The 60,948-nt window shown below is 44.0% G+C and overlaps 1 protein-coding gene across 2 annotated transcripts; it reads left to right on the forward strand.

Moving 5' to 3' along the window:
- The first annotated feature begins 33,777 nt into the window (after positions 1 to 33,777).
- CPOX (coproporphyrinogen oxidase) lies at positions 33,778 to 57,904 on the forward strand. 2 transcript variants are annotated; one of them, XM_056559311.1, is made up of 8 exons: positions 33,778 to 33,794; positions 35,876 to 35,960; positions 42,414 to 42,557; positions 46,513 to 46,623; positions 47,789 to 47,930; positions 50,479 to 50,697; positions 54,385 to 54,489; positions 56,499 to 57,904. In XM_056559311.1, the coding sequence occupies exons 2-8, from the start codon at positions 35,933 to 35,935 to the stop codon at positions 56,584 to 56,586; spliced, it is 837 nt and encodes a 278-aa protein (XP_056415286.1). In that variant the 5' UTR covers positions 33,778 to 33,794; positions 35,876 to 35,932; the 3' UTR covers positions 56,587 to 57,904. The 2 variants fall into 2 exon arrangements, with proteins under 2 accessions (XP_056415286.1, XP_056415287.1); XM_056559312.1 differs by lacking the exons at positions 33,778 to 33,794; positions 35,876 to 35,960 and adding an exon at positions 40,504 to 40,603.
- Positions 57,905 to 60,948: the final 3,044 nt, after the last annotated feature.

A 60,948-nucleotide genomic window follows, 5' to 3' on the forward strand; every position in this document is an offset into this window, starting at 1 on the left:
GCAACTGAAATTTTATGTGGATAAGTGCAAGATAATGCACCTGGGGCGTAAAAACCCAAGGGCAGAATATAGAATATTTGACACAGTCCTGACCTCAGTATCTGAGGAGAGGGATTTAGGAGTAATTATTTCAGAAGACTTAAAGGTAGGAAGACAATGTAATAGAGCAGCAGGAAATGCTAGCAGAATGCTTGGATGTATAGGGAGAGGTATAAGCAGTAGAAAGAGAGAAGTGCTCATGCCACTGTACAGAACACTGGTGAGACCTCACTTGGAGTATTGTGGGCAGTACTGGAGGCCGTATCTCCAAAAGGATATAGATACTCTAGAGAGAGTTCAGAGAAGATACTAAACTAGTACATGGATTGCAGGATAAAACTTACCAGGAAAGGTTAAAGGACCTTAACATATATAGCTTGGAAGAAAGAAGAGACAGAGGGGATATAATAGAGACTTTTCAATACATAAAGGGAATCAACACAGTAAAGGAGGAGAGCATATTTAAAAGAAGAAAAACTACCACAAGAGGACATAGTTTTAAATTAGAGGGGAAAGGTTTATACAGTAATAACAGGAAGTATTACTTTACTGAGAGAGTAGTGGATGCATGGAATAGCCTTCCTGCAGAAGTGGTCGCTGCAAATACAGTGAAGGAGTTTAAACATGCATGGGATAAGCATAAGGCTATCCTTCATATAAGATAGGGCCAGGGACTATTGATAGGATTCAGATCATTGGGCAGACTAGATGGGCCAAATGGTGCCGACACATTCTATGTTTCTATGTAAATTCTCCCCTGCATGGCTTCAGATGATGTCACGCCTGCTGGGGAACTCCCATTCCCAGACTGAGCAAAAAATACAGAGCAATATCAAGGTAGAAAACTAAAAAATGATAAAAAAAATAAATGCAGTGGGTGGTTTATCATGATGGGGGCAGTGAACTGGGAGGATTACAAAATTTACCAAGATCATGACAGGTACTCTTTAACAATCTCCTTTAAGAAAGAGCATCTATTGGATGCTTTTATCAGAGAGCTTTACTGATTGTTTCAAAGCAAGCACTGTATGCAAATGTGGTGCCCCGGTACAGGACGTGTCCTGTCCCTTTTGTCTAGAGTCCCCTCAGCCAGAGTCCCTCCATGCTAATGGAATCTCCTGAAGGGCTAACCCCTAGTCACCTCTTAATCTTGTAATATTTAATCTATATATTTATATATGTAATTAATCTAGGATACCTATGTATAGGACCTTAGAGGTCACGTGCCTTTTATTGATGTAATGCTATGGTTTAACCCCTTAACGACGCAGGACGTATATTTACGTCCTGCGCCGGCTCCCGCGATATGAAGTGGGATCGCGCCGTGATCCCGCATCATATCGCGTCGGTCCCGGTGCTCATCAATGGCCAGGACCCGCGGCTAATACCACACATCGCTGATCGCGGCGATGTGCGGTATTAACCCTTTAGAAGCGGCGGTCAAAGCTGACCGCCGCTTCTAAAGTGAAAGTGAAAGTGATCCGGCTGCTCAGTCGGGCTGTTCGGGACCGCCGCGGTGAAATCGCGGCGTCCCGAACAGCTGACCAGACACCGGCGGGAGGGCCCTTACCTGCCTCCTCGGTGTCCGATCGGCGAATGACTGCTCCGTGCCTGAGATCCAGGCAGAAGCAGTCAAGCGCCGATAACACTGATCACAGGCATGTTAATATATGCCAGTGATCAACATAGGAGATCAGTGTGTGCAGTGTTATAGGTCCCTATGGGACCTATAACACTGCAAAAAAAATGTAAAAAAAAGGGTTAATAAAGGTCATTTAACCCCTTCCCTAATAAAAGTTTGAATCACCCCCCTTTTCCCATAAAAAAAATAAAACTGTGTAAAAAAATAAAAATAAACATATGTGGTATCGCCACATGCGTAAATGTCCGAACTATAAAAATATATCATTAATTAAACCGCACGGTCAATGGCGTACGCGCAAAAAATTTCCAAAGTCCAAAAAAGCGTATTTTGGTCACTTTTTATACCATTAAAAAATGAATAAAAAGTGATCAAAAAGTCTGATCAAAACAAAAATCATACGGATAAAAACTTCAGATCACGGTGCAAAAAATGAGTCCTCATACCGCCCTGTACGTGGAAAAATAAAAAAGTTATAGGGGTCAGAAGATGAAATTTTTAAACGTATAAATTTTCCTGCATGTAGTTATGATTTTTTCCAGAAGTGCGACAAAATCAAACCTATATAAGTAGGGTATCATTTTAACCGTATGGATCTACAGAATAATGATAAGGTATAATTTTTACCGAAATATGCACTGCGTAGAAACGGAAGCCCCCAAAAATTACAAAATGGCGTTTTTTCTTCGATTTTGTCGCACAATGATTTTTTTTTTCCGTTTCGCCGTGCATTTTTGGGTAAAATGACTAATGTCACTGCAAAGTAGAATTGGCGATGGAAAAAATAAGCCATAATATGGATTTTTAGGTGGAAAATTGAAAGGGTTATGATTTTTTAAAGGTAAGGAGGAAAAAACGAAAGTGCAAAAACGGAAAAACCCTGAGTCCTTAAGGGGTTAAGGACCTTTGGGTCATGTGATATACCCAAAGTTCCAAGAGTTCATAACTGACAGATTCTGCTGACCAATGAGCTTTGTCCCACCCCCTTAACCCCTTAAGGACCGGAGGTTTTTCCGTTTTTGCATTTTCGTTTTTTGCTCCTTGCCTTTAAAAAATCATAACTCTTTCAAATTTACACCTAAAAATCCATATGATGGCTTATTTTTTGCGCCACCAATTCTACTTTGTAATGACGTCAGTCATTTTGCCCAAAAATCTATGGTGAAGCGGGAAAAAAAATCATTGTGCGACAAAATTTAAAAAAAAACGCTGTTTTGTAACTTTTGGGGGCTTCCGTTTCTACGTAGTACATTTTTCGGTAAAAATGACACCTGATATGTATTCTGTAGGTCCATACGATTAAAATGATACCCTACTTATATAGGTTTGATTTTGTCGGACTTCTGGAAAAAATCATAACTACATGCAGGAAAATTAATACGTTTAAAATTGTCATCTTCTGACCCCTATAACTTTTTTATTTTTCCGTGTATGGGGCGGTATGAGGGCTCATTTTTTGCGCCGTGATCTGAAGTTTTTAACGGTACCATTTTTGCATTGATAGGACTTATTGATCGCTTTTTATTCATTTTTTCATGATATAAAAAGTGACCAAAAATGCACTTTTTTGGACTTTGGAATTTTTTTGCGCGTACGCCATTGACCGTGCGGTTTAATTAACGATATATTTTTATAATTCGGACATTTCCGCACGCGGCGATACAATTTATGTTTATTTTTATTTTTATTTACACTGTGTTTTTTCTTTTATGGGAAAAGGGGGGTGATTCAAACTTTTAATAGGGAAGGGGTTAAATGATGTTTATTCACTTTTTTTTTGCACTTTTTTTTTGCAGTGTTATAGGTCCCATAGGGACCTATAACACTGCACACACTGATCTTTTACATTGATCACTGGTTTCTCATAAGAAACCAGTGATCGATGATTCTGCCGCATGACTGCTCATGCCTGGATCTCAGGCACTGAGCAGTCATTCGGCGATCGGACAGCGAGGAGGCAGGTAGGGGCCCTCCCGCTGTCCTGTAAGCTGTTCGGGATGCCGCGATTTCACCGCGGCTATCCCGAACAGCCCACTGAGCTAGCCGGCATGCTTTCGGTTTCACTTTAGACGCGGCGTTCAACTTTGAACGCCGCGTCTAAAGGGTTAATAGCGCGCGGCACAGCGATCAATGCCGCGCGCTATTAGCCACGGGTCCCGGCCGTTGTTAGAGGCCGGGCCCGAACCGCTATGACGCGGGGCCACGCCGTGGCCCCGCGTTATAGATCGGGAGTGGACACATGACGTTCCAGTACGTCATGTGTCCTTAAGGGGTTAATATATAAGGGGCTGCTGCCACTAAATTCTCTCTCTTAGTTCCGGATTATCAAGCAGCACTAATCTCAGCACAATTCATCAATTCAAGCTAGGCCTGAAGCCTTGTCGTCCGCAGCCACTAAACCGTGCATTACCCGGCTCAAAACTACTAAAATCCTGTGTGACTACTGCAACTCAATTATCTTCAAACCAGTAGCACAGTGGATAGCAAACTAAAGCTCATTATATTCAGAAGTCCCAGCAAAACTGTGAGGAAGCTGTACTACGGTCCTCTATACAAAGACTGTTTTGTTACCTGCACTTGCATAAAATATGCAGTAAAGTTTATTCCGGTTTTCATCAAATATCTGCTGTGGACATTCAATTATTTTCTCCCTACCTTTCTGGGACGGTTGGCGGTAGGACTATCACTCTAAGGAAACCACATCCTGGCATCACGACAACATAGGGTTAATACCAGCATACCCTAAGCTATTACCTGCACCACCTAGTCACCACACAAATAATGGGGCCTTCTAGGTTTAGAGGCTGACAAATATGTCATCTGCTCTACCATGAGCGTTTAGGTCCATGTACCTGGACTGAAGGGTGCAGGATTCTGACCACTGATCTCTGTGATCAGCACTTGTCTATGGAGCATTTACAAGGCTCGATCAATCTTGTGCCTCGACCACTGGATTGTTCATGCCGCCTATTAAGTTTATCACTGTCATCTGCACATCCCCTGTAAACTCAATTACTTATACACAGCCCAATTATTGCCCGATAATCGGCTTGTGTAAAAGAGCCTTTAGATGGACTTTGCTATTATCATGTCAGAATGAAAGACGCCTCTGGTAGGCCAGTCCAGTCTTGCCTGCCATAGATAGCATGTGCCATATTAAACTGTCCCTGTCATGTTAAAAAAAACTAAACAAAAAAAAAAAACTTCTGACATGCCACAGAGACATGTCAAAAGTTTTGAAAGGTTGGGGTCTCAGTGCTGGGACACCCACCGATCAGGAGAACGAGCAGGGAACAGTCAGTCACTTATCGTCTATCCTGTGGATAAGGGATATGTTTTTAGGAGCTTTAATACCCCTTTAAGTTAGCCAAGTCCAACAGATAAATAGTGACCATGGATTCAAAGAACTTGGAGATGTTCTAAAGGACTTAAGTTCATTACCTATAAAATAATATAACAGTGGACTCAAACTGTGGCCCTCCAGATGTTGCAAAACTTCAACTCCCAGCATGCCCGGACAGCCAACGGCTGTCCGGGCATGCTGGGAGTTGCAGTTTTGCAACATCTGGAGGGCCACAGTTTGAGACCACTGTAATATAATGTGTTAGAATTTAAGAGTTCTCATGCTATGGTAAAACAGTGATCACAATTTAAATGGGCACTGTCAGATTCAAAAACTTTTTATATGTTGTACATCTTGGCAAAACATTAATCTTTCTATACTTAATAAGAAAATGTTATTTCCTTTTTATAGAAATCATGGCTTATATAATCATAGCTTTGTCTAAGCTGAAGGACAGGCATGGACAAAATCCAGTAAGTGAGGGTGGACTAGCGCTCCTCTGTGCTCTCTCCTGTCTGATAGTACTCCTCTGTGCTCTCTCCTGTATGATAGTACTCCTCTGTACTCTCTCCTGTCTGATAGTACCCCTCTGTGCTCTTGCCTGTATGATAGTACTCCTCTGTGCTCTCTCCTGTCTGATAGTACTCCTCTGTGCTCTCTCCTGTCTGATAGCACTCCTCTGTGCTCTCTCCTGCCTGATAGGACTCCTCTGTGCTCTCTCCTGTCTGATAGTACTCCTCTGTTCTCTCTCTCCTGTCTGATAGTACTCCTCTGTGCTCTCTCCTGTCTGATAGCACTCCTCTGTGCTCTCTCCTGTCTGATAGTACTCCTCTGTGCTCTCTCCTGTCTGATAGTACTTCTCTGTGCTTTCTCCTGTCTGATAGGACTCCTCTGTGCTCTCTCCCATCTGAGAGCACTCCTCTGTGCTCTCTACAGTCTAATAGTACTTCTCTGTGCTTTATCCTGTCTGATAGTACTCCTCTGTGCTCTCTCCTGTCTGATAGCACTCCTCTGTGCTCTCTCCTGTCTGATAGTACTCCTCTGTGCTCTCTCCTGTCTGATAGTACTCCTCTGTGCTCTCTCCTGCCTGATAGTACTCCTCTGTGCTCTCTCCAGTCTGATAGTACTCCTCTGTGCTCTCTCCTGTCTGAAAGTGCTCCTCTGTGCTCTCTCCTGTCTGATAGTACTCCTCTGTGCTTTCTCCTGTCTGATAGGACTCCTCTGTGCTCTCTACCATCTGAGAGCACTCCTCTGTGCTCTCTACAGTCTAATAGTACTTCTCTGTGCTTTATCCTGTCTGATAGTACTCCTCTGTGCTCTCTCCTGTCTGATAGCACTCCTCTGTGCTCTCTCCTGTCTGATAGTACTCCTCTGTGCTCTCTCCTGTCTGATAGTACTTCTCTGTGCTTTCTCCTGTCTGATAGGACTCCTCTGTGCTCTCTCCCATCTGAGAGCACTCCTCTGTGCTCTCTACAGTCTAATAGTACTTCTCTGTGCTTTATCCTGTCTGACAGTACTCCTCTGTGCTCTCTCCTGTCTGATAGCACTCCTCTGTGCTCTCTCCTGTCTGATAGTACTCCTCTGTGCTCTCTCCTGTCTGATAGTACTCCTCTGTGCTCTCTCCTGTCTGATAGTACTCCTCTGTGCTCTCTCCAGTCTGATAGTACTCCTCTGTGCTCTCTCCTGTCTGAAAGTGCTCCTCTGTGCTCTCTCCTGTCTGATAGTACTCCTCTGTGCTTTCTCCTGTCTGATAGGACTCCTCTGTGCTCTCTACCATCTGAGAGCACTCCTCTGTGCTCTCTACAGTCTAATAGTACTTCTCTGTGCTTTATCCTGTCTGATAGTACTCCTCTGTGCTCTCTCCTGTCTGATAGCACTCCTCTGTGCTCTCTCCTGTCTGATAGTACTCCTCTGTGCTCTCTCCTGTCTGATAGTACTCCTCTGTGCTCTCTCCTGTCTGATAGTACTCCTCTGTGCTCTCTCCAGTCTGATAGTACTCTTCTGTGCTCTCTCCTGTCTGAAAGTGCTCCTCTGTGCTCTCTCCTGTCTGATAGTACTCCTCTGTGCTTTCTCCTGTCTGATAGGACTCCTATGTGCTCTCTCCCATCTGAGAGCACTCCTCTGTGCTCTCTACAGTCTGATAGTACTTCTCTGTGCTCTCTCCTGTCTGATAGTACTCCTCTGTGCTCTCTCCTGTCTGATAGTACTCCTCTGTGCTCTCTCCTGTCTGATAGTACTCCTCTGTGCTCTCTCCAGTCTGATAGTACTCCTCTGTGCTCTCTCCTGTCTGATAGCACTCCTCTGTGCTCTCTCCTGTCTGATAGTACTCCTCTGTGCTCTCTCCTGTCTGATAGTACTCCTCTGTGCTCTCTCCTGTCTGATAGTACTCCTCTGTGTTCTCTCCTGTCTGATAGCACTGCTCTGTGCTCTCTCTTGTCTGATAGCACTCCTCTGTGCTCTCTCCTGTCTGATAGGACTCATCTGTGCTCTCTCCTGTATGATAGTACTCCTCTGTGCTCTCACCTGTCTGATAATACTCCTCTGTGCTCTCTCCTGTCTTATAGTACTCCTCTGTGCTCTCTCCTGTCTGATAGTACTCCTCTGTGTTCTCTCTTGTCTGATAGAACTCCTCTGTGCTCTCTCTTGTCTGATAGAACTCCTCTGTGCTCTCTCCTGTCTGATAGCACTCCTCTGTGCTCTCTCCTGTCTGATAGGACTCATCTGTGCTCTCTCCTGTATGATAGTACTCCTCTGTGCTCTCACCTGTCTGATGGTACACCTCTGTGCTCTATCCTGTCTTATAGCACTCCTCAGTGCTCTCTCCTGCCTGATAGTACTCCTCTGTGTTCTCTCTTGTCTTATAGAACTCCTCTGTGCTCTCTCCTGTCTGATAGCACTCCTATGTGCTCTCTGCTGTCTGATAGCACTCCTCTGTGCTCTCTCCTGTCTGATAGTTCTCCTCTGTGCTCTCTCCTGTCTGATAGCACTCCTCTGTGCTCTCTCCTGTCTGATAAGACTCCTCTGTGTTCTCTCCTGTCTGATAGTACTCCTCTGTGCTCTATCCTGTATAATAGTACTCATCTGAGCTCTCTCCAGTCTGGCAGCACTCCTCTGTGCTCTATCCTGTCTGATAGGACCCCTCTGTGCTCTCTCCTGTCTAATAGTACTCCTCTGTGCTCTCTTCTGTATGAGAGGACTCCTCTGTGTTCTCTCCTGTCTGATAGCACTGCTCTGTGCCCTCTCCTGTCAGATAGCACTCATCTGTGCTCTCTCCTGTCTGATAGGACTCCTCTGTTCTCTCTCCTGTCTAATAGTACTCCTCTGTTCTCTTTCCTATCTCATAGGACTCCTCTGTGCTCTCTCCTGTCTGATAGTACTCCTCTGCGCTCTCTCCTGTCTGATGGGATTCCTCTGTGCTCTCTCCTGTCTGATAGTACTCCTCTGTGCTCTTTCCTGTCTGATAGTACTCCTCTGTGCTCTCTCTGGTCTGATAATACTCATCTGTGCTCTCTCCTGTATGATAGTACTCCTCTGTGCTCTCACCTGTCTGATAGTACTCCTCTGTGCTCTCTGCTGTCTGATAGCACTCCTCTGTGCTCTCTGCTGTCTGATAGTACTCCTCTGTGCTCTCTCCAGTCTGATAGTACTCCTTTGTGCTCTCTCTCCTGTCTGATAGTTCTCCTCTGTGCTCTCTCCTATCTGATAGCACTCCTCTGTGCTCTCTCCTGTCTGATAGTACTCCTCTGTGCTCTCTCCTTTCTGATAGGATTCCTCTGTGCTCTCTCCTGTCTGATAGTACTCCTCTGTGCTCTATCCTGTCTGATAGGACCCCTCTGTGCTCTCTCCAGTCTGATAGTACTCCTTTGTGCTCTCTCCCATCTGATAGTTCTCCTCTGTGCTCTCTCCTGTCTGATAGCACTCCTCTGTGCTATCTGCTGTCTGATAGCACTCCGCTGTGCTCTCTCCTGTCTGATTGCACTCCTCTGGGCACTCTCCTGTCTGATAGCACTCCTCTGTGCTCTCTCCTGTCTGATAGTACTCCTATGTGCTCTCTCCTTTCTTATAGTACTCCTCTGTGCTCTCTCCTGTCTGATAGGACCCCTCTGTGCTCTCTCCTGTCTGATAATACTCCTATGTGCTCTCTCCTTTCTTATAGTACTCCTCTGTGCTCTCTCCTGTCTGATAGGACCCCTCTGTGCTTTCTCCTGTCTGATAGTACTCATCTTTGTTCTCTCTTGTCTGATAGAACTCCCCTGTGCTCTCTCCTGTCTGATAGCACTCCTCTGTGCTCTCTGCTTTCTGATAGCACTCCTCTGTGCTCTCTCCAGTCTGATAGTTCTCATCTGTGCTCTCTCCTGTCTGATAGCTCTCCACTGTGCTCTCTGCTGTCTGATAGCACTCATCTGTGCTCTCTCTTGTCTGATAGCACTCATCTGTGCTCTACCTGTCTGATAGCACTCCTCTGGGCACTCTTCTGTCTGATAGCACTCCTCTGTACTCTCTCCTGTCTGATAGCACTCCTCTGTGCTCTCTCCTGTCTGATTGTACCCCTCTGTGCTCTCTCCTGTCTGATAATACTCCTATGTGCTCTCTCCTGTCTTATAGTACTCATCTGAGCTCTCTCCTGTCTGATTGTACTCATCTGTGCTCTCTCCTGTCTCATAGTACTCCTCTGTGCTCTCTCCTGTTTGACAGTACTCCTATGTGTTCTTTCCTGTCTGATAGGACTCCTCTGTGCTCTCTCCTGTCTGATAGAACTCCTCTGTGCTCTCTCCTGTCAGATAGCACTCCTCTGTGCTCTCTCCTGTCTGATAGTACTCATCTGTGCTTTCTCCTGTCTGATAGTACTCCTCTGTGCTCTCTCCTGTCTGATAGTACTCCGCTGTGCTCTCTCCTGTCTGATAGGACTCTGTGTTCTCTCCTGTCTGATAGGACTCTGTGTTCTCTCCTGTTTAATAGTACTCCTCTGTGCTCTTTCCTGTGTGATAGTACTACGCTGTGCTCTCTCCTGTCTGATAGCACTCCTCTGTGCTCTCTCCTCTTTTATAGGACTCATCTTTGCTCTCTCCTGTCCTATCAGACAGAGGAGTGCTAACCGACCATCACTTACTGTACTTTGTCTATGCCTTTGCTTTAGCTTGGACAAAACCATGATTTTATAAGCCATGATTTCTATAAAAAGAATATAACATTTTCTCATAAAGTATATCAGAAATATAATAGAATGTTTTGCCTAGATGTACAACATATAAAATGTTTTTGTATCTGATAGTGCCCATTTTAGCCATAGGACTATCCCTATACACGAAATGGATTCTTTTTATTTCTCAGCTGAGTCAGCAAATATCTGCCCATGTGATAGAGCAACAACCTGTCCCTTAGGGCAGAGACTTGTTTTATCACAATTGTGTTTGTGCTCTTCTTGTGTAAGCACTTGTTTTTTTTTTTTTTTTTTTATGTTAATGCATAAAAGTGAGAGCTTGATCTTTGTACAAAATTTCCTTTTTTATGTGACACAGAAGATAAATAACAATGGCACAGATAAGAAATCCATAGATGTTACTCAATATGTTGAACTATTGTCCCTGCAAACTACACTCTTTATGGACTCTGCTTGAGCGAAATTTTCAAAAGTTTGGCCCAGCAGGCTTGCCAAATTTTTCTTAAAAGTTTGGTCCGCGGCAAACATGTTCTCTGCACACCGACAATGCAATAACTCATGTAACTAACAGCTTATTTAAAAACACACTGCACTATTGGATTTTGAATGCTTATTAACACTAAAATAAAGGTGAACAAAGTATGCCTTTTAGTTGGCAGATGCCTGCTGGTGTTAAAATGCACACAGAGGTATTGGAAGATGCAATGGTTTTATCCAAGTGCTCCATTATCTCTTCTTTGGGAGTAGCAACAGGATTAGCGTTCCAAAATACTGAAAAAGAAATAGCTTTTGAATAAAAAAATAATCATTATCCCTTTTTTTGGGGGTCATGGTTTGTGTATGTTTAAGCTTGGCTGGTAGTAGCAGCAAGGGTGATGGACTGGTGTTAATTGTAGCCAGAGTACAGCAAGGGTGGTGGACTGTTCATAGTGTAGTAGTTAGCGGACAGCAGGCAGTGGTGAATTATTGATACATGTAGCCAGCGGACGGCAGGCAATGATGGACTAGTGTTACTAACCAGACATGATGCGGCTCTATGAGCTAATGTAGAGCCGCAATTTCTAAACTCTGACCCTGGCTATGCCTTACTTGCTTTTTGCAGAGATGGCACTGTGGCTGGTTTTCTGCATCTGGCAGAATTTCCACACTGCAGAATACTGAAAGAGATAGGCACACCACCACCCGACAGAGAGCAGGGGGTTACAGAGCAGCCTGCAGTGATTGGATGTACAGACCCAGCACAGCAGTGAAAAGGAATGTAAGGTGAGAGAGGGCGGGCTCAGTGCTTGCCTCAGACATGCCTCTTCCTGAGCAGTGGTTGTTAGGCTCTTTTCACACTAGTGAATTTACCGTTATTGAAGTTCCGTCGCATGTTCCGTCACGATTTTCAGCGAAACCCGGCCGTTACAAAACCCCTGACGGCCGAGACTAAATTGCATTGCAGCCTATGGGGTTTTGTAACTGCCCGTTTGCACCCGTATATGCCCGTAATTCATTACGGACGTTATACAGTGACGGGACATCATGGCGGAAAAATTACTGCATGCAGTAATTTTTCCGCCACGATGTCCCGTCACTGTATAACGTCCGTAATGAATTACGGGCATATACAGGTGCAAACGGGCAGTTAAAAAATCCCATAGGCTGCAATGCAATTTAGTCTTGGCCGTCAGGGATTTTGTAACAGCCGGGTTTCGCTGAAAATCGTGACGGAACATGCGACGGAACTTCAATAACGGTAAAATCACTAGTGTGAAAAGAGCCTTAGAATGAATGAGCAGCAGAAGAGAGGGATTTGTGAGCCAAATACTAAATGCATCTAAATGACCTAGTGAGTAACATATATAAACATGTTTTTTTTTGACTTTCTGTGACAGGTGCGTTTTAAGTTTTATTAAAAACCAGGCTAGCATGGTAAAGTAAAATAAAATAGTTCTGATAGTACCCCTTGCCATTATGGCTGTGCCCAGTCCCTTCTGTTCACCATTTTCTAGTGATGTTTCATTTCCTAGTGACGTATTTAATTTTTATTAAAAAGTGCCAGACAACCCCTTTAGGGTAGGGTAATACACAGCGTATAAGCAGCATATTTGACACTGTAAAAAATCTGCAGGGCATTGGAAAAATACGCTGCGTATGCACTATGAGCAGACACACAAGGCTTTCCCTGCCACAGCCCTGCGTGTATAATAAGGTAACCATACTGTACACAAAGAGCTGCGGCAGGAAAGCCCAGTGTGTCTGCTCATAGCGCATACGCAGAGCATTTCCCACTGCCTGGCAGATTGCTCATAGCATTGAATGTGCTGCGTATGCACTGCGTGTAACCCTGCTTTTAAGCAGCAGTTACAATATTAAAACAAATTATGTATTAAACTAAATTCCTGTGTCACTTGGGTTAAGCGCAGATTAGCTGTTGTCGACTCTGCTTCATTCAAGGACTAAAACCATTTGTCCTAGGAACACTGCCATCCAGGAGGTCATAGACCTCTATGGAGAGCAGCTGTTTGGAGCTCAGCAGGCCCCAGCAATCCAGAGTTCAGTCTCTTACAGAAGTAGGACAGTCTGTAGCATTATTAAACCATTCCAAGTCAGTGTCTTTCTTCTATAGAGGTCAATGACACACTGCACAGCAGCGTTACCCTGTAGAATGTCTCTGCCCTGGTGATACACACAAAATACATATGTGCAAGTAGCTTAACCCCTTAAGGACTCAAAGACTCAGCAAAATGTATTTTAGCATTTTAGTTTTTTCCTCCTCGCCTTCTAAAAAGCATAACTTTTTGATATTTTTATCCACGGACAATTATGGGGGCTTGATTTTTGCGCAACCAGTTGTCCTTTGTAATGACATCATTCATTTTACCATAAAATGTATGGTGCAAATAAAAAAAATACTATTTGTGTGGGATACACAGAAAACCGCAATTTTGCAAATATTTGAATGTATCGTTTTCTCGCTGTACAATTTACGGTTAAAATTACATGTTTTCTTTATTCTGTGGGTCAATGAGATTAAAACTATACCCATGATAACATACTTTTCTATTATTGTACCGCTTTAAAAAATATTCAACTTTTTAACCAAATAAGTACATAAGATCCCTCTATTTTGACAACCAATAACTTTTTCATTTTTCCGTATAAGCAGCGGTATGAGAGTAATGTTTTGCGTCATGATCTGTACTTTTTATTGGTACCACATTTGCTTATATAAAACTTTTTGTAAATGTTTTATACATTTTTTGGGGAATATGATGTGAAAAAGAGCAGCAATTTTGGACTTTATTTTTTTTAACAGTTTTTTGGGGTAAAATGGGAAAAAGGGACAATTTACATTTTTATTGGAGATGGGGAATTTTATTTTTTTTTTAACACTTCTTATGTCCTCATAGGGGACTATTTATTGCAATCACTTGATTGCAGATACTGAACAGTGCTATGCATAGGGCATAGCACTGATCAATAATATCGTCTATCTATCTAGACCTGAGGAAGGCGGCGGAGGCAGGTGAGGGGACCTCCGTCCGCCATTCTGGATGATCGGATCCCCGCGGCAGCGCAGCGGGCGATCCAATCATCCATTTTTGTAACCGCACTGCCGCAGATGCCGTGATCTGTATTGATCACGGCATCTGAGGGGTTAATGGCACACATCTGCTTGATTGCTTCTTTTTCTTCATATCAACTTGTGCCATAAAGTTAAACAGATTTGTAAATTACTTCTATTTAAAAATCTTAATCCAGTACTTCCAGTACTTATCAGATGCTGTATGCTCCACAGGAAGTTGTTTTCTTTTTTAATTATTTTCTGTCTTACCAAAGTGCTCTCTGCTGACACCTCTATCCATGTCAGGAACTGTCCAGAACAGAAGCAAATTCCCAATAGCAAACCTCTTCTCCTCTGGACAGTTCCTGAAATGGACAGAGGTGTCAGCAGAGAGCACTGGGGTAAGACAGAAAGGAAATTCAAAAACAAAAGAGCTTCCTGTGGATCATACAGCATCTAATAAGTACTGGAAGGATAAAGAGAAATGTACAAATCTGTTTAACTTTCTGGAGCCAATTGATATGAAAAAAATAGTTTTCCACCAGAGTACCCCTTTAATATATATTTGTATTTACAGCTTTCTGCTTTCATCTGCTGAGTTCAAAAGCAGCCTTCCATTGTTTTTGATAGGATTTTGCTTCACCGTGCACACTGCTGAATTTCTGCGGCAGAATTGTAAATTTCTCACTCCACCAAAAGAATGAACACGTTAATTATTTTGGCGATTCTGCTCGGATATGCGTTGCAGTCAACAGTGATGTCGCATGTCCTTGCTGAATCAGTCGAAGCTGCTATGCCTGGAATTTATTTTTAGGTGGACATTTCATAGTGTGAATGCGCTCTAACTGTAAGCCAGTTGGCAGGGTGCCTATGGCTGTCCGGGCATACTGGGAGTGGTAGTTTTGCAACAGCTGGAGGCACCCTGGTTAAGAAACACTGCTGTAGACCCTAGGTCTCCAATCTGTGGACCTCCAGCTAGGAGTTAAAGTTTTGCAACAGCTGGAGGCACTCTGGTTGGGAAATACTGCATTAAGCAGTCGTACATCTGCATGTCCATCACATGTTAGTTGGACATCAACAATGAAGGTTTCTACTGAATGACAGTAAACATAGATCTTAAAAACTGTAAGGGCCCAGGCACACTATGGAATTTCTAATCGGAATTCTGCTTAAAAATTCTGGTGCAGTACAGACCTGTTGATGTCAATGAGATTCCGCTGCACAGTGCACACAACTGGAATTTCACCACCGAAAAATATAATATATTTTATCATATATCGGAATATTGTGCAGAATGCATTTTCGGCTATGGGGATCGGCAATGCGCCCATGGTCCTAGCGCCGACGCCGCTGGCCGCACCGGGGATCGCCACTCGGAATTCTTCTGGGCGGAGACTCTGTAGTGTGCATATACACCTTAGGTATGAATTACCTTTTCTGTATACAGAGTATAATGTGTTTGTTGATACCATTTTAAAGGGGTACTCCAGTGAAAAACTTTTTTTTTTTTATCAACTGGTGCCAGAAAGTTAAACAGATTTGTAAATTACTTCTATTAAAAAATCTTAATCCTTCCAGTACTTATTAGCTGCTGAATACTACAGTGGAAATTATTTTCCGTCTTGAACACAGAGCTGTCTGCTGACATCATGAGCACAGTGCTCTCTGCTGACATCTATGTCCATTTTAAGAACTGTCCAGAGTAGGATAAAAAATACCCATAGCAAACATATGCTTCTCTGGACAGTTCTTAAAATGGACAGAGATGTCAGCAGAGAGCACTGTGCTCATGATGTCAGCATACAGCTCTGTGTTTCAAAAAGAAAAGAATTTCCGCTATAGTATTCAGCAGCTAATAAGTACTGGAAGGATTAAGATTTTTTAATAGAAGTCATTTACAAATCTGTTTAACTTTCCGGCACCAGTTAATAAAAAAAAAAAAAAAAAAGTTTTCCACCGGAGTACCCCTTTAAGGCGTCGCTCAGATGGCCATAATGAATTTTCCCATCTGTATATCAGTGACGTGAATGACTAATGACGTGAATTAATAGTATCACAGGGATCTATAATGCTGTTTGTTCACATCATTAGACAACATCGTTAGCTTTCATCCCCAGACACATGTCCCATGAGAACAAAGGATAAAATTTATTGAAATGTAATATCCCGGATCTTTTTTTCCCCCCAAACATCATCTGTCAAGGGAGGGCTGGAGCATCCTTCACACATAAGAAAGGCATCAGGTTCAACCCACTTTGCTCTTCTGTGTATGGGCACTTTTAATGCCATACAAAAATCTTGCATAATCAGCCCATCATTACATATCTTGCTAATGGCGCTATGGTATGTGTTGTATTGGCCACCAGCTCCTTTTGCAATCGGAAGAAATGTACTATAAATTAGGAATGATAAGAGTGACATCTAGTGGTCAGTTATGGCATAACGTAAGTTGATTTTGGGTACTTGCCTTTGATATGAAATAAAACTGAAGTCAGAAGTGACAAATGCCCTTAAATGGGCACTGTCAGAGTCAAACACTTCTTACATGTTGTACATCTTGGCAAAATATTAACCTTTCTAATATACTTTATTAGAAAGTTTTATTTCCTCATAGAAATCATGGCTTATAAAAAAAAAAAAAGACCACCTTTGGAAGAGATAAAATGTCTAGGGGCAGAGTACCCCTTTAAGGGAAAAATTTCCTGAAAGTGGCAAAAATGGGTGGAGCAAACAAGCAAACCTTTATTATTGTAGAAAAGGAAGATTTGATAAAATAATCACAGCAAATATTTATTAGGTCCCCTGGATAACCCCTTTAACCCCTTAAGTACTAAGTCCATTTTCACCTTAAAGGAGTACTCCCGTGGAAAACTTTTATTTTTTTTTTAAATCAACTGGTGCCAGAAAGTTAAACAGATTTGTAAATTACTACTATTAAAAAATCTTAATCCTTCCAGTACATATTAGCTGCTTAATACTACAGAGGAAATGGTTTTCTTTTTGGAAGACAGAGCTCTCTGCTGACATCATGACCACAGTGCTCTCTGCTGACATCGCTGTCCATTTTAGGAACTGTCCAAAGCAGCATATGTTTGCTATGGGGATTTTCTCCTACTCTGGACAGTTCTTAAAATGGACATAGGAATCAGCAGAGAGCACTGTGGTCATGATGTCAATGCTCAGAAGAGAAGGAGTCATATTTTGCTTTTGGAAAGCAAATTTAGCTGAAATGGTTTGGGGGGGGGGGGGGGGCATATCGCATTTAGGAAGCCCCTATTGTACCAGAACAGCAAAAAAAAAAACACACATGGCCTACTATTTTGGAAACTACCCCCCTCAAGGAACGTAACAAGAGGTGCAGTGAGCCTTAACACCCCACAGGTGTTTGACAACTTTTTGTTAAAATCGGATGTGTAAATGAAAAAAATATATATTTTCACTAAAATGCTGTATTTTTCCCCCAATTTTACATTTTTACAAGGGGTAATAGGAGAAAATGTTCCACAAAAATTGTAACCCCATTTCTTCTGAGTATGGAAATACCCCATATGTGGACGTCAAGTGCTCTGCTGTCGCACTACAATGCTCAGAAGAGGAGGAGCCACATTGAGCTTTTGTAGAGAATTTGTTTGGAATGGAAGTCAGGGGCCATGTGCGTTTACAAAGCCCCCCATGGTGCCAGAACAGTGGACCCCCCACATGTGACCCCATTTTGGAAACTACACCCCTCACAGAATTTAATAAGGGGTGCAGTGAGTATTTACACCCCACTGGCGTTTGACAAATCTTTGGAACAGTGGGCTGTGCAAATGAAAAATGAAATTTTTCATTTTCACGGACCACTGTTCCAAAAATCTGTCATACACCTGTGGAGCGTAAATGCTCACTGTACCCCTTTTTACATTCTGTGAGGGGTGTACTTTCCAAAATGCCCAATGGCGCTCCTTCTCTTCTGAGCATTATAGTGCGCCCGCAGAGCACTTTATATCCACATATGGGTGTTACGCCGAGTGCTCCGGGTCCCTCCTCTTCCCCGGAGCGCTCGCGGCGTTCTCCTCTCTGCAGCTCCCCGGTCAGACCCGCTGACCGGGAGCGCTGCACTGTCACTGCCGGCGGGGTTGCGATCCACGTAGCGGGACGCGCCCGCCCACAAGTCGCATCCCAATCTACTCACCTGTCCCGTTCCCCGGCTGTCTCGTCCCGGCACGTGCGGCCCCGCCCTCTAGGGCGCGCACGCCGGCTCTCTGAGATTTAAAGGGCCAGTGCACCGCTAATTGGTGCCTGGCCCAATCAGTGTCAATTAGCTTCCTCTGCCTACATGTGAATAAAAACCCACTTCCCCTTCCTGTCCTGGACGGATCTTGTTGCCTTTGTGCCTAGTGAAAGTGTTTTTGTGAGTGCCATTACCAGTGTTTCCAGACCTTCTGCCGTTGCCCTTGACTACGAACCATTGCCGCCTGCCCTGACCTTCTGCTACGTCTGACCTCGCCTCTGTCTAGTCCTCCTGTCCCTCGCCAGTCTCAGCAGTCAGTGAGGTTGAGCCGCTACCGGTGGACATGACCTGGTTGCTATCGCCGCAGCAAGACCGTCCCGCTTTGCGGCGGGCTCTGGTGAAAACCAGTAGCAACTTAGAACCGGTCCTCCGGTATGGTCCACGCCAATCCCTCACTGACACAGAGGATCCACCACCAGCCTGCCGAATCCTGACAATGGGCTATTTTCTTACTGAGAAGAAATGGGGTTACAAATTTTGGGGGGCTTTTTTCCTATTTTCCCTTGTGAAAATGAAAAATTTAGGGTAACACCAGCATTTGAATTAAAAAAAAAAATTTCTTCATTTTCCCATCCAACTTAACGAAAATTCGTCAAACACCTGTGGGGTGTTAAGGCTCACTATACTCCTTGTGAGCCTGCGAGGTCCCCCTGTGTCACTGGTCACCTCCTTGGGATATTGGCTGTACTGCAAAGACTGTATCACCTGTCTACCCTCAGTACAGCTACCGCTGTCCGTAACTTGTCGTCGGTGTCTTCATTGCCCCCATGCCTAGCCCAGGACCAGCGGTATTACCTTCGGGTGGTTAAAGGGGTATTGCAGGCCAAATCTTTTTTTATATATCAACTGGCTCCGGAAATTTAAACAGATTTGTAAATTACTTTGATTAAAAAATCTTAATCCTTGCAATAGTTATTAGATTCTGAAGTTGAGTTGTTTTTTTCTGTCTAACTGCTTTCTGATGACTCACGTCCCGGGAGCTGTGCAGTTCCTATGGGGATATTCTCCCATCATGCACAGCTCCCGGGACGTGACATCATCATTGAGCAGTTAGACAGAAAACCTTAGAAGCTAATAACTATTGAAAGGATTAAGATTTTTTAATAGAAGTAATTTACAAATCTGTTTAACTTTCCGGAGCCAGTTGATATATAAAAAAAAAGTTTTTGCCTGGAATACCCCTTTAAGGCTTAACCCCTTAAGGACCAAGGACGTACCGGTACGTCCTTGGTCCTGCTCTTCTGATATAACGCGGGGTTATCACGGCGGGCCCGGCGTCATAGTGAAGCCGGGACCCGCCTCTAATAGTGCGCAGCGCCGCGCGCTATTAACCCTTTAGCCACGCGCTCAGAGCTGAGCCGCGCGGCTAAAAGTGAAAGTGAAAGTTCCCGACTAGCTCAGTCGGGCTGTTCGGGATAGCCGCGGCTAATCGCGGCATCCCGATCAGCTGACAGGACAGCGGGAGGGCCCCTTCCTGCCTCCTCGCTGTCCGATCGCCGAATGACTGCTCAGTGCCTGAGATCCAGGCATGAGCAGTCATGCGGCAGAATCGTTGATCACTGGTTTCTTATGAGAAACCAGTGATCAACATAGAAGATCAGTGTGTGCAGTGTTATAGGTCCCTATGGGACCTATAACACTGCAAAAAAAAAGTGAAAAAAAAAAGTGAATAAAGATCATTTAACTGCTCCCCTATTAAAAGTTTGAATCACCCCCCTTTTCCAATAAAAAAAAAAAACACAGTGTAAATAAAAATTAAAATAAACATATATGGTATCACCGCGTGCGGAAATGTCCGAATTATAAAAATATATCATTAATTAAACCGCTCGGTCAATGGCGTGCGCGCAAAAAAATTCCAAAGTCCAAAATAGTGCATTTTTGGTCACTTTTTATATCATTTAAAAATGAATAAAAAGTGATCAATAAGTCCTATCAATGCAAAAATGGTCCCATTAAAAACTTCAGATCACGGCGCAAAAAATGAGTCCTCATACCGCCCCATACACGGAAAAATAAAAAAGTTATAGGGGTCAGAAGATGACAATTTTAAACGTATTAATTTTCCTGCATGTAGTTATGATTTTTTCCAGAAGTCAAAATCAAACCTATATAAGTAGGGTATCATTTTAATCGTATGGACCTACAGAATACATATCAGGTGTCATTTTTATCAAAAAATGTACTACGTAGAAACGGAAGCCCCCAATAATTACAAAACAGCGTTTTTTTTTTCAATTTTGTCGCACAATGATTTTTTTTCCCGCTTCATTATAGATTTTTGGGCAAAATGACTGATGTTATTACAAAGTAGAATTGGTGGCGCAAAAAATAAGCCATCATATGGATTTTTAGGTGTAAATTTGAAAGAGTTATGATTTTTTAAAGGCAAGGAGCAAAAAACGAAAATGCAAAAACGGAAAAAACCCCGGTCCTTAAGGGGTTAATAACGCCCTGGCACCACGTCAAGAAGGGGTTAATAATCTGCACCAAGGGTTAAAACATCTGCCCTACATTGCACCACTGCATGCCACAATGGTGTTGACAGGGGGAAGGTGCCAGGGGGAGGGCGCCGCTATACCAAAGTGGGTCTCCATTGGTTGCTATGGCAGCAGGAGGTCAGATGATTACCTATTGTCTGCCCGCTATGGAAGCCTGTGAGATCCGGCCAAAGGCTGGATTGCACAAGCTGTAGTGTGTGCAGCTTATCAGGTCATACTGTGCAGCTGTACAAATGTATTGGCGCATAGTATAACCTGTAAAAAGTGAAAAAAAATAATAATAAAAAGGTTCTTCAATAAAAGTATAAAGTTTAAAAAAAAATAAATAAATGCCACTTTCCCAATTAAAGTATTATCATAAAAAAAATAAAAAACACAAATCATATACATCATAGGTATTGCCATGTCCGTAATGACGCGTACTGTAAAGCTATAATGTAAATTATTCCGCACAGTGAACGCCGTAAAAATTAAAAAAATAACAAAAAAGCGCAAAATTCACCATTTTTGGTGCAAATAGCGAAATAAAAAAGATCAAAAGGTAGCATGTATCAAAAATGATACCAATAAAAAGTACAGCTTGTCCCACAAAAAATAAGCCCTCACTCAATGGCGTCGGACGAAAAATAAAAAAGTTACGGCTGTCAGAAAATGATAACACAAAAAAGGGGAAAAAATTATTTTATTCATTAAAAAATAACATAAAATGCTATATAAATGGGTATTGCCATAATCGTACCAACCCACAGAATAAATGTAAGATCACTTCTAGTGCACCGTGAACACCATTAAAAAACATAATTTGAAAAAACTGCCAGAAATTCTCCAGTTTTTCACAATATTTAGAAGTTTTTCACAAAAAATGTGTGTCTACTAAAATGCACCATTTATATAAAGTACAATTGTCACAAAAAAAACTCTCTCAGAAAAAGCGTTCTAAAGTTATTACCATTTAAAGAGACACATGTCATTATCCAGGAAAAAAAGTTAAACAGATTTGTAAATTACTTCTATTAAAAAATCTTAATCCTTTCAGTACTTATGAGCTGCTGAAGAGCGGAACTGCAGTTGTTCTTTTCTGCCTAAGTGCTCTCTGATGACAGGTGTCTCGGGAACTGTCCAGGGTAGAAGCAAATCCCCATAGCAAACCTCTTCTTCTCTATGCAGTTCCCGAGATAAGCAGAGGTGTCAGCAGAGAGCACTGTTGTCAGACAGAAAAGAACAACTCAACTTCAGCAGCTGATAATTATTAGAAGGATTAAGATTTTTTAATAGAAGTAATTTAAAAATATTTTTAACTTTCTGGAGCCAGTTGATATATAAAAATACTTTTTTTCCTGGAATACCCCTTTAAGGTAAAAAATGGGTCCCTTCTTAAGGGGTAGTGGATGCATGGAATAGTCTTCCTGCAGAAGTGGTTGCTGCAAATACAGTGAAGGAGTTTAAACATGCATGGGATAGACATAAGGCTATCCTTCATATAAGATAGGACCAGCGACTATTCATAGTATTCAGGATATTGGGCGGACAAGATGGGCCGGATGATTCTTATCTGCACACACATTATAGGTTTCAGTGTAGGAATTACTGCAATTGTTTTTACATGTGTGCAGTGATTACAGCTAGAGATGAGTGAAACGAAGCTGACGAATCTAAATTCATTCAGAATTTCATGAAAAAGTCGATCCGCAACAAATGCGGATATCAACACAATTCTCTTGCGCAAATCGCTTCATCAAACTCCATTTAGTGCGGTCCAAAGTCCAGGGCATCTAAAATGGCAGATCCTCATTTGAGGACATGGGGTAAGGAACTCTAGGAAGGCGGGAACAATGGTAGGCGGGATGACCCTGAATCACATGCAGCCTATCAGCAGCCAGTCCCCCCTGTGATGTCACAGCCCTATATAATCGGCAGCCATATTCCGGCTAGTCACTTTATTCATTACACTGCGGAGAGATAGGACAGACAGCCTGTGAGTGTGTTACAGCAGAAAAGCTTTTTCCAGCAGCGTTTCACATCCTAGTCACATCAGCGTTCTGGTGGACAGAGAGCAGTGCTTTTTTCACTGAAAAGGATTTTTACTGCAGCCATTAACTTTCTTCAGCATTGTATTACAGAGAGGGACAGATAGCTGTGTGTTGCCTCATACATTTCAACAAGCTGCCTCAACTTCATAAAACTTAGCAGAGGAGGCAGGAATAATTTTTCTGCGCAATTCTGTGTCTTTGTTCCACAACAAATCATCTGCGGGTTATACTAGTCTGTAGATGGTATAATACCCAGCAGTCCATTCCTAATAGTCTTTGACAGAGTGCAATTTTGGGTTCAGTACAAAGCTTTTGTGTGCTGCAGCACTGTTGTGTACTGCTGGTGTTGTGCAAAAATATGTTTTTTAAGAATACTGTAGCACATTTTTCTGCCCTCATAAGTGCATACCACATGCCTATATCTAAGTAGTATACTATTTTGTAGCTGTTAATCTGTCAAGGGCCTAGATACTGTGAAAGTCCAGGCAAAAGTAATCACCGGCTGGTGTTTTACTCCAATACGTTTTTTTAAGCGTACTGTAGCGCATTTTCTGCCCTCTTTGTTCCACAACAAATGGTCTGCTGGTTATACTAGTCTGTAGATGGTATAATACATACCCAGCAGTCCATTCCTAATAGTCTGTGAGAGAGTGCAATTTTGGGTTTAGTACACAGCTTCTGTGTGATGCAGCTCTGTTGTGTACTGCTGGTGTTGTGCAAAAATACATATTTTTAATCGTACTGTAGCGCATTTTTCTGCCCTCATAAGTGCATACCACATACCTACGTAAGTAGTGTACTATTTTGTACCTGTTAATCTGTCAAGGGCCTAGATACTGTGAAAGTCCAGGCAAAAGTACTCACCGGCTGGTGTTGTACTCAGATACTTTTTTTAAGCATACTATAGCGCATTTTTCTGCCCTCATAAGTGCATACCACATACATACATCTAAGTAGTGTACTGTTTTGTACCTGTTAATCTGTCAAGGGCCTAGATGCTGTGAAAGGACTGCCAAAAGTACACACCTTCTGCTGTTCTAGACATATACTGTTTTAAGCTAGTGAAGTGTATTGTACTCACCTCATATACGCAATAAGTATGTCAGGCAGAGTAGTCTCAGGACGTGCACAGAGGAGTGCCAGAGGCTTAAATTCATCAGGCTCAGACAGAGGTCGCAGCAGAGTAGGGGTGTGTGGCAGCTGGAGTCACAGCGAGAGGTCTGAGCTCCCAGTGTCAGCTAGCAGTCGTGTCTCGACCAGCAACCCAGCAGTCGTGATTGATCGGTTCACTCGGTCATCCACTTCTTGGCAAGTGTTACTCATCCTAAAAAGGGCAGCCCCACACAGGAACCTCTCCCTATTTCCAACTAAAAACCATGGGAAATGGCAGTGTTTTTAGGTGGAAATAGGGAGAGGTTCCTTTGTGGGGCTACCCTTTTTAGGACGAGTAACACAGGCTGTCTCATTCAGCCACTATATGGTCTCCATGCTTCAGCCACCTCGAGGCTGTGCCATTCAGCCACTATATGGTCTCCTCAGTGGCGTAGCTATAGAGGTCGCAACGGTCGCCAGGCGACCGGGCCCGTTAGCCTAGGGGGCCCACAGGGCCCCCCTTGCCCCAATCACATGATGGCCGGCACCGCCATCATGTAAATTAATCAGTAATGCGCACGGGTCCGCGGCCGCCACTAAGCAGCCCGCAGGGGCCGCCGTCACATTCTGGACATCCCTGTGTCCCGAAAGATCTTTTTGGGACACAAGGATGTCTCGTTACCTCTCTGCGGCGGCCCTCTGCGCGCGCATGGTAAGGTAAGTTAAGTTGCCAATAGCAACCCCCCCCCCGCGAGAGTCACCCCCGCCGATACCAATACCCCCCCTCCCCGGTCATGCCCGCTCCACTGTCTGACATTACCTTGTTCCTCTGCTGCAATGTCCCGGTCGCAAATCTTCATTTCTTCTGCGACCTGCGCGGGACACCGACGGTGACGTCACTCACAGCCGCCGCCAGGGAGAAGGAGCAAGGCACGGGCCGGGAGGGTAAGTCTATGTGTATGTGTATATGTATGTGTGTGTATGTGGGGGGGGGGTCCTATACTTATGTGGGAGCCTCCAGTTGTTGCAATACTACAACTGCCAACATGCCCGGAGAGCCTTTGGCTGCCTGGGCATGCTGGGAGTTGTAGTTTTGCAACAGCTGGAGGCACCTGGGTTGGCAAACACTGCCCTAGGGCCTAACCCAGTGTTTCCCAACCAGGGAGCCTCCAGCTGTCCTATACTTATGTGGGAGCCTCCAGCTGTTGCAATACTACAACTGCCAGCATGCCCTGTGCGTCTGTCTGTCTGTGTGTGTGTGTCAATCTGTGTGGGGGGACCTATGCTAATGTTGGGGGGGGGGGCCTATGCTATTGTTGGGGGGGCCTGTGCTAATGTGGGGGGAGCTATGCTAATGTTGGGGGGCCTTTGGCTGTCTGCCTATCTAATGTGGGGGAACTATACTGCCTATCTAATGTGGGGGAACTATACTGCCTATCTAATGTGGGGGAACTATACTGCCTATCTAATGTGGGGAACTATACTGCACCTAATTTGGGGGAACTATACTGCACCTGATGTGGGGGAACTATACTGCACCTAATGTGGGGGAACTATACTGCACCTAATGTGGGGGAATTATACTGCACCTAATGTGGAGAGCTATACTGCACCTAATGTGGGAGAACTATACTGCACCTAATGTGGGAGAACTATACTGCACCTAATGTGGGGAACTATACTGCACCTAATGTGGGGGAACTATACTGCACCTAATGTGGGGGAACTGTACTGCACCTAATGTGGGAGAACTATACTGAACCTAATGTGGGGGAACTGTACTGCACCTAATGTGGGAGAACTATACTGAACCTAATGTGGGGGAACTATACTGCCTATCTAATGTGGGGGAACTATACTGCCTATCTAATGTGGGGAACTATACTGCCTATCTAATGTGGGGGAACTATACTGCCTATCTAATGTGGGGAACTATACTGCACCTAATGTGGGAAAACTATACTGCACCTAATGTGGGAGAACTATACTGCACCTAATGTGGGAGAACTATACTGAACCTAATGTGGGGGAACTATACTGCCTATCTAATGTGGGGGAACTATACTGCCTATCTAATGTGGGGAACTATACTGCCTATCTAATGTGGGGGAACTATACTGCACCTAATGTGGGGGAACTATACTGCACCTAATGTGGGGGAACTATACTGCCTATCTAATGTGGGGTAACTATACTGCCTATCTAATGTGGGGAACTATACTGCCTATCTAATGTGGGGAACTATACTGCCTATCTAATGTGGGGGAACTATACTGCACCTAATGTGGGGGAACTATACTGCACCTAATGTGGGAAAACTATACTGCACCTAATGTGGGGGAACTATACTGCACCTAATGTGGAGAGCTATACTGCACCTAATGTGGAGAGCTATACTGCACCTAATGTGGGGAACTATACTGCACCTAATGTGGAGAGCTATACTGCACCTAATGTGGAGAGCTATACTGCACCTAATGTGGGGAACTATACTGCACCTAATGTGGGGAACTATACTGCACCTAATGTGGGGAACTATACTGCACCTAATGTGGAGAGCTATACTGCACCTAGTGTGGGGAACTATACTGCACCTAATGTGGAGAACTATACTGCACCTAATGTGGGAGAACTATACTGCACCTAATGTGGGGGAACTATACTGCCTATCTAATGTGGGGGAACTATACTGCCTATCTAATGTGGGGAACTATACTGCCTATCTAATGTGGGGAACTATACTGCCTATCTAATGTTGGGGAACTATACTGCACCTAATGTGGGGGAACTATACTGCACCTAATATGGGAGAACTATACTACACCTAATGTGGAGAGCTATACTGCACCTAATGTGGAGCGCTATACTGCACCTAATGTGGGGAACTATACTGCACCTAATGTGGAGAGCTATACTGCACCTAATGTGGAGAGCTATACTGCACTTAATGTGGGGAACTGTTAGGTTTCGGCTAGCTGGATGTGGATCCTCTGTGTCAGCGAGAGATTGGCGTGGACCGTGTCGGTGGACCGGTTCTAGGGTTGCTACTGGTTTTCACCAGAGCCCGCCGCAAAGCGGGATGGTCTTGCTGCGGCGGTAGCAACCAGGTCGTATCCACCGGCAACGGCTCAACCTCGCTGACTGCTGAGAAGGCGTGGGACAGAGGGACTAGGCAGAGGCAAGGTCAGACGTAGCAGAAGGTCGGGGCAGGCGGCAAGGTTCGTAGTCAATGAGGATAGCAGGAGATCTGGAACACAGGCTTTGGACAACACTAAACGCTTTCACTGGCACAAGGCAACAAGATCCGGCAAGGAAGTGCAGGGGAAGTGAGGTAATATGGACAGGGAGCAGGTGGAAGATAATTAGGCTGATTGGGCCAGGCACCAATCATTGGTGCACTGGCCCTTTAAATCTTAGAGAGCTGACGCGCGCTCGCGCCCTAAGGAGCAGAGCCGCGCGTGCCAGGACGTGACAGCCGGGGACCGGGACAGGTGAGTGACTTGGGATGCGATTCGCGAGTGGGCACGTCCCGCTATGCGAATCGCATCCCCGCCGGCAATGTCAGTGCAGCGCTCCCGGTCAGCGGGTCTGACCGGGGCGCTGCAGAGAGAGGAACGCTGCGAGCGCTCCGGGGAGGAGCAGGGACCCGGAGCACTCGCGGCGTAACAGGAACTATACTGCACCTAATGTGGGGAACTATACTGCACCTAATGTGGGGAACTATACTGCACCTAATGTGGAGAGCTATACTGCACCTAGTGTGGGGAACTATACTGCACCTAATGTGGAGAACTATACTGCACCTAATGTGGGGAACTATACTGCACCTAATGTGAGGAGCAATACTGCACCTAATGTGGAGAGCTATACTGCACCTAATGTGGGGGAACTGTACTGCACCTAATGTGGGGGAACTGTACTGCACCTAATGTGGGGAACTATACTGCACCTAATGTGGAGAGCTATACTGCACCTAATGTGGGGGAACTATACTGCATGTGATTAAGGGGGGCAGGGGACTGATTAAATATTAAAAAAAAATATTTGTTACAAAGATTTTTTTCCCTCTTTGTGTATGTTTATGGTGACATATATGTGTACATGGTGAGTTTGTGGTTTTATTGTACTGAGGGTGAATCCCACAGTTGGCCGGGTGCGGCTCGCCGGCTGTTGGTGGTGGGAAAAGATATGGGGGAGGGCCAGGTTCACACCTTGCATCGGGGCCCACAAGACTTTAGCTACGCCCCTGCCACTATTCAGCCACTATATGGTCTCCTCATGTTTCAAACAACTCCAGGCTGTGCCATTCGGCCACTATATGGTCTCCTCATGATTCAGCCAACTCCAGGCTGTGCCATTCAGCCACTATATGGTCTCCTCATGCTGCCACAAACTCCAGGCTGTGCCATTCAGCCACTATGTGTTCTACTCATGCTGCTGCCAATGCCAGACTGTGCCATTCAGCCACTATATGGTCTCCTCATGCTTCAAACACCTCCAGGCTGTGCCATTCAGACACAATATGGTCTCCTCATGCTTTAGCCACCTCCAGGCTGTGCCTTTCAGCCAATATATGTTCTAATCCTGCTGCCGCCAACTCCAGGCTGTGCTATTCAGCCACTATATGGTCTCCTCATGCTTCAGCCAACTCAAGGTTGTGCCATTCAGCCACTATATGGTCTCCTCATGCTTCAGCGACCTCCAGGCTGTGCCATTCAGCCACTATATGGTCTCCTCATGCTTCACCACCTCCAGGCTGTGCCACTCAGCCACTTTATAGTCTCCTCATGCTTCAGCCAACTGCAGGATGTGCCACTGAGTCACTATATGGTCTCCTCATGCTTCACCACCTCCAGGCTGTGCCATGCAGCCACTATATGATCTCCTCATGCTTCCACAAACTCCAGGTGGTCATTCAACCACTATATGGTCTCCTCATACTGATGCCACCTCCAGGCTCTGTCATTGTGCTGCCATGTGACATGTGATTCCTTGTTAGATTTGGTTCTTTTGTAACCACACGCCGGGGCTCGGGACATTAAACTTGGGAGTGTAATCTTAAATTTCTATTTCAAAATCTTAAATATCAATTTCAAAAAAATCAATGTAATCTTTTTCAAGACTGAGGCCCTATGGTCGTCGACATCATATAGTAGCTGTGGAATTACCACAAGAATCCAATGAAACAGGTTGGAGCGATCACAATGAACCATTACTGATTAAATGATACATTTGCAGTTCCACAAAAGATTAAGACAGTGGGAGGGGGGGGGGGGGCAGCGGCGGTGAGAGGCAGGGTCTGGAACAGGTGGTAGCTCACCTCGATGCTCACCAGAATGGGTACTCAAAAAATGTTAATAAATTCTAATTAAATAAAATAAAAATTACATTTAAAAATCTATTTTCTCTCTTCAATTTTGACGCCATATGGTCTCCCTGCTGCCACATTCAGACGTTCTGCTGCAGTGATTGTAATAGTGATACCTGTAATCTGCATACTGAATAACAGTATTATTTCACAGTGCACTCCCTATGCGTGTTAGAACAAAGCAAACTGTTCTACGCCCCTATTGAGGCTCTCTGTAGGCCAGAAATAACCGTTTTTAATACAGATTTGCCGCAAATAAATTTGGAGTGAACCAAATTTTTTTGGGAAAATTCGGTGAATCGTCTGAATGAAAATTTTCAAAAGTTCGCTCATCTCTAATTACAGCCATGTACAGTGAACATGGCCTTAAAGGGGCACTCCACTGCCCCAACATTCAGAACATTTTGTTCTGAATGCTGGTTGCAGGCTGCGGGGGTCATGACGTCACGGCCACACCCCTCATGATGTCAAACCACGCCTCCTCAATGCAAGTCTATGGTATGGGGTGTGGCAGCCGCCATGCCTCCTCCCATAGACTCACATTGAGGAGGTGTGGTATGAGATCACAAGGGGCGTGTCTGTGATATCAAGACCCCCGCAGCCCGCACCCAGCATTCGGAACATAATGTTCTGAACGCTGAGGCAGTGGAGTACCTGTCAGGCCCAAGGCCTGATTATTAAAATCCTATATGTGTATTATAAATTATAACTGTGTGTGACAGATTATCCAAGACATGGGTGAGAGGTCATTCAGATGGTGAATCCTTTTGTGTATTGCATTTTATTGGGGGTCTGGCTGTTTGTTTGTATCTCCTTTGAAGTCAGAGGCCCTTTGAAGCAACAGAGATGCCGCCCTGGTGGGATCAGAGGTGAGGGGGGAATGGAGTCTCCCTCCAAAAAGGCAGATATATAATATTTAACAATGCTAGACTCAGGTTGTTCAATGCTGTGCAACAAGCTGACAAGACCATCCTAAGAACAGCTGGTACTCACTCTCATGGACTGCTATATCATCATGCTGTAAGAACTTCATCTTTTGTTTCTGAACTTGCCTTGCTAAACTCTTTTATATATTTTTGTACCTGTATGTCATTTGTTCCTGTATTTTTATATATTTAGCACTGTGATACCTTTTATCAGATTAAATGTTTAATTAATCAGCTTTGGTCTTTAATCTCTAAATATAAGAGCTCACCTTTCTGTAGGCAGCTCTGGTGGAAACACGTTTATCTAGGGGTTAATTTGGTGACTTGCTGGGACTAGTAGTGGATACCCAGAGGTCTGGCGGCTTTAACCCTTGCACCATCACACTCTCTCTAGCGTCTTGGCTGGACCGATAGGGTGTGATCGTGACAGTACCCCTTTAAGGTGGTTTCCCACACAGCAGCCAAGATTTATCAAGAGAATAGTGGCCCCTAAGTGCCCAGTGTAAATGGGGCAGTAGTGTGCCCGCATGCCCACCATTCCAGTCACTGTTTATTGGACTGGCGGAGATAGCAGAGTGCTGTTCTTCACTTATGGAGCTGCAGCTACAGCACTCAAGGACCGCCATTCTCTTGGTTGGTGAGGATTCCTGCAATGATCATACATTCTATACCTTGCAGACTTTTCTATTCTTTCTTAACCAAAAAATGAAACCGTCCAAAACATAGTACCAGTGTGAACAGAGCCTGCGCCAATCTAAAGTTTTCTAAGATATTGTTCTCACAGCTAATTGACTTCTTTGTAATAATTGGTATGAGGGAACTAAGACAGGAAACATGGTATTAGTATAAGAGGATTTACATTTAGCTTTGACATTTGGATTTCTGAGCGGTGGAGACGTTTGTGATGATGATAAGGTTGGGTGTGGGGGGCGTCTTGTCTTGCTGTTTCCGTCTCCGCTCATGATAATTGAACCAGGAGAAGCAGAATCGTACATGTACAGAATCCTGTACGTGCCTCATGTAACGCTTATGTCAGGCTTTCTGGTGGAGGTAGTTTGTAGCCCTATCCCCTCCCCCCCCCCCCCCCCCCTTTTCTTCAAAGAAAAGTTTCTCCATGATAAGAAGCCACATTTCTCTTTGTCCGTTATCTCTGCTCATCCAGCAGGAGACACGCTGACCGAGAAGAAAACCATTGCAAATTGCAGTTTTTGGAAACTAGAGACTTTTAACACCCAAAAGTATGTTGGTGCAGTTTCCAAAATAAACACAGTATGACTCAGATTTCACAATTCATCCGGTTTATCCCATAGCAATCAATCACATTTCAGCGTTCATATTTTAACCCTTTAGGGTACGTTCACACGTACACAGATTTGATGCACAGGATTTTCTACTGCAGATTTCAATGTAAACTAAATGACTGAGCTTCTAATTGGCAGTTACAAATCCTGCATCAAATCTGCGCAGGATCCTGTATGTGTGAAGTACCCTAAAAGGGGTTCTCTGCCCCTAGACCTCTTATCCCCTATCCAAAGGATAGGGGATAAGATGTCTGATAACGGGGGTCCTGCTACCTGGTGATGCGGGGTGGAGGCTTGTGACATCACGGTCACGTCCTGCTCGTGACATCACGGCCCCACCCCCTCAATGCAAGTCTATGGGAGGGGGCATGACGGCCGTCACGCCTCCTCCCATAGACTTGCATTGAGGCGGCGTGGTCGTGACGTCACGAGCTGGGCGCGGCTGCGACATCACAAGCCTCCAGCGCTGCACCCGATGCTCTAAACGAACGCCGGGTGCAGCAGGGATATCGCGGGGGTCCCGCCTCTGGGAACACCCGTGATCAGACATCTTATCCCTCATCCTTTGGATAGGGGATAAGATGTCTAGGGGCAGAGAACCCCTTTAAGGACGCAGTGCGTTTTGGCCTTGAAAACTTTTCATTTTTGCATTTTTTTTTCTCCTCGCCTTCTTAGAACCATAATTCTTTTATTTTTCAATGTACATAGCTATATTGTTTACCATAAGGTATACAGTCAAACAAAACAAAAAATATTTGTGGGGGTAAATAAAAAAAAAATATTTTATACAAAATAAATATGCTTAAAATTGCACTATTCTGACCCTTATAACTTTTTTTAAATTTTTTTAGTCTACAGAGCTGTTTTTTTGTGCTGTGATCTGTATATTTTATTGGTAGATGGAACTTTTCTCTTATTTTTCTTCTAATATATGTTGTGACAAAAAGAAAATCAGCAATTCTGCCATCTTTTTTCCCCCATTTGTACCATTCAGCGAGCAGGATCAGTAACATTAGATTTTAATAGTTCATGCAATTCATCTATAATACAAATATTTTTTTTTTTTTTACATTATTTTTTCTTTTAAAATTGAAAAAGTAGGGTGATTAGATTTTATTTATTGAGTGAAGAGCTTTTTTTTTATATTTTAAGAAACGTATTCATATTCTTTCTTTATTTTTTACACTTTTTAACCCCAGGGCATAAATGTACATCTGTGCTGTCTGGTACCACCTTTTAGATGTCCTGATCAATATTGACAACAGCATCTAAAGCATTAGTGTGGCTTGGTAACATTTATTGGACCATCCGCAGCGTGACTGCAGAAGTCTGATGAGTCATGATGGTGGCCGGTGGTCCTTTCATCTGCTTCAAGCTGCTCATCCTGGATCCACTTGTATTGTCTGCCTACTGGCAGGCTGTACAAGTGGATTGCCGTTATCACTGATCATTGCTATGCCTATACATAGCACTGAACAGTAATAGCAATCGAGTGATTGAGTCACCTATAGGGACATAAAAAAACTGTATAGTGTGTAATGAAAAAAAAATAGTTTTTTTTTTCAATGTGTAAAATGTAAATAAGCCCCTCCCCAAATAGAAATGTCTGAGCTATTAAAATATAATTTTAACCCCTTAAGGACTGAGCAATTTCACGTTTTTGCATTTTCGTTATTCCTCCTTGCCTTTAAAAAATCATAACCCTTTCAATTTTGCACCTAAAAATCTGTATTATGGCTTATTTTTTGCGCCACCAATTCTACTTTTACATTAGTCATTTTACCGAAAAATCCACGGCGAAACGGAAAAAAAATTCATTGTGCGACAAACTTTAAGAAAAAATGCCATTTTGTAAATTTTGGGGGCTTCCGTTTCTACGCAGTACATTTTTCGGTAAAAATGACACCTTATCTTTATTCTGTAGGTCCATACGGTTAAAATGACACCCTACTTATATAGGTTTGATTTTGTATTACTTCAGAAAAAAATCATAAATACATGCAGGAAAATTAATACGTTTAAAATTGTCATTTTTTGAGCCCTATAACTTTTTAATTTTTCTGTGTTCAGGGCGCTTTGATGGCTCATTTTTTGCACCGTGATCTAACGGTTTTAGTGGTATCATTTTTGTTCTGATCAGACTTTTTGATCACTTTATATTCAAAGTGATCAAAATGCGCTATTTTGGACTTTGGAATTTTTTTGCGCGTACGCCATTGAACGTGCGGTTTTAAAAGCGGTGTATTTTTATAATTCTGACATTTCCGCACGCGGTGATACCACATTTGTTTATTTTTTATTTACACTGTTTTATTTTGTTACTAGGAAATGCCGGGTGATTAAAACTTTTAATTCAGAAGGGAATACCTGAAAGGGTTAACTTTTTTTTTTTACACTTTTTTTTTTGCGAGCTCATAGCTCCTATATGAGCTTGCAATGGCTGATTGCATACACAGATTGTTGCCTTGCCGTTGCATGGCAACAAGCTGTGTAATCGGCAGTTGATTGATCCAGCCTGTAACTTAGGCATAGAGCGATCAATCAGAGCCGGGACGCCGACGGAAGAAGGTAGGGACCTTCTTCTCTCCGGGTAGATGATCGGGGCATCGCGATTTTATCGCGATGACCCCGATCAGCCCGACTGAGCAGCCGGGAAGCATTTACTTTCACTTTCGATGCGGCGCTCAAAGCATCGGAAGGGTTAATAGCGCGTGGCCGAACGATCGCGGCCGCGCGCTATTAGCCGCGGGTCCTGGCTGTGAATAGGCGCCGGGACCCCGCGTTATAGACAGGGACCGGACTTAGGACGTACTCCCGTACAGTGAACAGTGTTAAAAAAAAAAAAGGCTAGAATTGCTGATTTTTGGTTACATTGCATCCCAGAGGAATAAAAAGTCAGCTCTCTATGCAGAGAAAGCAGAGCAATGATGGATGGCTCCCCACCCTGGGGGCTGTCTATGGGTCGGCAGAGGAGACACATTCCAAATTGCATATACTCACGATCCCTACAGATAGGAACGTTTCCCGGGGATGGTGAGGAAGAAGATTTTACCATATATAATGTGTTGTTATATAGAAACATAGAATGTATCAGCAGATAAGAACCATGTGGCCCATCTAGTCTGCCCAACAATCGGAATCCTATTTGCACTTTCAAAATAACAGAAAACAAAAAAATGGCATCTGCAAAAGTTTGGGCACCCTGCAGAATTTATAGCATGCACTGCCCCCTTTGCAAAGCTGAGACCAGCTGTCAGTGTCATGGATTGTTCTCAATCATCATCTGGGAAGACCAGGTGATGTCAATCTCAAAGGTTTTAAATGCCCAGACTGATCTGACCTTGCCCCAACAATCAGCACCATAGGTTCTTCTAAGCAGTTATCTAGAAATCTGAAACTGAAAATAGTTGACGCTCACAAAGCTGGAGAAGGCTATAAGAAGATAGCAAAACATTTTCAGATGTCAATATCCTCTGTTCGGAATGTAATTAAGAAATGGCAGTCATCAGGAACAGTGGAAGTTAAAGCAAGAGCTGGAAGAAAAATATCAGACCAAACAGGATTGTGAGAAAAACAATTCAAACCCCACGTTTGACTGCACAATCCCTCCAGAAAGGTCTGGCAGACACTGGATTTGTGGTACACTATTCCACTATAAAGAGATACTTGTACAAATATGGTCTTCATGGAAGAGTCATCAGAAGAAAACCTCTTCTACGTCCTCACCACAAAATTCAGCATTTGAACTTTGCAAATGAACATATAGACAAGCCTGATGCATTTTGGAAACAAGTTCTTTGGACCGACGAAGTTAAAATTTAACTTTTTTGCTGGAATGAGCAAAGGTACTTTTGGAGAAGAAGGGGAACAGAATTTAATGAAAAGAACCTCTGTCCAACTGTTAAGCATGGGGGTGGATCACTCATGCTTTGGGGTTGTATTGCAGCCAGTGGCACAGGGAACATCTCACGAGTAGAAGAAAAAATTGATTCAATAAAATTTCAGCAAATTTTGGATGCTAACTTGATGCCATCTGTGAAAAAGCTGAAGTTAAAGAGAGGATGGCTTCTACAAATGGATAATGATCCTAAACACACCTCGAAATTAACAGGGGATTACATCAAGAGGCGTAAACTGAAGTTTTTGCCATGGCCTTCACAATCTCCTGACCTCAACATAATTGAAAATCTATGGATAGACCTTAAAAGAACAGTGCGTGACAGACAGCCCAGAAATCTCAAAGAACTGGAAGACTTTTGTAAGCAAGAATGGGCAAAGATACCCAAACAAGAATTGAAAGACTCTTGGCTGGCTACAAAAAGCGTTTAGAAGCTCTGATACTTGCCAAAGGTGGCAGTACAAGATATTAACTCTGCAGGGTGCCCAAACTTTTGCAGACACCATTTTTTTGTTTTCTGTTATTTTGAAAGTGTAAATGATGGAACTAAAATCTAACTTTTGTTGACATATTATAATAATGTCTAATCTGTAATTTGATGCCTTTTGGAGATTTTTCCATCTTTCCTTGGCTTCTTTATGCCTATTAATACAATTTTTTACCTGGGGTGCCCAAACTTTTGATCCCCACTGTATGAAGGATAGCCTTATGCCTATCCCATGCATGCTAAACTCCTTTACTGTATTTGTAGTGACTACTTCTGCAGGAAGGATGAGAAGACGGGCTTCGGTGGAATGCCGGCTTTCAAATGGCGCAGGACATAGCCGAACCAACAGGTAAATAAAGTGCTAGTCGTTTATTCGCCCAACATGCAATGCGTTTCACTGCTACAGCAGCTTCATCAGCTTTTTTCATTACACCATGGAGCGCTATATTTCTTATCTTTTATAGCTACTTCTGCAGGAAGGCTATTCCATGCATCCACTACACTCTCAGTAAAGTAATACTTCCTGATATTACTTTTAAACCTTTGCCCCTCTAATATACAACTATGTCCTTCTGGTAGTTTTTCTTCTTTTAAATGTGCTCTCCTCCTTTACCGTGTTGATTCCCTTTATGTATTTAAAAGTCTCTATCATATCCCCTCTGTCTCTTCTTTCTTCCAAGCTATACATGTTAAGGTCCTTTAACCTTTCCTGGTAAGTTTTATCCTGCAATCCATGTACTAGTTTAGTATCTTCTCTGAACTCTCTCTAGAGTATCTATATCCTTTTGGAGATACGGCCTCCCAGTACTGCGCACAATACTCCAAGTGAGGTCTCACCACTGTTCTGTACAGCGGCATAAGCACTTCTCTCTTTCTACTGCTTATACCTCTCCCTACACATCCAAGCATTCTGCTAGCGTTTCCTGCTGCTCTATTACATTGTCTTTTCAAAACTGTGGGATATAAGCCACCACCTGTTGAGGTCTCCCAGTTAACAATACATGTAATAGCATCAGGGAACCTTTTGACAATAATTGTTAAAACTTCACTTTTAATGGAGGCTCTTTAAAACAACAATAATTCCACAAAAACGGCACATTGATTTTCCACGAACCGCCACCATTACCAATGCTTCACACGAGAAACAACAATACAGGTGTACCTATTATTCCCATAGGTCACTGGTCACACGATCCCATGTATAGGTCCTGTGTTAATACAAGTGACAGTTCATGCTGGTACAATTACCGATAGGATGCACAATGCTGGAAGCAATTATCAGTGCTAGCAGTATTGCACCCATCAGAGACCTGATCCTTGGCTATTATAGTGTCCCTGTCCAAGACCAAACAAGATATATTGGATAGTTGCAAACTGTACAAGGACTCTCCGTAATTGTACCAGCATGAAATGTCACTTGTATTAACACAGGACCTATACATGGGATCGTGTGACCAGTGACCTATGTGAATAATAGGTACACCTGTATTGTTGTTTCTCATGTGAAGCATTGCTAATAATGACGGTCCGTGGAAAATCAGTGTGCCTATTACATTGTCTGCCTACCTTTAAGTCTTCTCAAATAATTACTCCTAAATCCCTTTCCTCATATATTCTATATTCTTTCCAAGGTTTTTTTTCGCCCCAGGTGCATTATCTTGCATTTATCCACATTAAATTTCAGTTGCCAGAGTTCTGACCATTCTTCTAGTTTGCCCAAATCCTTTTCCATTTGGCGTATCCCTCCAGGAACATCAACCCTGTTACATATCTTTGTGTCATCAGCAAAAAGACAAACCTTACCTTTTGCAATATCACTAATGAAAATATTGAACAAAATTGGTCCCAGTACAGATTGTAAGTGGCACTAGAAGTGGATCCACTGAACCTGTGTGGATGACGGCATGGACCGTACCAGGGAGTGCAGTCTAAGGTGCAGCTGGTATTCACCAGAGCCCGCCGTCGCAAAGTGGGACGGACTTGCTGCCACAGGTGGCACTTAGGTCACTACCCCTGGCACGACTTGTCCACACAGGCTGCCGAGGTGACATGTGGCACTGACGTAGTCAGGGAAAGCAGAAGGTCAGGGCAGGCGGCACAGGAGCATAGTCAGGAACAAAGCAAGGAGATCAGAACACAGCAAGGCACTACAGAACTGGAACGCTTTCTCTTTGCTAATGAGCACAAAGATCCGGCAAGGGGAAACAGGAAGTTCTGACACTTATAGTATCAGCGATCAGCAGTAACCAATTAATGGCCTACTGGCCCTTTAAATCACAGAAAGCCTGCGCCTGCCCTAGATGGTGGGTACACACACGCCGGTGACCTAGGACAGCGGAGGAAGCAGGAGGTGAGTAACGGCCCAGCATTCGCATGCAGGCACATCCCGCCATGCGAACCGTGGCACCTCTGGCAGAGGAGGACGGCGCAGGAGAGCGCTCGCAGCCATCATGTCTGACCGGAGCACAAGATGTAACAGTACCCCCACCTTTGGTCTTCCCCTTTTTTTAGGTTGCAGAAAATTAAGGACCAGGTCACAGTCCAAGATATTCTCCTCCGGCTCCCAGGACCTTTCTTCAGGACTGAACCCCTTCCAGTCGTCCACAAGAAAATACAGTCTCCCTCTAACGGTTTTAGTAGCTAAAATTTCCTTAACCTCAAAGACATCAGAGGAACCGGACACGGGAGTAGGCGTGATGTCTTTTTGGGAAAACTGATTGATATGAAAGGCTTTAGGAGGGAGACGTGGAAAGAGTTCAGAATTCGCAAAGAAGAAGGCAGATGAAGTTTGTATGACACAGGATTGAATCGATGCATAACCTCGCCAGGAGAGTAAGTCGGAGGGAGTCTTCTCTCTTATCTGCCTGAGACTTCATACAGGAGGAGGCGAGAAATAAAGAGCGCCGGGTCTCTTGCCAGATGGTCATAAAATCCTGTAATTGGTCATCAACAGCGGGCACTCCAGAAGAGGAGGACGAGGGTGATGACCATAGACTATGAAGAATGGTGAAGTTTGTGTAGACTCAGAATCTCCTCCCAAGGTAAAAGGTCGACCTAATCCTCCTGTCGAGCTGAAACAAAATGACGAAGATAGTCTCCAAGGATTTGATTTACTCTCTGAACCTGGCTGTTGGTCTGAGGATGGTAGGCAGAAGAAAAGTCCAGTTTGATTTTAAGACGTGAACAGAGGGCCTGCCAGAACTTGGCAAAGTAAAAAGTAAAAGTAAAAACATGTAAATTTTATGATGCAAACATAAAGTAGACATATTGTATATGTGAATTAATATATAATTTATTTGGAATGTCCATTTTCCTTACAAGCAGAGAGTTTCAAAGTTAGAAAAATGCTAAATTTTCAAGGTTTTCATGAAATTTTTTGATTTTTTTTTACCAAGAAAGGATGCAAGTATCAGTGAAATTTTACCAATAACATAAAGTAGAATATTTCATGAAAAAACAGTCTCGGAATCAGAATGATAAGTAAAAGCATTCCAAAGTTATTAATGTTTAAAGTGACAGTGGTCAGATGTGCAAAAAATGGCCAGGTCCTGAAGGTGAAAATGGTCTGGGTCATGAAGGTGAAAATGGTCTGGGTCATGAAGGGGTTAAACAGTAAAAAAAAAAAAAAATTCTTTAGCACTTTCCCCTCACTTTGCAGTTGGTATACAGTGGTCCCTCAAGTTACAATATTAATCGGTTCCAGGACGACCATTGTATGTTGAAACCATTGTATGTTGAGACCAGAACTCTATGGAAACCTGGGAATTGGTTCTAAAGCCCCAAAATGTCATCCAAAAATAGGAAAAAGTGAGAATTAAAGAAAAATAAGTAGATAATTAATATAGATAAAGCAAATCCTTACATATAAAAGTAAGAAAGATCTGCTGGGAGCTGTAAATCACTGTCTATGTCAGTGTTTTCCAAGCAGGGAGCCTCCAGCTGTTGCAAAACTACAACTCCCAGCATGCCCGGACAGCCTTTGGCTGTCCGGGCATGCTGGGAGTTGTAGTTTTGCAACAGCTGGGGGCACCCTGCTTGGGAAACACTGGTCTATGTAGAGGACAGGATCTTCTTCGGGGTCCTGTACAGTACACACAATGTCCTGAAAAAGTAACATGGAGCCCCCCTCACCTGGTGTCCAAAGGAGCAGGTAACCCCGGTGCAGGTAAAGAGTACAGAATATGCAATACCTCCCTGTACTGTAGAAGGCACTACCAGACATCAGTCAGTGCATACGCTTCAGTAATACAGGGGTTTTACCAGTAAAATTCCCCTTTCTGATTGGTTGGTTCTTCCAGTCATTGACAGGTTTCACAGATCTGGACTGTCTGTACATTGTATGTTGAGTCTGGTTTCAACTTACAATGGTCCAGAAAAGACCATTGTATGTTGAAACTATTGTATGTTGAGGCCATTGTAAGTTGAGGGATCACTGTATTTGATTACTGTACTGGAAATAATTTTCTACAAGCTACACCACTCAGGTCCATCACTACAGCTAATGAATTACTTGGGGGGTATATGGGGTGACACCATTTTCTACCACACCGGGTGACACCAGCACTAGTAACACCACTGAAGCGCCACAGATCATGTTTGAGTCCTGTTAAATGGTGTGAACTCAGCCTTAGTAGGAAAAGTGCCAATTTTTCATTAAAAAAAATACATTGAGGAGATAATCAAAAACTGTAATTAATCACAGCACAGCTTTCAATTTTTATGAGCAAATTGCAAAATAAAAGCTGAGCTGTGATTGGTTGCTTATGGGCAAATAAGACAGATTTTTTTTTATTTTTTTCCAGACTGACTACTACTGTACAAAGGTTTGAGCAGCGGCTCAGGACATAAAACTACAACTCCCGGCAACCATCTCTTCCCACATGACTTACTATCCCTGCTGGTGATTGGAGAGTTCCCGGCAGCCCTGTGGCTCCGCCCCCTACAGTAGACGTGCGGCTGTCACCGTACATATAGGTGTACCCGCTGTGCCCGGTACGTACATTAGACTGATGGCGCTGCGGGCTGTATTCCGGGTCGGCCGGGGGAGGCTCCCGCTGCCCTCCATGTGCGGTGGTGCCCGGGCAGTGCACGCCGCTGCTCCCCGTTCCTCCGGGCGCCCGTCTCTGCTGGTGGCTGCGGGGGCCGCGGTGACAGCCGGGCTTGTGGCGGGGTACAGTCACTTGCGGCGGGCGGAGATGGCCTCGGTCGATCCCGGGGAGGATCTGGAGAAGCGCGTTGCGGGGTTTATGGCTCCGCCGATCACCGAGCTGGAGACTCTACGGCGGGAGGGGAACGACATGAAGAGCCGCATGGAGCTGATGATCATGGAGACCCAGGCGGAGGTGTGCCGGGCCCTGGAGCAGGCGGACGGGGGAGCACGCTTCACTGTGGACCGCTGGAAGAGAGCGGAGGGTGAGTGCCGCGGAGCACTACAAGTACCAGCGTGCCCTGTCCTGTAATATACTTACCGCTACTCAGGACAGGCACTGCTAATCAATACACCGAGACATACACGACACGGATCTGTTATCGATTAGTCTGGCCTCATCCACCTCTTCCTCTATAGCAGTGGTCTCCAACCTGCGGACCTCCAGATGTTGCAAAACTACAACTCCCAGCATGCCCGGACAGCCAACGGCTGTCCGGGCATGCTGGGAGTTGTAGTTTTGCAACAGCTGGAGGTCCGCAGGTTGGAGACCACTGCTCTAACCTGTCCAGCTGCTGTAACACTACAACTCCCAGCATGATCTGACATTTAGTGTTGAAATACAACTTGTTCCTTAGTGTCCCCTGACCCTTGGCTCTCTAGCTGTTGCAGAACTACAACTCCCAGCAAGTCTGAGACTCATGGTTACAATGCAGCTTCAATTGTTCATTGGTGTTCTCCAACCTGTGGCTCTTTTGAGGTATCGGGGTATGTTCACACTGTGGAATTCTGAGAGCGGAGTTCCGCGCAGTGAACTGTACCATCAGTGTGAATGGGTCTTCCGCGAGACACGTTCACGCTGCGTAATTTTAGCGGTGGACAACTCCGCCCGCTGAAATTGTTCGGCGCCAAGAAAGAACATTCTTTGCATGGAATTCTGCAAGTACTGCCTAGCCGTCAATGGTGACGGCACAGTGGCCCGCGAGTCACAGGCGGGCCGCCTGACGGAATTTCCGCAAGCGGAGATTCCGCAGTGTGAAAGTACCCTCAAAACTACAACTCCCAGCATGCTCTAACAATGCAACTTCAGTTGCTCTTCTGTGGTAGTTATCTCCAGACTGGAACTCCAGCTGTTGCAAAACTACAACTCCCAGCAGCTAGTGCAGTGTTCCCCAACTAGGGTGCCTCCAGCTGTTGCAAAACTACAGCTGCTGGCTGGGCATGCTGGGGGTTGTAGTTTTGCAACAGGTGCAGGCACCCTAGTTGGGGAAACACCAAGGAACATTTGAAGCTGTATTGTAACACTAAATATCGGGTCATGCTGGGAGTTGTAGTCTTGCACTACGGACCTAAAACCGTAGTATACTACGGCTTTAGGTCCGGAAAGGAAACCGCATACGGGTCAAAACTGAGCCGACCGGAGTCACCGTTTGACTCCGGTCGGGTCATTAAAGTAAATGTAGTCACGGGCTGATCCGGCTGGGGTCCTGGAGCACCTGGTTTGCCCCTCCCCCCGCCGGATCCGGCACCCGTATGTACAAAACATGGTGTGAATGCAGCCTTATCTGTCACTGCAGCTGAGGGTTTTGTGTCTGTATCTTCATTTCTGTCCGTGTGTGAATACACTCTCAGGGTTTCCTCTTGTTTTCTCTATAGGTGGTGGAGGAGTCAGCTGTGTCCTGCAGGATGGCAAAGTCTTTGAGAAAGCTGGCGTCAACGTGTCAGTGGTCTACGGCTACCTGTCCGCGGAGGCCATTCAGCAGATGAAAAGCCGTGGGAAAGACATGAAAACTAAAGATGGTAAATAGATGTCAGCCTGGGCTGTACCCTCAGACAACATTCACCTCCTCCACTGCTGTACAAGTCCCTAACTGTACACACAGGTCCCTAACTAAAATTAATGTTACACATCCTGCAGATTTCCTGCCAGAGATCACACTCTTCCAGGGGATCAGACCTCCTCCATACTAGGGCTGGGCGGTATGGCCGAATATGTGTATCACAGTATTTTTTAAACTTATGGCGGCTCCACGGTATATAACGGTATTCCCCCCCCCCCCCAAATTAATTATAAGCCCAGCGCTGCACTGTCCCCATCGAGGTACTACTCGCATCACCCGCAAGCGCTGCTCTCCTCGTCCTCCTCTGTTTGTTGCGGCCGCCGGCCGCTTACTCTATAGCTGTATCCCTATGCCTGGGCTGCAAGAGGTAAACAAAAATAAACTTTAACGCGTGTTCCTACGTTGGCCTTACGCTCTTCCTGGGGACGTGAACGTCGGACAGCCGTCGGCCTATCACCTGCCGCAGTGATGTTCTGCTTCGGCCGGTGATAGGCTGAGCCTACTGTCATGTAAGAAGCCGGCTTCTTACATGACAGTGGGCTCAACCTATCACCGGCAGAACATCGCTGCGGACGGTGATAGGCTGACGGCTTTCCGACATTCCATTCCCTAGGAAGCCGGTCCGGACCGACGGGGAAGGTGAGTTAAAGTTTTTATTGTTTACCTTTTGCAGCCCGGGCATAGGGATACAGTATAGAGCAGTGGTCTTCAACCTGCGGACCTCCAGATGTTGCAAAACTACAACTCCCAGCATGTCCGGACAGCCAACGGCTGTCCGGGCGTGCTGGGAGTTGTAGTTTTGCAACATCTGGAGGTTGAAGACCACTGGTATAGAGTGTCAGCGCCAGTGGCCGCAACAAACAGTAGGATGAGAAGGGCAGCTCTTGCGGGTGAGTATTAACCCTGATGGGAACCGTGCAGCGCTGGGCTAAATATTAATTTGGGGGGGGGGGGGAGACAGAACAGCGCTCGCGGGTCAAACCGGTTTTGCGGTATGGGGAAAAATTCATATCGTGCAGGTCAAAAATTTCGGCATGAACCGGTATACCGCCCAGCCCTACTCCATACATGGATATTAATAGTGGCCCGATGTACAGCATAAGCTATTGGAGGGAAACCACCATTATGGAGGTCTGGTATGAAGCCTGCACCTGCTTTCCATAGAGGAATGGAACAAGTCATGTGATTCCATCAGCCACATTCAGTGAATACCGTCCTGTACCTCCCTCCAGTCAGAAGTCCAAAGGGTCATTCAGTGGGTGGTGCGGGAGCTTGTTATGAGGAGATCTCATTAGGAGAACTTTAAAACAAGTGTATTTAGGGTGTAGATTTCTAGCACTGGATTCAGGGTGAAAAGAACATAAGTGGAGGATCCTTGCTGTAGAGCGTTTGGCATTATGGGGTCTGTTACTGGATATAAACATCAGTATTGTTATTTCCAGGGCACTGTATAGTATAGTACAGTGGTCTCCAACTTGTGGACCTCCAGATGTTGCAAAACTACAACTCCCAGCATGCCCGGACAGCCAACGGCTGTCCGGGCATGCTGGGAGTTGTAGTTTTGCAACATCTGGAGGTCCGCAGGTTGAAGACCACTGGTATAGTACAATAAATGACACATATGTATATAGCTGGAGATTCATCAAGATTTGTGCTGAGGAAAAGATGCCCAGTTGCCCATAGCAACCAATCAGATTGCTGCTTTCACTTTTAAAAAAGGCCTCTGAAAAATGAAAGAAGCGATCTGATTGGTTGCTATGGGCAACTGGTCAACTCTTCCTCTGCACACGATTCGATAAATCTCCCCCTCTGTGACAAAATCCAGACCTAAAACTTGGAAGACTTTGCAGCAGAGAAATCTGTGTTGAATTGCACAATGGGCAAGATTAATGCCCATAGCAACCTATCGGCGCGCCGCTTTTATTTTTCACAGGCCTCTTTTTAAAAATGAAAGTGAACTGATTGGTTGCTATGGGCAACTGCACCACTTTCCTCCTACACAGGTTTTGATAAATCTTTCCCAATGAGTATATTCAGTAAGGGATTTCCTCAGTGGATCTGCCCTTCCCTGGAATTGGTGCTTATTTTACCACTGTTAGAAGTGTCTGAAAGAAGTCCCATTGACTAAGAAGGGTGTGCGAATTCTGCCAAAAGAATAAACCGGTTTCTGTCAGCTGAATCTGGGTTCCACGTCAGAGGTTCGCTACAGAACATCTGTAGTGTGCACCGAACAGAATGGGAGATCAATTGGATTCTGATTACTACTTTCTCAAAATGCATGGGCGTTCACCTTTAGGGTGCGTTCACACGTCGGAATTCTCACGGATGAATTCCGCGAGCGGAGCTTCCGCCTGGCGGCGGCCGCCGGAGGTACTCCGGCGCTAGTGCCGCGGGGCACTGAGCCGTCACCATTGACGGCTCTGCAGTGCTCGCGGAATCCGCTCAAAGAATGAACATTTTCTTTGCGCGGAACACTTTCAGCGGCGGAAATCTCTGCCGCTGAAATGCCGCAGTGTGAACGGGTCTCACGGAAACCCGTTCACACTAATGTTAAAGTTTGCACCGCGGAATTCCCCCCGGAATCAATTGGTGCCAGAAAGTTAAACAGATTTGTAAATTTACTTCTATTAGAAAATCTTAATCCTTCCAGTACATTTTAGGGGCTGTATACTACAGAGGAAATGCTTTACTTTTTAGATTTCTCTGATGTCATGACCACAGTACTCTCTGCTGACCTCTGCTGTCCATTTTAGGAACTGTCCAGAGCAGGAGAAAATCCCCATAGCAAACATATTCTCCTCTGGACAGTTCCTAAAATGGACAGCAGAGAGCACTGTGGTCATGACATCAGAGAAATCTAAAAAGTAAAGCATTTCCTCTGTAGTATGCAGCCCCTAAAAAGTACTGGAAGGATTAAGATTTTTTTTAATAGAAGTAATTTACAAATCTGTTTAACTTTCTGGCACCAGTTGATTTTAGAAATAAAAGTTTTCCACGGGAGTACCCCTTTTTAAAGCTAAAATTTGACCCAGCAGGGAGGAAAACTAGAAGTTCTTTCTCAGATTACCATTTATGATGACTTGCATCTCTGGCAGCTTATCTATTCCAACAGAGGTATTGAGCGTGTTAATATTCAACATGCCCAACTCTTCTGTCGTCTGGAGGCCACATACACATTAGGTGGTTGGCCAGGTTCAATTTGCATGGCTGGTTTGAGTTGCACTATTTTACTCCAGTAACAAAATGTACTGTCGTAGTAAAGCCGGTGCACTCTGCCCAATACAATTCTTTTACTAATAGGTTGTAATGTACCATGCATGCCAGTGCCACATCACCCAGGAAACATATGTAGGTATACGGTTGGCATTCAGCTGTTTGAATAAGGAGGTCAAAGAATTGGGATAAAGTGGCAGTGGTGGTCAGCCAAGCACACTCTGTGGGATTCATCTTTTGTCAGTGTGCAGACGTGTCTCCTGTATGCAGAGGTGAACATGTGCTTTAGTTAAAGCATGTTTTTTCTTTTCTTTTTTTTTTTTCTTTTTTTTTTCCTTTAGTAAGAGACCCAAATAAATTAAAATAAACTAGCAGTTATTTACATCTCTGATCCAACCCCGTTCAGTTTCCCGTTGGTCTTGGCAGTCATGGACCATACACTGGACATCTTGGCTACCATCACTGAGCGGTGATACCTGGAGTACAGCCCATGACTGTAAGGTATTGATGTGATGACTGATCCAAAAGGAAGACAGGAGCCTGAACAGGGGATTTAGGACTCTACTGAAATGTATACGCAAACTAAGCCGGCAGTGTCTGTTCTGCATAGCTGGGAACACTTTATAGGACTGGTGGTAACTGTTTGTTTGCCTCTGATGTCAATGAATAATTATTTATTACTTTTTTTTTTTTCCCTATAGGAAAACTTCCCTTCTGTGCTATGGGAGTAAGTTCTGTCATCCATCCTAAAAATCCACATGTTCCCACAATTCACTTTAACTACAGATACTTTGAAATTGAGGAAGCGGATGGTAAGTATAAAGAATGAGATCAAAGTGATGCTGCTTGGACAGATGTGATTGACATTTTATAAAGTTTTGTCAACAATCTTCTTTTTGGATTTACTCACAGAAGATATGTTAACAGCTGGAAAGTCTTTCCTTTTTATCTTACTAGGGATATGTTTGATTGAAAGGATAGTTGCAGAAATTTCTGCAACAAGTATGTCAAGTATGTCATTCTACTTTAGGGTAGGGTCACACGGAACGGATCCGCAGGGTATTTTAGGCTGCGGATCCACCGATGAGGGACCCTACAGTTTGCGTCCAGCTGTGCTTGCTTGTAGCAACAATCTGCTGCTATGAGCAGACAACGATCTGTGATTTGCCGTGTGTATGCACGGTGTACTCTCACACATCGTGGCTACTTTTGGCCTAAACCGGGGAGCAGGGGGAATACACTGTGCATGTTTGCAGCGACTTGCAGATCGCTGTGTAGCTGCTCGTAGCGGTGGATTGCTGCTACACCCAGGCAGGCACAGCTGGAGGAACACTTGGGGTCCATCATTGGCAGATCCGCATAGTAAAATATGCTGCGGATCCATTCTGTGTTAACCTACCCTAAGGGTACGTGCGCACACACAGACACACACACACACACACACACACGGGGGATTCATCAAGAACTGTGCTGAGGAAGAGTTGACCAGTTGCCCAAAGCAACCAATCGTATCGCTTCTTTTATTTTTCACAGGCCTTTTCAAAAATGAAAGAAGCGATCTGATTGGTTGCTATAGGCAACTGGCCAACTTTTCCTCTGCACGGGTTTTGATGAATCTTCCCCATTATCCTCTGTGGGTTTTTTTTCTCAGCAGAAAATCTGTAAATGGATTATGTTGCTACCCATTGTCTTCAATGGGAATTTCCTCTGCAGAAAACCTGCTGCCAATTATGTACGTGTGAACGTACTCTTTAAGGACATTGCTTGTTATCCCTAGCAGCAGCGTGTGTGTGAGCATATATATATATATTCGTATGCACATACCTCTGTTTCATTTCAGCATGGAGGATTTCTGCTCCAAAATTTAGCTGAAGGTTTTTTTTCCATGTGCCCAAGGCCATAGATTGATTGATTTTTATTTTATGCTGTTGTTTGCCACTTGATACCCGTGACCATGTCTGCTAATCTGTTCTTCAGGTAACAAGCAGTGGTGGTTTGGAGGTGGGACCGACTTGACGCCGACTTATCTGAACCAGAATGATGTGGTCCACTTCCATCAGACGTTGAAGGAGGCATGTGACAAACATAACCCAGGGTTCTACCCAAAGTTCAAGAAGTGGTAGGTGATCATTGCTCTGGCATTAGGTATAGTCAAGCATTTAACATCTGTTCACAAAGCAATTGTTCAACTGCTGTATTTTTGTGATGTTTGGCTACATGGATGGCTGTGTCGGATGCATTGCAGTACATTTGCATGCCTCCTTTCCATGGAAGAATAAGTACCCAGCATTCCGCATGGTGATGTTGCAATGTGAACACCCTTGGTATGACAACCTGTCTATTCTTGCCTTCTACATACTGAACACACAAAGATTTCTTAGCTTTTATGATATACCAATTTGTCAGCACAGGCAGCTTCTACAAGGAGATAGTAACGGTTAAAAGATGCTTGTGCCCCTGTGATAACAAGGGTGGGGTGCTTCATGCTGACTGGTGTCATGTAACACCCTGATGTAGAAGCAGCTCTAGAACACTGGCTCTACTGCTTCTGGTAGAAAGACAAATGTATCATTCCAGAAACATTTCAGTAAGGGGGAACTTGTCAGATCTTTACATAATAATACAATATGTTCTGCTAAACCTAAAGCAGATTAATTCAATCTATCGTTCCCAGTTATCAGCTTAAGGTTATGGGAGACTTAACTGAAGGAAACCCAAATAGACTTCTGACAAGTTGCCCTCCAAATTTCTGCCTCCATAACCACTAGTTTATATTGTGAAACATGATCAGCTTTATCATTAAAGTGGTTATCCAGGCTTCTAAAAATGATGTCCTAGCCTGTAAAAAGGCCTTAAATATTGAATCAGTGGAAATGTTACTCCTAGAACCCCTGCTGATCCCCGTTCCCGAGTCCTTAAAGGACAAGTCTCACAGTAAACAATTGTTCAGCTTTTAGTGCAGAAGGTAAAGTTATATAGGATTGTAAATCACTTCCATTACCAATGCTGCTTAGAAACAAGCTTTCTCTGCATTCTTCTGTCTGACAGGAAATTCAGCTGTTCCAGGTTTTCGTGACTTTCGACCCCCTATTCAGGCTGTTATCAGCAGCATCCAGGGGCCGTGACGTGACAATTACCCAGAAAACCCCTGTGCTGCAGAGAGCTGCCTGAGCTCGGCCTTAGCCCCTCCCATCTGATGAATATTCACACTGTCCTCCCTCTGTTCTGCTGTGATTGGCTGAGCAGCACTGCCTATATGCCGGCTGATTCAGATCATAGTTCTCTCCCCTCTCCTTGCTAATGTTTTTACACTGATAACGGAGGAGAGGGGGGAGGGGAGGGAGCTGCCAGCGTAGGGCTGTCACACTGAGAATGGAGGGGAGGGAGAGTAGAGTTGTCACACTAAGCACTGGGGAGAGAGGAGTGCAGGGCAGAGGAGGGGGGAGGTGATTGGGCCACTGTAAAGCTGTTTCATTGAGAGGAGGAGGGGGAGGGAGTGATTTTACAGTGTAAAACTGCAGCTTCAACTCCAGGGTCCCTCTCTCTGAGCACTGAGATTACATTTTGTTTCCTCGTGGCCACCCTGCTGTATAGGGCTATGATTGGAGCTCAGTGTTATGTGGGAGTGACTAACATACGTTAGGGGTGGTAACAAGTTCTCTGCTCAGGCAGCTGAGAGCAGGAAATGTGAGCAGTGCATGCAGGGAAATGTAGTCTTTGAGATCCCTGGCATAGCCACCATAACCAGGAAGTAACTGGAATTTATGAGCTGAATAGCCGGTGAATGGGGGCCGGAAAAAAAATCAAAAATGTCAGAGAGGTGGTAGGTGAATATACTATGGAATGGCTAGGTATTTTTTTTTTTTCTTTGCTGCATGGGATATCTTCTTTAAGGACTCGGGGTGTACCTGTACGCCCTGATCCCGTTAACGGGATTTAAAGCATTCTCACGAGCGGAGAATGCTTCAAACCCTGTGGGGCCCCACTGCTATCAGCAGCCAGGACCCAGGGTTAATGCCGGACACTATACCTGTGTTTCTTTTCATTCAAAACCCCCCTCTTTCTACCTGATTCATTGTCTTCTTGGCTGCTCACTCAGCCGTCCTAGTGTGAGGGAGGAAGGGGGGGCGTGGCCCAGCATAGAGGCTGTGAACATAACAGCTATGTACAGAGAGAAGTAAAAGTTATGTAAGCTCGAATATAAAATGAATGAGGGAATGCAGTAAGGCAGAGTCAAGAGTATGCCCTGCTGTGCTAGGAGCACAGTGCTGGCTCCTGCCTGTCTGACAGACAGGGAGCAGTGCTGAGCTTGTCTGTGTCCCGGCTGCAGTCTGAGGTTTAGGACTCCAGCACGAGTCTGAAATTTATAAAAAGCGGAAAATTAAATGGAAAGAAGTTTTTTTTTTTTTTTTTTTTTTTTTTTTTTTTTTTTTTTTTTTTTTTTTTTTTTTTTTTTTTTTTATAACATGCAATTGGAAAGTTATTCTGCATACATTAATCTAGAATATATCAAAAGTTTTTTTTTTATGAAAGTTACCCTTTAAGTTTTATCTATTTTTTTTATTTATTTATTTTTTTATCCTTTTTGGTCTTACAACTTCTTCACGTTGACTCCAGATTCCCTTGCTGATGGTTTTTTATTTATTTGTTTATTTTTTTTCCCCCAGGTGTGACGATTACTTCTTCATCAAGCATCGTGGTGAACGCAGAGGAGTCGGTGGCATCTTCTTTGATGATCTGGACTCTGCATCCAGAGACGAACTCTTCCAGTTTGTAAACAGCTGCGCCAAGGCTGTCGTGCCTTGTTACATCCCCATTGTGACCAAACACAAGAACGACTCCTTCAGCCCCGAGGAAAAATTGTGGCAGCAGCTGAGAAGAGGGCGGTAAGGTTTCTATGGACGCTATTGCAGGGACTATTGCATCAGTTAAGACACCTATATACCACATTCATTATAAATAGAGGTGTGTGTGTGTATGTATATATGTATGTGTGTGTGTGTGTGTGTGTGTATGTATATATATATATATATATATATATATATATATATATATATATATATATATATATATATATATATATATATATAATTTTATTAATATATAAATTTTACACAACAGGTATCATCCTGTAAAAAAAACCTCTGTTATTACTCCTGGCAAAAAGTCCTGAAAACGGCCATCAAAAAATCCCATTCACGTCAATGGGATTTTTTGAACATCCTTTTGCATCAGGTATATCCGTTTTTACTAATGTCAGTTATTTTTGCCAGCACAAAAGACGGTACATGCACTAATAAATAAAAAATTAAAAAAATGGTGAAAAACTGGACGTTAAAATTTTCCATTGAAGTCTATGGGAACCAGATGTTTAAAAAAAAAAAAATCCATTTATCAGTTAGGCTAGGTTCAGACTACGGAATTTCCGCCTGCAATTCTTCTTTGAAATTGCAGGTGGAAATTTGGCTTACTAAAATGTACTGTATAGTGAATGGGTTTCCGTTAACAAATTCACACTTCGGAATTTGTGAACGGAAAATCCGCTTGGAAATTTCCGCCTGAAGAAAGGGGTTGTAGTCTATTGGAGACTGCAGTGTCTGTGCGGTCCTAGCACCGACTGATTCAGCCGGCGCTGGCCGCACTTGGAATCTCCGGGCGGAAATTTTCTGCCCGGAGATTCCGTAGTCTGAACCTAGTCTTATTGTCAGGTTATTTTAACATCCATTTTTTAGTACAGCTTTACAAAAAAGGGGTTAAAAACCTGATTTAAAAAAACGGATGTAATAATATATAAAATATGATATGGCCACTTACTGGTTACTGATACAAGGGCATTTGATGTAGATCAGCCACAATTCTATATAAGGGGATTATATATACTGACTAACAACCGCTCACACGTCTCCTACTCATGAGGGGGGTAGTTAGTGTTATAATTGCACACAGATAAGGCCTCTACAGGGGTGGCAGTGACATAACGTGTAGTGCACCATACTATTCAATCAGGCGGTCTGCCCTGACACCCCGGGCTCCCCTAGCATCACAAGGCCAGACCACATCACAAGAAATATATACTCATATGATAAACATGAGGTATTAGTTGATATATTGGGCAAAATACACAGTCGCAACACACGTCAAGGGTCCCCTCAATCTCTTGCGAGTCCCTACACTATCATTATTGGGGGGGAAAAACACAGAAAAAAGGGACAGAAATCACAAAAAAAAAAAAAAAAAAATTAAATCACCTTGTATCGGTAACCAATAAGTGGCCTTTACAGGATTACAAAAATGTAGATGGGCTGCTTACCTCAAGGGGTTTTGCTAAAGGCTCCACATCTAACTTAGTGTATATAATGAGAATCCCTTCATCCAGCAGCTGCCCAGACCACTTGTGGAATAGCCTTGTATGCATGCCATAGCGATCCACAAAGATGCAGTAGTAAAACAGGGTTCTTGTGCAGCACTTACTGGCTTGGCTTCCCGAAAGTTGGATCGCGGACACTCAGTAGAATAAAAAAAAATGTATGAGCTTTATTCTGACAACTGGTTTCAAGAGAAACCTCTCTTCATCAGGTCCACAAGGAAGTTGGACTTGATGAAGGGAGACTTCTCTCAAAACGCGTTGTCCAAATAAAGCTCTTTCCCCCCCACCCCCCTCTGTCCGATCTAAATGGTTTATCCAGGAAAAAAATTATTTCTTATATCAACTGGCTCCAGAAAGTTAAACAGATTTGTAAATTACTTCTATTAAAAAAAAAATCTTAATCTTTTCAGTACTTATGAGCTGCTGAAGTGGAGTTGTTCTTTTCTGGATAAGTGCTCTCTGACACCTGTCTCGTGAACAGCCCAGTTTAGAAGCAAATCCCCATAGCAAACCTCTTCTACTCTGTGCAGTACCCGAGACAAGCAGAGATGTCAGCAGAGAGCACTGTTGCCAGACAGAAAACAACTCAACTTCAGCAGCTGATAATTATTGAAAGGATTAAGATTTTTTAATAGAAGTAATTTACAAATCTGTTTAACTTTCTGAAGCCAGTTGGTATAATTATTTTTTTTTCTCCCCAGGAATACCCCTTTAACTCTGGGTGCTAAGCCAGTGAGGCCTATACAAGAACCCTGTTTTACTACTGCTTCATGTGCATTGCGATCTCCGACATTTATTTATTATATAACCGCTGCACCCTGCAGATACAGTTGCAGCATGATGCAGTGCAACCTAATCTAGAATTTTCTGTATGTGGGTAAGTGGAGCAGTTGCCTATACCAACCAGTCAAATTGTTCATTTTTTTAAATTTTTTTATAATTTTTAAAAGTCCTCTGAAAAATAAAAGCTATTTGGTTGCTATGGGCAACTGCACCATTTTTCCTCTGCACAGGTTTCGATAAATCTCCCCAGTCTGTAAATAGAGATGCCACTGAATAACTTCATGGATGTTAACACTAGGTGGCGCTCTGTACAATCAGTTCTTGGTTCTCTACATCCTCAGTAGTAGATTGTTTTATGTGCTGTCAGTCCTGACAGGAGATCTATACCTTATTGCAGCATGATGGAGCCTCCTTTTTAGTGTCCCCTAAATTGCGATCTCTACCCCATTTAGAAAAGACAGAATGATGTATTACCGTATTTTTCGTCCTATAGGACGCATCGGCGTATAATACTCACCCAATTTATAGGTGCAAAATCTAAAAAAATAAAGATTTTGAACCCAATAGTGGTCTTCAATCTGCGGACCACCAGATGTTGCAAAACTACAACTCCCAGCATGCCCGGACAGCCATCGGCTGTCCGGGCATGCTGGGAGTTGTAGTTTTGAAACATCTGGAGGTCCGCAGATTGAAGACCACTGCATAGGAGGTAATGCTCACGTGTCCCCGCCGCTCCGGACCCTTCACCGCTGCCCTGGATGTCGCTCCTTCGGTGTTGCCGCGTCCCCGATGCTCCGGAACGTCTCTGCTGCCGGCCGGGCATCCTCGCTCTCCGTCGCCGTCGTTACGCACGCATACAGGGGATCCCTGAACGGAGAAGACACCGAGGAGGCAGGTAAGGTCCCTCCCGGTGTCCTGTAAGCACTAACCCGGCTATTCAGTCGGGCTGTTAAGGACCGCCGCGGTGAAATCGCAGCGGTCCCGAACAGCCCGACTGAACAGCCGGGTTAGTGTCACTTTCCCTTCAGATGCGGCGGTCAGCTTTGATCGCCACGTCTGAAGGGTTAATACAGGGCATCACCGCGATTGGTGATGTCCTGTATTAGCCGCGGGTCCCGGCCGTTGATGGCCGCAGAGACCGCCGCGATAGGGGTGTATTCGCCGTATAAGACGCACCGACTTTTTCCCCCAAGTTTTGGGGAAGAAAAAGTGCGTCTTATACGGCGAAAAATACGGTATATTCTACAGAACAGCCAATGTTGAGTCTTGACTTTTCCACCTCTGCCTGGATCTGTTACATTATTCCTGCTTATGGAGAACATGGAAAGATAGAATTCCCATCACACACTTGCCGCTTGGTACCTTGTTGTAGCTCATGTATAATCGAGTAGGATTAACACCATTTTGTTTTCTGTATTTCCAGATATGTGGAATTTAATCTGGTTTACGACAGAGGAACCAAATTTGGGCTTGCAACCCCTGGCTCTAGGATTGAGAGCATTCTTATGTCACTGCCACTGACTGCCAGGTATGAATTACTGTCGCTATGTTGTATGTAACCATAGAAACACAGAAGTCTGCATAGAAGCTGTAGACACAAATTGAATACTTTTTAATTAATGGTATTATCCGGATTAGAAAAACAGCTGATTACTTCCAAAACAGCGCCACCTTTGTCACCAGGCTGTATTTAGTATTGTAGCTCAGTTCAATTGAAGTGAATGGAGCCAAGTTACAATACCACAAACAACCTGGGGACAGACATGGCGCTATTTTTATAAGAAATCAACTGTTTTTCTAATCCTGGATAATCCTTTTAAGGTTATTTACAAAGTTGCTTCTCGGTAGAAACATAGAATGTGTCGGCAGATAAGAACCATTTGGCCCATCTAGTCTTCCCAATAATCTGAATCCTATGAATAGTCCCTGGCCCTATCTTATATGAAGGATAGCCTTATGCTTATCCCATGCATGTTTAAACTCCTTCACTGTATTTGCAGCGACCACTTCTGCAGGAAGGCTATTCCATGCATCCACTACTCTCTCAGTAAAGTAATACTTCCTGATATTACTGTATAAACTTTTGCCCCTCTAATATAAAACTATGTCCTCTTGTGGTAGTTTTTCTTCTTTTAAATCTCCTCTCCTCCTTTACCATGTTGATTCCCTTTATGTATATAAAAGTCTCTATCATATCCCCCCTGTCTCTTCTTTCTTCCAAGCTATACATGTTAAGGTCCTTTAACCTTTCCTGGTAAGTTTTATCCTGCAATCCATGTACTAGTGTAGTATCTTCTCTGAACTCTCTCTAGAGTATCTATATCCTTTCGGAGATACGGCCTCCAGTACTGCGCACAATACTCCAAGTGAGGTCTCACCAGTGTTCTGTACAGCGGCATGAGCACTTCTCTTTCTACTGCTTATACCTCTCCCTATACATCCAAGCATTCTGCTAGCATTTCCTGCTGCTCTATTACATTGTCTTCCTACCTTTAAGTCTTCTGAAATAATTACTCCTAAATCCCTCTCCTCAGATACTGAGGTCAGGACTGTGTCAAATATTCTATATTCTGCCTGAAGGTTTTTACGCCCCAGGTGCATTATCTTGCACTTATCCACATAAAATTTCAGTTTTTTGTTTTATTTTAATTTTACATTGGCTTCTGCCTTCCTCACAGACACTGATGGATCTCTCCATGTTGTGGTATAGGGAGAGATCTGACTCCAGGCTAGTGGAAGGGAAGAAGGTGCCTCATGTGCGGGATCAGCAGATCTTGTGAGTGGGGGGAAGGGAGGTAATCCCAGGCCGCTTACCAAAGTTGGTTGTGCGCCCACACACAACAAGGTTTAGCGTGAAGTGTACAAGTCGGTCCACTGCAGCCCTCCTTAGTAGAGTAGAAACGAGGATAAAATGACCATAAAAGCAGGAGTTTTGTCCGGTGCAGAGAGGAACCGTCAGAAGACAGGAAAAAATCAAGGGATTTATTGAATGCAACGCGTTTCGCTGCGCATGCGCACCGAAACGAGTTGCATTCAATAAATCCCTTGATTTTATCCTGTCTTCTGACGGTTCCTCTCTGCGCCGGACAAAACTCCTGCTTTTATGGTCATTTTATCCTCGTTTCCAGGCTAGTGGGGCAGGGAGAAACCACCAAGCGACCACTCTGATCACTGGTAGTTCAGGCTGCATGAAAGTGATAACAGTTTCACTTCAGTTGAAGTCCATTAAGAAACTAAAATGACAGGTTGACAAATCTGGGCTAATGTGTGGGAATATTAATGTGGCTAATGCAAAGGTGACAACTAATGACTACTTCCTGTTGCCATTTTTACAATAAAGCATAACTATAACTATACCTGTATGATTTAAGGTAAAATAAATGGGATTACCAAACTTTGGCTGTGGCTCTAATGTAATTTTTAGCCATTTCTGCAGTATGAATGGAAATCTTAAATGTTTGGAAAAACTTTGCTACAGATTTCATACAACTTGCCCTTGGACAGTGCCTGTAACTTATCTTGTTGCTCTTTCTTCAGATGGGAATATATGCATATACCTCCTCCAGATTCTCGAGAAGCTGAGATTCTCAAAGTTCTGCGGGAACCCCAAGACTGGGTGCATTAAGAGACTTAAGAATTTTATACACCTTCTTGTAAATGGAAGAAGAAATGGCAGATTCAATGTTTATAGGAAGAAGTGATGCTCTGTCCTGCTCTACCTGTGCCTTAGCTGTGATGTCCCACACTTGCTGCTGGACTTGTTTCTCCTGAAATCCTCAGGCTCCCCCCATGCTGTGTATTTCTGTTTATATATCTGGCTATACTTGATCTGTGATGACCACTATATGTTGCTATGAAATCTTATGTGTATGATCATTGTAGTGCTTTGTACCTAAATCAGTAAGTTCTAATGTGTGGCTTCAGCTGTTTTGAAACCACAACTCCAAGCACGCCCAGGCAGCCAAAAAGAGTTGTGGTTTTACAACAGCAGAGAGCCAGAAGATCCTATTAAATATAAGATGTTTAAAGGAGTACTCTGGTGGAAAACTTTATTTTTTTTCTGGTGCCAGAAAGTTGAACATATTTGTGAATTACTTCTATTAAAAAATCTTTATCCTTCCAGTACTTATTAGCGGCTGTATATTACAGAGGAAGTTCTTTTTGTTTTTGGATTTCTTTTTATTTATTTATTATTTTTTTTTTTTTTTGTCTTGTCCACAGTGCTCTCTGCTGACCCCTCTGTCTGTATCAGGAACTGTCCAGAGCAGCATAGGTTTGCTATGGGGATTTGCTCCTGTTCTGGACGGACAGAGATCCAAAAAGAAAAGAGCTTTCTCTGTAGTGTATAGCAGCTAATAAGTACTGGAAGGATAAAGATTTTTTTTAATAGAAGTAATTTTCAAATCTGTTTCTGGCACCTGTTGATTAAAAAAATTCTTTTTTTCGACCGGAGTACCCCTTTAAATCTTCCTCCGGATTCCAATTCCCTGTTGGAAGTTCGAACTTGGCAGTAGAATTTCTGTTGAGATCAATGGGAGGCTGCTGCAAGCAGAATCTCCCTAGTGTGAACAGGGCTTTATGTAGAAAGCCTCTATTCTGAGTGTATTTTCTTCCGGTCTCATGTGCTGCTTATGCTGGTGCATTCCCTCCAGGAGATCTTCACCAGCCGGGCACCAGAAGAATGTGATGGATCTAAGGGAAGGGGGAATTTTACTAGACTTGATATTTTACGTCCTTGTTCGCTGATATTTTTAGGCTGAATATACTGAACTTATTTTATACTTTTGTATTTATTTTGATCAGTAAAGTACAACAGGAATATATTTGTTACAATAATGAAATGAAAAAAATATTTTTATGACAAATCTAAATGTGACTTTGCTTTTGCCAATTCTTATGAGTTTTTCGATTTGTCTTAATACATTGCGATTATTACTGCACATCCACCAGAATTGTGGTGTTACTTAACTGCAACAACTAGACTCTAGCCCGGATGTACACTGTAGAGATGAGCGAACTTACAGTAAATTCGATTCGTAACGAACTTCTCGGCTCGGCAGTTTTCCTGCATAAATTAGTTCAGCTTTCCGGTGCTCCGGTGGGCTGGAAAAGGTGGATACAGTCCTAGGAAAGAGTCTCCTAGGACTGTATCCACCTTTTCCAGCACACGGGAGCACCTGAAAGCTGAACTAATTTATGCAGGATAAGTCATCAACGGCCGAGCCGAGAAGTTCGTGATGAATCGAATTTACTGTAAGTTCGCTCATTTCTAGTACATTGCTCAAAAAAATAAAGGGAACATTTAAACAACACAATGTAACTCCAAGTCAATCACACTGTCCACTCAGGAAGCAACACTGATTGACAATCAATTTCACATGCTGTTATGCAAATGGAACAGACAACAGGTGGAAATTATAGGCAGTTAGCAAGACACCCCCAATAAGGGAGTGGTTTTGCAGGTGGTGACCACAGACAACTTCTCAGTTTCTATGCTTCCTGGTTGATGTTTTTGGTCACTTTTGAATACTGGCGGTGCTTTCACTCTAGTGGTAGCATGAGACGGAGTCTACGACCCATAAAAGTGGCTCAGGTAGTGCAGCTCATCCAGGATGGCACATCAATGTGAGATGTGGCAAGAAGGTTTGCTGTGTCTGTCATTGTAGTGTCCAGAGCATGGAGGCGCTACCAGGAGACATGGAGGAGGCCGTAGGAGGGCAACAACCCAGCAGAAGGACCGCTACCTCCGCCTTTGTGCAAGGAGGAGCAGAAGGAGCACTGCCAGAGCCCTGAAAAATGACCTCCAGCAGTCCGCAAATGTGCATGTGTCCACTCAAACGCAGAATTCAGTGCAGAAATTCTGTCGTTTGAACCCGGCCCTAGGCTATGGTCCCACCTAGCGCTAACGCAATGTATTTCACACTGTGCAAAATGTGCTGCGCAGTGGGAAACACACTGCGTATTCTGCACTGAGCATACACGCAAGGCTAGCTGGTGGCAGTCCTGTGTGCTCATTGAGGTTTGGTGGTAGGGTTGCCGGTGCGTGGCTCTGTCCCCAAACCTCACTGAACACACAGGACGGTCGCCGGCTAGCCTTGCGTGTATGCTCAGTGCAGAATATGCAGCATATTTCCTGTGGGACCGTAGCCTTACACTGTATAGTCTGACCGCTCTTCAGTCTACCATACACTATCCATAGTGACCATTCTGTTTTGAGAAATCACCCAAAATTACATTTAAAAAGAAATTGTCGTCTTAAAGGTCTCGCTCTATTGTAAATCCTGGGCCACTGTGTCATTTATCCGTTTGATAAATCCAGGTCTAATTTCATAGGAAATAGTTATATATTACCCTGTTCTATAGACAACACCACTTGGAGGTGGCATACAACATTATCCTAGTCTGCTGTGCCATCATTTACATTTTGCCTGGATGTTTGACCCATCCAGATCTCCACAAAACCATGGGGAAGTAGATGTGAATAGCAGAGTGCAGTGCTAAGCAACGAAAACACATTTGACACTGTTCCCTCAGTATCTGCTGTTAAGCAAGAGGACCAAAGTGTGTTATCCCATACAATGGCCTTCGTGTGCCGGCAGGGATTCATCCAGATGCACTGTAAGACGGATTATGAATAATGCGGCTCCGCTACTATACCAGACCCTCGTACGGCCATTGGTTCAGTCTGATCACCACCTGGTGTCAGTCAAATCTTTCTAGTGTTCATTATTATTTTTTTGTTTTTTTTTTGTTGAGCCAAAGCCTGAAGTGAATCCACTAGGAAATATAAACATACTATTGTGTGGGATGGTCACTGACCAAACAGGCCAATGATGTCCTGTGTAAAAGGCTCATACAAAGGCTTGTGTCAGCTCATCATATGTTGTGAAGGGAATCTATAGCATGCCCAGAGCTCCATTTGCACGGAGAAATTGTTAAAGGAAAATGGTCACCCGTTCACCCACACTATAACCCGATACACCGGATTATAGTGCGGGTGAACAGGAGACCGATGCGGGGTCTCGGACTGATATACCTACCTGCAGTCTAGAACCTAAGGTCCCCCTCTTTCAGTGCTGACTTGTGCTCTGGAGGTAGGCCCGCCAGCTGGATTTAAATATTCATAAGCGTTGGTCACGTGAGTGCTCAGTAGGCATGAGCCAGCGCTCAGCAATATTTAAATCCAGCCGGCGTGCCTACCTCCAGAGCACAAGTCAGCACTGAAAGAGGGGGACCTTTGGAGGATCGCGGTTCCGGACTGCAAGTAGGTATAGCAGTCAGAGACCCTGCATCGGTCTCCTGTTCACCCGCACTATAATCCGGTGTATCGGGTTATAGTGCGCCTGACCATTTTCCTTTTAAAGAGGCACCCTGGTCATCCGTGCACAGAGCGACTACTGCCACCATGCCCCCTCCATTCATGTCTATGGGAGGGGACATGAAATTGCGATCACTGAAGCTTCAAGCTTCTGTGTTCCGGACACCGCCACTCCTGACCCGGAGATCGCAGTGGTCCCTAGTGGCGGGACCCCCGTGATCAGACATCTTATCCCCTATCCTTTGGACAGGGGATAAGATGTTTTTCACCGGAGCTCCCCTTTAAGCAGCAGCGTACATGCCTTCTCCCTCCCCCACCACTCCTTCCTCCTGAAAACTTGAAAGGTGGGTATATCTTCATATAATTGATACTTTAACTAAAATGCATTTCATGGAATTATATCTCGTACACTGAAATAGTTTATTCGCTCATTGATTCCCCTTTTTTTTACATGTGATCCAGGAAATGTTCTTATTTAATTCTCATTCAAGTATGTGAACACTGCACACAAAATAACACTCCATCCTGATTCCAGCGCTTCAGCATCATTTTGTTACTGTATCGGACGGCCGTAATCTTCCATATACATTCTAGTGTTCATCTATGGGGTTTGTTGGTGTAATATAGTGAAGTCTGGCAGGTGGTAAGAAACCTGATAAGAGTCACATC

This window comes from Hyla sarda, chromosome 2 (genome assembly GCF_029499605.1).
Source record: "Hyla sarda isolate aHylSar1 chromosome 2, aHylSar1.hap1, whole genome shotgun sequence".
Taxonomy (NCBI): domain Eukaryota; kingdom Metazoa; phylum Chordata; class Amphibia; order Anura; family Hylidae; genus Hyla; species Hyla sarda.

Bases quoted from the DNA above. Each gene is read 5' to 3' on its own strand.
- CPOX (XM_056559311.1), top strand. From the start codon at position 35,933: ATGGCGCAGGACATAGCCGAACCAACAG. The intron at 46,624-47,788 runs GTAAGTATAAAG...TCTGTTCTTCAG, and splicing joins TGAAATTGAGGAAGCGGATG to GTAACAAGCAGTGGTGGTTT. The intron at 54,490-56,498 runs GTATGAATTACT...CTCTTTCTTCAG, and splicing joins TCACTGCCACTGACTGCCAG to ATGGGAATATATGCATATAC.